General features: G+C 36.2%; 1 protein-coding gene and 2 pseudogenes across 1 annotated transcript; 1 reads left to right on the forward strand and 2 right to left on the reverse strand.

Moving 5' to 3' along the window:
- Positions 1–22,574: 22,574 nt before the first annotated feature.
- LOC149163321 (protein RER1A pseudogene) lies at positions 22,575–23,292 on the reverse strand (annotated as a pseudogene).
- Positions 23,293–38,577: 15,285 nt separating this feature from the next.
- Positions 38,578–40,286, reverse strand: LOC149163322 (uncharacterized). Its single transcript, XM_089430712.1, has 4 exons — positions 39,478–40,286; positions 39,289–39,375; positions 39,103–39,195; positions 38,578–38,930 (listed from the first exon to the last, which is right to left on the reverse strand). Exons 1-4 carry the CDS (start codon positions 39,598–39,600, stop codon positions 38,733–38,735), a joined length of 501 nt encoding a protein of 166 aa, XP_089286838.1. The 5' UTR covers positions 39,601–40,286; the 3' UTR covers positions 38,578–38,732.
- Positions 40,287–41,839: 1,553 nt separating this feature from the next.
- Positions 41,840–43,482, forward strand: LOC149163323 (putative potassium transporter 12 pseudogene; annotated as a pseudogene).
- The last annotated feature ends 28,607 nt before the right edge of the window (positions 43,483–72,089 follow it).

Genomic DNA, 72,089 nt, shown 5'->3' on the forward strand with positions numbered 1-72,089 from the left:
TTGGATGTTTCGGCATGTATAAATATGTATTGTAACATTGAAAGGAATATAATGAAAAAATCAAGCTGGTAGTCCCGATTTTGGGATCCAGGGGAAAATCTCTGTGTATATGTGTTTTATGTGTTATGCTCTCGCATTGTTTATTTTCTGTGTTTTAGAATTCGTATGCAGGTAATTTCTGTACGGGTTTGAAACCTACATTTGGTATCAATGTTGTTTTGGCTTCAAGGGGACGCCTTTGTTGCTGAGGGGTTTCGCTTGGGCCTATTATAGACCCTATTCAGTGGGAGATCTGCGAGATCGATTCTGGTGGTGAAAGAAGATGGCGAGAAGTGGAAAGATAGAGATCGAGAAATTTAATGGTCAGAGTTTTGAGTTGTGGAAACTCAAGATGGAGGATATGTTGGTGGATAAAGATCAGCGGATCCCAGTAGATCTAGGTACTAAACCAACGGGATTGTCTGATGAAGAATGGAAGAAGTTGGATTGGAAGGCAAAGAGCACAATACGATTATGTGTCTTAGATTCAGTATTGCTAAATGTATTAGGGGAAGCTACGACGAAGGCTCTATGGGACAAGTTAGGGACTTTGTACCAATCTAAGTCTCTGGTGAATAAACTGTTCCTACAGAAAAAGCTATATAACCTGAGGATGAAAGATGGAGACTCGGTGACAGAGCATCTAAATGCATTTAATACTGTGGTAAGTCAGTTAGCATCTGTTGATATTAAAATTTCGGATGAAGATAAGTGCATCAGTTTTTTGTGTTCTCTACCATATTTGTGGGATAGTCTGGTTATTCCAATAGGTAGCAATGCAACTACCTTGCAGTTTGATGAAATAGTCTCATCCTTGCTGACGGAGGAGACGAGACAGAAAAATATGGAGAGGTAAAATGGTGATGCCTTGTCTGTACAAGGACGGTCCCATAACAGAAACAAAAATAAGTCATTGAGTGAGATATCTAAATCTAGAGGGAGATCTAAATCTCTAGGAAAGCCTGTAAAGGTGGTGTGCTGGAAATGCGGAAAGGAAGGGCACTACAAAAGGGATTGTAAATCTAAAGCTCTTGATAAAGGAAAGGGATCTGATGATGGTCCTTCTGCAGAGGCGAAAACCACCTCAGATGAAGGTGGGGATGTGTACATGGATTCTTCAAGTACACATGTATATCATGAGGCATGGTTGATTGACTCAGGTGCATCCTTTCACTTCACTCCCCATAGAGAGTGGTTCTGCGAGTATGAGAAATACGATGGTGGTGATGTCTTCTTAGGGGATGACAGGAAGGCTAGAATATTTGGTCATGGAAAAGTAATGTTGAAGTTGCAAGGTGGAAGGGTTAGAACACTTCCAGGTGTTCTGCATATTCCTACATTGGATAGAAATCTGATTTCTGTAAGCAAGTTGGATGATGCAGGTGCAAAAACAGTGTTCGAGAAGGATACCTGCAAGATGGTTCGGGGAGCACTGGTATTGATGCGGGGAGTTAGGATTGGAACTCTGTACAAGATGCAAGGTAGCACGGTTTTTGATGGGTGCAATAGTCCTGTGGTTCCTGAAAGTGGAACAGAAAATCTAGTGGTCTCTGGAGAGAAGACCATGTTGTGGCATCAAAGGCTTGGACATATTGGAGAGAAGGGCCTTCGAATACTTCATGGTAAAGGTATGGTAGAAGGTATGAGTCATAGCTCTCTGGATTTTGATTTCTGTGAAAAATGTGTATATGGGAAGCAGAATCGGGTGAGTTTCCCCTCTGGTGGTAAGAGGGCGAAAAAAATACTAAAGATTGTGCACAGTGATGTGTTTGGACCTGTGAAGGTTCCATCACTGGGTAAGTCTGTGTACTATGTATCATTTATAGATGACTTCTCAAGGAATACATGGATATATTTCCTTAAGAAGAAATCTAAAGTCTTTGATAGGTTTAAAGAATTCAAGGCTCTGGTGGAAAACCAGACAGAGAAGAAGATAAAGGTGTTGAGGACAGATAATGGTGGAGAGTTTTGTAGTAAGGAATTTGAAGAATTCTGTAAGAAGTGTGGTATGGCATCGCAAAAGACTACTCCATATACACCTCAGCAAAATGGAGTTGCAGAAAGAATGAATAAGACGTTGATGGAAAAGGAAAGAAGCATGCTCAGTGGTGCTGGGTTAGGACAGGAATTCTGGGTAGAGGCGGTGGAGAAAGCATGTTACCTGGTCAACAGATCACATTCATCAACATTGAAAGATAAAACTCCACAAGAGGTATGGACTCGTAAGAAACCATATCTTTCACATTTGAGGGTATTTGGATGTGATGCATATGTACATGTTCCAAAGAAGAAACAAACCAAGTTGGATAGTAAATCTGAAAAGTGAATATTTATTGGGTATAAGGATGGTTTAAAGGGTTATAAGATTTGGAACCCAGTAACAAGGAAGGTTGTTATAGTTGAGATGTGGTGTTCAGAGAGGTGAAAGATGTTATTAAACATGAATTCCAACCAATGGAACCTGAGAATATAGAGTTTGAGCTAAAGGAGGAAGAATCAGACTCTACAGCAGAGGAGGAATTAGAAGATGAAGAGCCACAAACTTTGGGTGTGAGAAGATCAGTTCGAGAAAGAAGGCAGCTAGAAAGGTATAGTCCATCTGCTTTCTGTTCAAATTTTTCTTTATCTATTACTAATGATGATCCCAGAACTATGAAGGAAGCAGTAGATTCAGAGGATGGAAAACTCTAGAAAGAGACCATGGTTGATGAAATGGCATCTTTGCCCAAAAATGAGGCTTGGGATCTGGTGGAGTTGACGGCTGGAAGGAAACCCATTGGCAGCAAATGGGTGTTCAAGAAGAAGACAAATGCAGAAGGAAAGGTGGAGAAATACAAAGCTCGGTTGGTAGCAAAAGGTTATTCCCAGGTACTGGGAATTGATTTTGGTGATATTGTTTCTCATGTTGCCAAGGTAGCTTCTATTAGATTACTTGTATCTGTTGATGTTGTTTTTGATTTTGAGGTAGAACAGATGGATGTGAAGACAACATTTATCCATGGGGATCTAGAAGAGGAGATCTACATGAAGCAACCCGAAGGCTTTGCGGTGAAGGGTAAGAAAGAACTGGTATGCAAGTTAAAGAAGTCTCTGTATGGGTTAAAACAGTCACCAAGGATGTGGTATCATAAATTTGATACATTTATACGGGGACTTGGCTTCACCAGAAGCAAAGCAGATCGCTGTGTGTATTTTAAATTAATTGGTGACCGTGTTATTTATTTGTTCTTATATGTGGATGATATGTTGCTGGTTGGAAATGACAAAGAAATTATCCAGGATTTGAAGACCTAACTGTCCTCCAAGTTCGACATGAAATATCTTGATGCTACAAACTATATTTTGGGCATGGAAATTAAAAGAGATTGGGCAAAGAGGAAGCTTTGGTTAAACTAGAGGAAGTATGTCGAGACAATATTGTAGAGATTTAATATGCAAGATAGTAAACCGGTGAAGGTTCCTATTCCTGTGGGTGTAAATTTAGCTGTTGAACAGTGTCCGAATACACAAGAAGAGGAAGAGGATATGTCCCGTGTTCCATATGCAAGTGTATTCGGTAGCCTGATGTATGCGATGGTCTGTACTAGACCAGATATTGCACATGTAATGGGAGTATTGAGCAGGTTTATGTCAAAACCAAGGAAGGACCATTGGATAGTAGTGAAGCGGGTTTTAAGGTATTTGCATGGCATTAGTGATTATGGTTTGTGCTACCAAGGAAGACCAGGATTGGATAGAGTTTTGGATATCCGTGGCTTTGTTGATGCAGACTGGGCTGGAGATCTGGATTAGAGAAGATCTACAAGTGGGTATGTGTTTAACCTATTTGGAGGTGCAATTAGTTGGATGAGTAAGAAACAATATGTAGTGGCACTATCAACTACAGAGGCAGAATACATGGCAACCACTCATGCAAGCAAGGAAGTAGTTTGGTTGCAAATATTGTGCTCAAGTATGGGGTTAGTACAGGGAGCTATAAGGATAGACTGTGACAGCCAAAGTGAAATTTTCTTGGAAAAGAACCGTGCTTACCATTCAAAGACAAAGCACATTGATGTTCAGTATCACTTTGTGAGGGATATGATAGAAGAAGAAAAGGTGTTGCTGGTAAAGGTGGACACTTTGAAGAATACTGCAGATGCATTAGCAAAATCTGTGAGCTCTGAGAAGCTCTCTTGGTGTAGAGAAACAATGGGCATTACAGGGTAGGATAAATGACTAAGCTCTCTTGTTGGCCCCCTGTGGAAAGAAAACAACAAGTGGGAGAATGTTGGGTTGTGTTATATTCTTTCCACAACTAGCCCACGTAGTTAACCAGGGGGATAGAAGGGGGGCAGAACCCCCCCCTTTGTTGCGCCAGTTGCGTAGCGAGGGGAGTCATAGGGGGCTTGAGGGGTGCAGGTAACCCCACTTTATTGGGTCCGGGGAAGTGCCCTGGAAAAGTTTGGTTTTGGACCCTATGTTAGGTTGGGCGGACCTACCTATGGTTTTGTGCATGATTTTCACACATGGTTTTGGATGCGATGGTTTTCAGTCCATGGTATTGGATGCTTCAGCATGTATAAATATGTATTATAACATTGAAAGGAATATAATGAAAAAATCAAGCTGGTAGTCCCGGTTTTGGGATCCAGGGGAAAATCTCTGTGTATATGTGTTTTATGTGTTATGCTCTTGCATTGTTTATTTTTTGTGTTTTAGAATTCGTATGCAAGTAATTTCTATACGGGTTAAAACCTACACTATGGTAGTTTAATGGAGCTCTCGTGCTATATCTAAAGGGAATTCCATTGAAAAACCACATCCAAGGCTCATGTCGGTGAAATTATGAGGAGAAGTAGTGTATCATTGACTGGATATTTATTAGATAGATTAGGAGCAACAACTGTTGCTAACTCGGGAAAGGAAAAAATGGGCAAGGTTCTTTTGTTTAAACCTCTTTCCATAGCCTTCGACAATATGCCTATGGAAATGAAAGAACGAGGCATTACAGAAACTCGGTTGCAGTTGTTAAGAAGTGTAAGTTTTGAAGTCCTATCGAGGCTATTGAAGTGAATTCAATATGTGAGGTCCATCATCATTTGGAGGACCCCGTCACTTGATGACTCAAGGCCATCACCGCTGCTGGCACAGGGTGCATGGTGGCCTTGGAAGCCGAGCACTTTTTACAAGGGATAGAGGTACAAGAGGATATGTAGAGTTCGCTGCTTTAAATTTTGGATATGAGTCACATTCATAGTTCCGAGCTATGTTTTACATAAATGTTAATTTACTTAGTTGTTCAAATGTAATATTGCAGACATAGTTGTGTAATATCTTCAGATGACCATTTTTAAATTGATTTTACTTAAGGCGATTACCTTACTGTATCATGTTGTTATGAACTTATCAAAGGGTTGGAATTGTCTTTTCCAATGGAGCCTTCTTCAAAACTCCAATTACATATAATATCTCAGTGGCCATATACAAGCGTTCGCGGCCATTTTATATCTCGGCGTTGAGGTTCTATGTGGTTGTGAATCACAAATCACTGAGCTAGAAATATTTATTTTCATATGAAATTACTAACCTACTAGTTACAAGATGTACACAGATCTTCCACTAGCAAGGAAGCATTCTCCTCAATGTGCCCATCTGCAATATTGCTGCACTCGAATTCTCTTCCATAAATCTTAACAATTTTGCAGAACAACAACTTATTATGCAATTTGATAATATATTTTACATTCCCAATATATGTATCTTGTGTGGATTGTATCATATTAAATTATATATATCTATATATATCTATATATATATATATATATATATATATATATATATATATATATATATATATATATAGAGTAAAGGGTGCAGAACCAATTAATGATCAGAAGAATATAATTAAATTAGTGGTTCTCAATGTTATTCGGTGTAGAGAGAACAATATAGCTAATTTGATTGTGTGAATATGTTATTCGCTAGTGGATCTTGTTTTGCTTCGGGCGTCAAGAGAATAAGTTACAAGTTTTGTTATGAGATCCATGTGTGTAGACAGGTCAGATGTATAATTGACTGCTGGATACAATCCAGTATCGATATTTTCCTTCGGGAGATCGAGAAGCGTCAATTATATAAATTTCATCAAAGATGGCGGGAGACGATTATGTCTTAAATGAGTTGAATGGGAAGCTCAAAAATTGTGGTGGTGAAAAGAGTTTTCCAGGACACTTAAAAGTGGGGATAAGTGTCGAGGAAGACCAGTCAGACAAATGTGACATGTGAATTAGAAATTTTCATTTTTGTATTAATATTTGTAATTATGTAAATTTAAGCATTAATATGGTCACTTGGAATACATTAGTTTATAGGTAGGATTAGGGTGTTGGTTGTTGGAGTTTTGTTGAGAGATTTTCCAACAATATTCTACTTCTATGACATGTAATTTAGCTTTGTGTGTAATATACGAATCAATCTGTAAGTAATTTGTGCACCATGTCTGCTCTTCTAGTTTCTTTGTATGAGTAAAGTTTCCAATAAAATACTATGAGTTTCTCAATTTTGTTGTCGCCAATGTGACAAAATCCAAGGACATAAATCCACTCTTTAAATTCATCATACATCTATTGTTAGGAAGTCTAATGAGTTTAACTCTACTCTTTGATGTCTAAAGAGTTCATATCTTATATGCTTATTAGCAACAGGAGAGCCAACAAAGCTCAGAGGGAAATTATTAGTTCAAGTTTAATTTTCTGGTATATTTATGACAACAATGAAGAAGGAAGAAAGGTGTGCGCTTACTATCATTTGACTGAGAAACAATCATCACTTTTTATTTATTGTAGTACTAGAAACAAAATGAAAGTCTGGAAAGGCATGATTGATCTAGAGTGATTGTTATAGAATTCCATACCTTATACAAAAAACAGTCCCAAGAAATTTAGCAAACGTGGAATCTGCAAACAACTGCAAACCCAAAAGCTACAATTTCCAATTGCAAAAATTCACACAACCCTATAATCCTCAACATGCAATAGTAGGGTATTATACAAAGCATACAGATCACTTCCACGAATAGGAATGCAGTTGTTGGGTGTTACACAAAGCAACAATTTTTTAATCTTGAATATTTGTCACTGTTTGCAAACGTTCATTTTTATCATAAAATGTTATGGAAGAACAAATATTTAAGAATACTATTTCAATTGTACATGACCCATTACATATGCAGAATATAAAAATTCCCCTTAAAATGTTTTGGAATACACATTAATGATTTTGGAATACACAAAAATGGTGACTACACTAGCTAGTCAGCAAGATCATGTGATAAATTAAATTATACTATCTTTAGGTAAATTTATTCATACTTTTGTTTGAAATTTAATTATATCAAAACAAATTCATACTTTAATTTGAAGTTGATTTGCTTCGAAAAAGTAGACTATTGTATAAAATTGCACTTTAGTTATGAATTAAATCTTTCAAAACATACCTTGTATTTTCAAGTTCTCTAGATAGAACCTGAAATTTGCAAAGACATCCCACACCTGAGATGTAGATGATATTGTGTTGTGAATGGGTTTTGGACCTATCTTTATCCTCACCTTGACTATATTTGATATTTTCTCGATGATCCACAAACAAATATATACATATGTTGATTTTATTATTACATAATTATTACAAATTTATTGAGCTGATGAGAATGCAATGTAGGGAATGCTCTCAGAATCTCCACCACTCTGGATGGGATTTGATTGTGAATATGTCTGAGTTCTTTATTTTTCCACCCATGAAATCTAGTTTCTAGGGGTTTAGTAGATTTCTTAGGATGATTGTGCTAAACGTGGGACCAAGTCCACCTCCCCCACCCCTCTTTCTGAAATATTGTATAAGGGTCTACAAGAGGATCTACCAAAGGCAAGAAAACATAAGAGAACTCTTTGGAACTTGCAATCTAAGGGGAAAAATAGAAAGTGATTCTGCAAGTTCGTTGTATTCGTAAAGCACCTTAGAACCTTACTTTCGACATTCCTTCAGAAATCCTGGAATATCACCACAAAAGGCTGAAAGACCATGCTTTCATCTACAAATTTATAGGAGTATGGAACACAGAAAGAGAATTAGAATGATGGATCTCATAGAAATGGAAACCCAAGGGAGAAATTGATCTTCACATAGGCCCTAAAGTCTTCTTCACTTTTATTTTCTCCAATTTGGAAGATAATGCTTGAATCTTTGACGAAGCACCTTATGTCTATAATAATTTGGCCTTGTACATAAGGCTTGGGAGGAGTGTTTCAATCATGAAAAATAGGAATTCTTGTCTGCACTAGTGTCTATTTAGTTAGATTCACTTCCAATTGATTTATGGATCCCAGAAATATTATAAGGCATATGGAATGTACTGGGACATTTTGTCAAAGTATATAAAATAACTAGACAGGGTGGGAATATGTCATATGGTCTTATTTGTATATATATGAATAACTCCAAGCCCCTACCAGATTCCAGCACCTTAAATTATCAAGGGGAAATCTAGTCTCAACCACTCGATTATGAGCATGTTCCATTTTGCTGCAGGTCGTGCCATGAACATGGCCATTTATTTCAGGACTTTCGCAGTCATAGAAAATACCCAAATAGTACGGGATTAGTTGACATAGAAGGCTTTATCAATGTAACTAACCACATAAGAAATTATAGGGCACATGTTAACAATGCTCTCCCGCCACCACTAGGAAAATCTAGTTTTGAGACTCTAGCAGAGAAGGAAGAAGATGCACAAAAGGACATAGAAAATGATGTTGAGATGTAGGAAACCACCCAATATGCAAAGGAGAAGGATAAAAAGCGAACGACAAACAAAATACACGAGAGACTGTAGAAGGGGCTAGTGCAAAGGTTTAGGTTCATGACTTACAAGATATTGAGGAGGTCATCTAGTTAACAAAATAGACTTATGAATATTTGTCCATGGAAGAGAGTTTGTTAGTCGACTTTCTCAATGAATAGGCGGAAAAATACCTGGCAAACCTATAACTGGAGAAAGATGATCAATATGGGAAGGCCTTTTTTGCCTGGAAAACTCAAATAAGGAAACAATCATCAAAGGGGCAGGGTATACAATCAATTACAGAATTTTTAGAAAAAAGTAATGATATTTTAGTCAAGGAGCTAGTTAAGGAAGCCCAAAAATGGGGAAGGAAAAAAAAATGACTCTTTGTAGGAGATAGAGGATGTCCTGGTGAATTTTTGACAAGCCATGTTGCTTAAGGATTACTATTTATCTCTCCCCAAACAATCTCAATGAAGATACTCACCTGGAATGTGTGCGGCCTTAATAGCAAAGGTAAACAAAGGTATCTAAGGGAACAAATAAAGAAAGAGAAGCCGACAATCCTAATTTTGCAAGAAACAAGGCTAGTCTGGGACAAATTTAACAAGATTATAGATTTTTGTTGGAAAGGCCACCATTTTATGGTAATTGATGCTCTAGGTAGTGTTGGGAGATTAACAATACTATGGAACCCTAGAGAGGTAATATTCCAAGATTGGGTAACAAGTGCTCGAGTTTTAGCGGGCATTTTTAGATATTTGTGTACAAAATACCTAGTTGTTCTGAGAGTGGTTTATGGAACTCCAATATTCATAGAAAAACCAAAATTTATAGATCAGATTCACTATCATAGATTGTGGTTTCCTCGCCAATTTTGGATTGTTGGGAAATACTTCAATATAATAAGATCATTAGCATAGAAAAAAAGAAGTCTCTCATAGCCTCGAATCAATATTAGAAACCTTTAACAGTTTCATTGAGGACTCCAGGTTAGTCAATATATCTATAGTAAATGGAATCTTTAATTGGAACAATAGAATAAGGGAATTTCATCAGATAGTTAGTAGGCTAAACCATTTCCTTATGACAGAGGATGTGTTACACATGGATATATTTGTTGAGGCCACTATTTTTCCATGTCTGGGGTCTGATCATTAGCCACTCAGATAAGAAATATACTTGAACGTAACACCCTAAAATTGGCCTTTCCACCTAGAGAGATTTTGGTTGAATGACCCTCGCTTCCTTGAATAGGTTAAATCTTGGTGGCGAGAAGGATCCATTCAAGGTAGAAATAAAATGCATACTTTCCAACTCAAGTTACAAAAATTGAATGGCAACATCAAGGTTTAGAAAAAACTACATTTTAGTAATATTTTTGAAGATAAGTTGAAGTTGGAAGAAGAATTGTAGGATCTACAACAACACATCATTGTGGAAGGGAGAACTATGGGTCTGGTGGTGGAGGAGGGTCTTACACTAAACGAGCTAGAAAAACGAAGACAACAAGAGGAACTCCTATTGAAGCAAAATTCTAAGGTTCGATGGATAAAAGAGGGTGAATGAAACACCAAATGTTTTCACAATTAAATTTTGCAACAAAGGAAAAATAATAGGATCTTTTCTATATTGGGGAGTGATGGTCAAAGAAATACTCTTCACTCATAAATTGAGACTAAGATGGTACATCATTTTACGTAATTGTTAATAGAAAATTCCTTTCAAAGGAAATTCCATCTAAATAAGGTATTAAAAGGGATTCCCCAAATCATTTCCAATATATAGAATCTACCCTTGATGAAGTTGGCCTCTTTTTAGGAAGTGGAAGAAGTTATTATGGGTTTCCAAAGAATAAAGCACCAGGACCGGATGGCTTTACTTTCGACTTTTACCAAGCATTTTGGCAATTTATGTGGCTAGAGATTCAAGAGTTAGTGGAGGAATCAAGACAAACTCAGTGATTATGGAGAGGCTTAAATGTGACTTTTATTACATTGGTACTGAAACAAGGTTGCTCAGACGATCCCAATGGCTTTTGACCTATTACATTATGCAATGTTATTTATAAAATCATATTAATGGTTATAGTAAAGCGTCTAAAGCCTCTAGTCTTGAGTCTTATTTTTCTAGAGAAATGTGTCTTTGTGGAAGGTCGACAGATTATGGATGGCATCTTTGTAGCCTAAGAAATTATACATTCACTAAAAGAGATGAAGAAGTATGATATATTATTAAAATTAGATTTATCTAAAGTGTATGATCATATGAATTGGAATTATTTACTCCACATTTTAGACACTTTTGGGTTCTCTTAGTAGTGGATATCATGGACTTTCTCACTTATCTCTTCACCTTTCTTTTCCATTGTAGTCAATTGTTCCACTTCTTTTACATTCAAGTCATCAAGAGGATTAAGAAAATGGGACCCTTTATCTCCATTCCTCTTAATCCTTGCAATGGAAGGCCTAGGCATATTATTAAAGCAATATTTATCTAACGGAATTATCAAAGGGCTTACTTTGTTTGGGAGATATTTACATGTTACACATGAACAAATCGTTGATGACATTTTTCTATTTGGATTCCTAGAATTACGTGAGGCAAAGAAATTTGAAAATATCTTGCAAATATTCATGAATGCTTTAGGTACTATGATAAATAATGATAAAACTAGGGTTTCTTTTTTAATTGGAAGGACTCTATTGCTAAACCCCTGATCCAAGTTTTGGAATTTAAGTGAGCTTCCCTTCTTGTACAATACCTGGGAGTACCATTAGTCTTCTATCAAAGATGCATAGGGTTTTGGCAAAAGTCGATAAACAACTTAGCGAGAAAATTACAAAATTGGACGTTTTTAGCACTTAATTTTGCAGGTAGGTTAGTATTAACGAAAGCGGTTTTGTAGGATATTCCTCTATATCATATGACAACTATGTCACTTCCAAAAACTATAGGGAGTAAGTTCACAACAATTTGCAAAGATATTGTTGAAAGGAGCATATAGAGAAAAGTATGGATGGTTACTGGCAGAGATAAACATATTATACCCAAGTCTCAAGGGGGATTAAGGCAATGAGATCTATATGTCATGATTATTCCACTTGAAGAAAATTCTATTTGCAATGGGTCAAAGGAGGAGAACAATTATGGATAAAAATTTGGAAATGCAAATAGACCTGGTCAGTGACACCAATGAAAATGTTGTGAATAAATGAATCTCGGGTTGGGTCAAGCCTATGGAACTAGGATCAAGATAGTAGATAAATGGTTAGGAAATATGCTTTATGCGATATGAAATCATGTGAGAAAAGCCAATTTTTGGGACGATTCTTAGCAATAGATGCCAAGACTAAATACCAATACTAAACTGCTAGAGATGTAAACATATTTGGAAAGTCTAGGTCTAAAAAAAGTAAAGGATTATTAGAAGATATATATTGACACATGTTTCTCGAAGACATGGAAAGAATAGAAGGATTGACCTATATCCCTTCATCCACTCCCATGGGAAAAGGTCATGCAGGATCTATGTCAAAGAAGGATTCATTTGTCAAATGGCGAGGACATATTACGTTGGGTGAATGAGCAACATGGTCGTTTTACAGTTAAGGAAGCATATCATATTGCATGAGGATACCAACCAGTTGAGAATTAACAAATATGTACAACATGGATTTGGTCAGGTTTCTGGTGGACCAAAATTTCTAATTCCTATGGTTAATTACATGGAGGCAACTGTTAACTTGGGAAAATATTATACGAAGAGGATATGAAGGACCCTCCATTTTTTTCCTTTGTTGAGAAGCATAGGAAACAATCAAGCATATATTTATCTCTTGCACTTTGGCTACTAAGGTTTGGGAACTCATTCTGCAATGTTTTGGGTGATCGATTCCAAATTTTCAAGACATGCCTTCTACTTTTAACCACTAGATTTCAATTTAAGAACATTATAGTCAATAGAGATTGACATTTAATATTCAGTTTTATTTTTTGGAAACTATGGAAAGAAAAGAATGATATAATTTTTAGACAGTAGTCCAAAACATCATACAATCTCAAAATAATTACTCTGGAAAACCTATGAGAAAATATATTATCAACCACATGGTCAGCAAGGGATTGGGAAGCGGATGCTACAGAAATGGGAATATTAAGAAGGTTGTAATTGGATAGTAGTATGACCACTTCTAACCTAAAAAATCAGGTGCAATCAGTCGTACCAGTAAATAAATATTATCATCCACGTCCAATAAACTTCATCAAGTTGAGTTTTGACAAAGCATCAAAAGGGAATCTGAGGACAACAAGTTTTGGGGCTATATTGTGGGACCATCACTCAGACCCTATAACAATATTTTCATTCAATTGTGGTTTATCAAAAAATAACCTCTTAGAGTTCCTGGTGGTAGAGAAAGCACTACAAATTGCAGCTCGTTTATGGTTCAAGTTGATACAGCTACATGGAGAATTTATTTTGGGGATACTTTTTGTTCATAAACTCTTATATGGTAAGTAAATCCACAAAACCGTTCATTGTTAGAGATTATAAAATGTAGTCGCTAATATCGTGAAGGGTCTACAACATTTTTGACTACATCCTCATCAGGCACACCAGACGTAAGGGCAATGGAGTGGGAAAATACCAGGTAAATTTTGGTTGTCAATTGTAGGGTCTGGCCATGGACACAACATGGCCAATTCCGGGCTAGGACATGGAGAATCACACAATCAAGAAGTTGTTAGAAAATGACAAAAGAAATGGAGAATCCCCTATGGGTGTGTTAGGCACCACACCAACGGACATCATATCATTCAATGATCTAAAGCATGCAATCGATTATTGGCAAGTGTCCCCTTGACAATGTAGCGTGTAAGAAAGACAGGTTAAAATTGGAGATATATGTTTTGGCAGTGCTCCCTAATCCAAGTGCGAAGGTAGTGGGAGATGGCGAGTATTATTTTCAATTTTTGTTCTATGCATCACCTCTAGTTTGGTGAGCCCTCAAAGGTTTTTCATTAATTTATCTTGCATGATCAACCATGCGAGGGAAAGAAGTATGCTTGCAAGCCATTAATGGATCCTTGAAATACAAAGCGAATGTTTTTCTTAAGTTCTGTGTCGTATTACAAACTTTTCCTACATTGGTCCTTTCTTGGCAACATAATGGTCCTTCAACAACATGTGATGTCTCTTCTTTGTGTGATTATAAATGGCTTGGGTCATGCAAGGGGTAACATTGGTACATAATATCCTGCAGTGAGATCTATACCATTTTAAGGTATTTGGTTTTATTTTGTTCTCTCATGCTTCGTACGACCTATTCAGTGAACTAATAGTGATTCTTCAATTTTCGTTGGAGAGAAGGTCCTGGGATAGGGATTACCTATATTTGCAAATGTTTTTCAGTCAATGTTTATCATTATATTCTTACACAGTGGAGGCTCTAGGCCAATTCTTGAACTGGTGGTTGTGTTACCCTCATTGGTGCTTCAGGGTCTTGATTTCCCAAGTATCTCTTTCAACTATCTGATATTGGTGTGAGGGATATGGTAATCAGGTAATTTCTCTATCTAGTTTTAATGGTGTATATTTCTTTGTTAGCCTAAAATTACAAAGGGGTTTACTCTCTTTCCCAAGATGTTGATTTGGGGAGTCTTTTCTTTTGTTCATGTTTACATGAGATTTTTTGTTGATAGGGTATAACACAGTTTGCGTGATTATCATTTCTAGTTTACCCTCCTCCTCGCGAGCTTTGGTCCCTCACAACACTATTGTTTTTTGCTTCCCTTTCCTAGTTATGACAATAATCAAACTCAAAGTGTTCTTGCAATTGAGATTGTGTTTAGTCCTCCCAATTGTGTCGTTTTCTACCACCTTTGAAATTGTGGTGCAAAGAGCCTTTGGAGGGTGTTGGTTTTTTCCACCTTAGTGCATTTCCTACTATGTTGATGATATAACCCTTTGTCGAAATACGTCAACTTTTCCCCTTGTCAATTTAGTTTCACGCCTGTTACAAAACACTCAAGGTAATACTGTAGTTAAATCACATTTCCCTTTTGGTGCAACTCTCTAACCGACTATGCCACCTCAACAGAGAATGGCAAGTCATAGGGAAGGCTCCAATAGTAGGTCTAGTTCTCATTCTAGGGATTTTTTCGGTTGGAATTTTGTGGCAACTGTGTTTGAAAGAATCCCCCTGGAAATGAGTAGGGATATTCGATAACTTAAGTCCTAGGAATTTGGAGACAAAGCTTATTTTTCGGACTCTGAATGGGTAACTTGGAATTTAATTAGTTTCCAAACCTTAGCAAATTTCGTAAAAGAAAATTGAATTTTCTACGTTCTATTATAGGATACTGGCAATTGGATTCTCTGCTTTATTTGGTCATATGGGACAAATGGGTGGACCACTACAAGATATTTTAAGGACAAGAGGACTTGAAAGGCCTTCTCAGAATCATATGGTATTCTTTAGATGATATTATAATATGTCTGAAGGGTGGATAAGTACATTTGTGTCGGATTCAAATTATGATTCACGAAATGCTTTTGACACTCTTGTAGTGATCAACACTCCATAGGTCAACCTCTTACAAATTGTTCCAACGGTCAACTCTGGACCATCTATTCCCACTACTCCTTCAAAAAATGGGGATCCTATGTCTCCGGTAGTTATCTCTGACTAAGATATCAACTTTCTAGTCGCTTGTTCTCCAATCACTCTCAAGTATCTCTAACTTTTGGTTATTTTTAGTTTGCTTGTGCAATTTTGGATCCAGGGCTTACCAACATCCTCATGTCGAATGTGAAAGACTCCTTACGTGTCTTCATGGCTTTTTCATTGGTTATTTTGTAGTCTTTATGTGAGTTTATGTTTTTTCCTTCGATACTCGGTAACTTGTTCTTGTGTTATGCATATTTTTCCTGGAGTTGTCAGAGTAACATATATTTTGGTGTTGTTAAAGGAGATTAAAGTCAAGTTCTATGAGCAGGACAATGCTCCAATGGGTTCCACATGGCTCAAATTAAGAATCTTGCAAACTTCGATATGGTGTCAATTATATCTATGTACTCTCTGTAAGCATTTTCTTGATTAATGAAATCTTATGTGCCGATTTACAAAAAAAAATGGCATTTTAAAATGTCTACATACATTCTTAAATGTCAAGAAATGTGTGTGTGTGTGTGTGTCTATATATATATATATATATATATATATATATATATATATATATATATATATATATATATATATATATATATATATATATATATATATATATATATATATATATATATATATATATATATATCACCTTCCTATGTTTTAATTAATATCAAATTAAAACATATAAATGGAAAATGAAAAATTTAAATGAACGTCAAATAATTTCACCTAACAATCTTCGTCATCTTAAGTTATAAATGAAAATTTAACACACAAAAATGAATAAGTTGGATAAATATAAAGTACAAAAACATTGGCTATAATCAAATAATTTGCCATAACACTTTTCTCAAAAGCTATTTTAACGCAATCAAATTCAACCACTAAAAATGAATGCTTTAATAAGTTATAGACTCAAGTGATATCTATGTATAATATTTAATTTAATAGAAAACAAAAAATTCATAATTTAATAATATTTTAAAAATCAATTAAGTTTGATAAAAAAATTGACCATCAATATTAGTATAGTAATAAATTTATTTTACAAATTACGTGTGTGGTCTATTAAAATAATTAATATAAAATATAATTATATATTTAATGATTTAATAAATGTAAATATATGTATATGAGAGACCCATTAAACACTTTAACAATAATTATTTAAATAATAACTCAACTTATAAGTGAAATTAAAAAATTATAAATAAAAAAATTAAGAATTAAACACTATAATGTATAAATGGATTATTAAAGGTTACGACATTTTTTAATCAATATTATGAAGTTCGGTAGTATATTTAATAGATGAAATGGTTATGTTCAAAGCATTTTTCAGTCAATTTTATTCAAAATACAGCACAATTTTTTTATAATAATATGTTTAAGTTGTTTAATTTGCAAAATTCAAGCGCCTCATGAGTTTTTAGGGTACAAAATCCATTATGCATTCAAAAGTGTAGTTGATTTATATTGAGCAGAGGCATAATCAAACTAAAAATGGTGAAACATGAGTTGAAGGTTGGAGCCTTCGGGACAAGTACGAGGTTGTTGATTAGGGTGATAGAGTGGTGACAGGCAGGTTAGAGTCTATATAGAGCATTGGATCATCCTTCCGGTTGGAGTTGGTAAACCCAGGCGTTAAAGAATCCTTCAAGTTGGAGCCTATATATCAAGGGGTTGGAGTCTCCTTAAGTTGGAGCTGAAAATCTTGGATGTTGGAGCTTCATAATTGATGTAAATTATTGAAGAATTTTTCTCTAAAAAGGCTTTCCACCTAAAAATCTTGATGTCATGCAACATTGAATAATTTTGTTTACTGATGTGATGTTGATTTATGTTTGAACTAATGCTAATGTTAATTTGAATGCACTAGATATTAAAATTAATTAATTGAAGAGAAATATTAATTCACCCCCTCTCAGTATTTCCAACACATTGTTATTAGATTATATTTATGTTAAAAGTTGTAGCTTTCACCTCACAATCAAATAACATTGACTTTATATTAGTCCATGAGATTTTGTGAAGATAATCTAAAGTTTTTTGATATATTTTTTATATGTTATTTTTTTTTAAATTGTAAAAGCTTCTGTGATATTCTCATTTTTCATGAGTTGGATATAATTGATGGGACTAAATACTTTAAAAGGAAGATAATTTTTTCCATAATTGTTAGACATTTAATTTAAAAAGAAAAAGAAATAAATTATTTGATTAGGTGAATTGATGGGGTTAATACTATAACATTTAGTGATGATAATGGTTTTGTGAATGCTTTGTTCTATTATAATTTTTTAAAAGGGATTTTTTCACAGTCCAATTCACAAGTTGCATGGAGCCACTAATTTATGCTCATAACACCTACAAAACTTGGAAGAATAAGGGATGCTTGGATAATCCGATTTGCAAGTTGCATGGAGGAACTAGCTCATGCTCATAACGCCTACAAAGCTTGAATTCTTCCATATTGTAAACATGCACTTTAATATAAAACATCTTTGATCACTTATAGTTTGTGCTTGTGCAATGGTTCAAACGTGATAAACTCTTGGGTTGGAATAGAATGAGAAATGCTTCATTTTCTACCATACTGATCAATAATAACATGGGACTAAATACATCTACACTTTTTTTTTTAATTTTTTTTTTTCATATTCCTCGCATACTTTTAATTAACCAAAATCCAAATTCTTGATAACTTTATATTTACATTAATAAGCTAAAAACATGCGGATAAATAATAGCATAGCTTATTTGATAACTTTATTTTTACACTTTTCCACTTATATCAAAATAGTCCAATTTTTTTTAGATCACTATCTCAAATATATGCATATGTATGTATGTATATATGTATATATATATATATAAACTTTAAGGCTATGACATCTGCTTGTTTGTCGGGAAATGGGACTCACTTCCACACAACAATGTAATTTCTAAAGTCTATGAAAGCATAAACACCCTACCCCTTTTGAATTTTAATCTACAACTTTCTTAAAAAAAACACATACACTTAACCATTAAACCCACTCAAACTCTTAATTACAAAGATATCAAAAACAACAAATGGGTCCTTTTCCTACTATGGATCCATCTCAAGGACATTTTGGCTTGTACACCTACGGTGAAATTTGTGTGGAAATTGACACTAGCAAAGAGTAGCTAAATGAAATAAATTTAAAAATTGGAGATTAACATTGGACCCAATCTCTGGATTATGAGAACACTGTGTTTCGGTGCCGAGTTTGCCTTCATACTAGACATTTACAAAATTCCCTCCCTTAGTCAAATTCTAGCAAGAAACATTTCAATAGAACTTCAAAATCTAAAAGTTAGAAACCTTGTATTCCACTCCATATGGAGGGCGAGACTGATATTTATGACCAAGAGGATGAGGGTGTTAATAATGTTATCATTTCGAGAGATCGAGATCCGATTTCCATTATTTGTCATACGCATGAGAATTATGCTCATGGAACCCATTAACCCTTACAAGCAGGAAGTTGGTAAACTAAGAAGTATCTTTGGGTATTTTGAATCGTGCTCATGAATCAATAGATTATGACACCGATAAGGAGTCTCCTTCAGCTCTCAACAATAATATGCAAATTATTTTAGCCAACCCACCTCCTATTGGTTGGACCAAGGTTGTGAGAAAGAGAAGAAGGAAAAGTTATTCTGAAGAAAATCATGAGATGGAATCATTCTTTCTCATTTGTCAATCCCTTGATAGTGTCAAGAAAGAACAATAAAGTCCTTTGATAATCTGCAGCTCAAATAATGCATTTATTTATAATAATAGAAAATATTAATCTACCATAAATAAAAAAACTAAAAAACTAAATAAAGAAAACAAAAGCTGGTCAAAGAATTCAAAAATATTTCTATGTTAACATCTATATCATGAAAATCGCTCCTGCCCAAATTCCATTTCGCCTTAATGTGAAAGAGGGCTGGACTAATAGATTCTTCACGTCCCCGGCTAACCAAGTGCGATAATGATCCATAACATCGAGAGTGACAAAGTAGAAAAACTCGAGCAGGCCTACCACGAATATCCTAAATATCAAGAAGAATATCCTAAGTTGAATAGTGGGTAACTTGGTAGAATTAAGAAGCCACTGAAAATGGTTGACCATGAATATGGTATTGTGTGTATAGTTTCAAATCCAAGAATATCCTAAAGAGCAAGAAGAATATCCTAAGTTGAATAGTTGGTAGCTTGGTAGAGTTAAGGAGCTTTAATTGAAAAAGCTTGACCATGAATATGCTATTGTATGTATAGTTCCAAATCCAAGAAGTCCAAGTTACGTTTGGTGTTCAGATGTTTCTTGGAATTAAATTTTATCTTCCAACTTATGTTGTTGCTTCGAATGAAGATTCCGTTTAGAAATCGGTTTGTAATTAATATTCCCTTTGTAAAATTTTCAATAGTTAAAAAGATAATTTATATTGGCCACATAGGCCTTGAATATGCATTTTTGAGAAATATAATACAAATCTGTTTGTAATTAATATTCCCTTTGTAAAATTTTCAATAGTTAAAAAGCTAATTTATATTGGTAACATAGTTCTTGAATATGCATTTTTGAGAAATATAATGTTTGGAGTTGGATTTTTATATTTATTTAGCTGGGATTGGGGATCCACCTTGAGACCATTTAAAAGGTATTATAATGGTGTGGAAGTTTACTAATGCTTGGGGGTTTTGGTGTAACAGAAAACCTAACATGGTATGAGAGCCTTAGCCCAAGTTTAATTCCCCAATTATCTTTTGAGAAAAAATTACATTTTCACGCTTTCCTAAGTTAAAATCTATTATGTGGTTTACATTGTTTCTCATTTTTTCAAATTTTGTTTGGATGCAAGATATCAAAGATGACTCTCCCCTAATAAACTTGATGTTTTTTGGCTAACTAGATGCTAGATTTCGTGATTGCATATTTGAGTTACAATCGAATTAAAGTTGAACATCTTGACATCCTATGGTAGATGGCGACATCCTAAAACATTGTAACATAGTGCTTTATTTCAATTTTTCCCATTTGGCGATTTATTTCAATTTTTTCCAATTGGTGATATAACGACTAGCATATTCAACTTAGATTACTAGTCAAAGATGACATATGCAGAAACTTTGGGACATACTCGAGGGGTTCACCCTATTGCCATCTCTGTTAAAAAACCATAAAGGAATTTGTGTCTTTCTATTAATAAAATATGAGATTACATATATACAGGAAGTTTTGTCTCAAGATAGGGAAACTATCTTGGACATGCAATCTGTTGGTTGAGAGAATATCTGAACCACACACCAAACTAGGGAAACTACTCCTATAGAATAGGAACAGACTCTTTACATAGAAAGTCACAACTGAGACAAGTAGGAATTAATTGCCCAACACACCCCCTTAAAGAGTATTTGTCTCGATACCAATCTACAAAGTCTAGTTGTGGTCAAACATAAAATAACATGTTGATGTCCATATAAAGGAGCAACCATCCACCAAAATGCATGGGTGCCAACCACTGCAACCGCAAGTATTGTAGGATGCCCTTCACATACATGGTTCTTTCAACCATTATAATTGCATACATGTACTTGTACCTGTAAATTCCCCTCCAATATCATCATGGATTTTATCGGATTACCTATAACCATGCTCTGGATTTTATCGGATCACCCTCAACCATGCCACCAAGGGCTCTCAGCCACCAAGCCTCGACTCAGCCATGAAGGCTCAACACAGCGATGAAGGCTCAACTCAACGATGAAGGCTCGAACACAACCTTGAAGGCTCACCACAACCGCTCTGGGCCACAAATCTGCCACTAAGGCACTCTAACCACTTTGGGCCACAAACCTACCACTAGGGAATTCCAGCCACTCTGGGCTACAAACCTGACACTAGGTCACTCCAGCCACTAAGGCTCATCAAAGACCCGACTCAGCCAGGCCGAGGGTTTTCTCGGATAACCCTAAACCATGCCAACATGAATCTCTGTCCCACTTCACTCTTAGACGTTGTTTTTGGCTTACCACAAATCAACTCTGCAAATACAAAGTGGTTTTTAGATTACCACGAACTGTATGGGGATACACATGCCTCACAAGGCTTACAACACAACTCCAACTCCTGGAGTTATGAGATACATACTTTACAGCAACCACTACAAAACATCCTAGACTTGCTTAATAATTTATGTGACATATACTATGAGTCTGCTTTATTTCAACACATAATATTTTACCTTGTTTTTCCATCATTATTTAATTTACTGTGTCTTTGTTGCTCAAAATCAATATTTGTTGCACTTCAACTTTGACCAACGCCTTTGGTTTCTTCTTTCTTTTTCCAGTTTAATTTTCTTAGATTCACCTGCGTGATTTGTTAGAGTAGCTAATTCTAACAAAACAACTCCATTGAGTTAGCTAAACTCAACACTTCTAATTCCAAAACATTTATAAATACCATTTATTGGCTTACCAAACTCCAAGTAAATTCAGAAAAAATTACTTTTCATTTTAATTTTCTTACGGTTTACTGTCACTGACAAGGCAATGGAATTGTTGAATCTGTCAGTGAGTCCCCAAACACGAACATTGTAGGCGGATGACCATTCTCTTCTGCTGCAATGGATCTTCCAAACCAAAAAATAAGGAACCAGTAAACCCTTTTCTTCATGATAAACTTCATTGAACTTTATCCTAATTCATCAACAATAGCAACCTGGATAAATGCAGTGTGGAAAAAAAAGGAGGTTGCTTTCCGTTACAGAATGTTTAGTTTGAACAGTGCAAAAGGTCGAATCTCCAAAATTCCATTGAAGTATCCGATGCTCTGACGCATAAAACTCTTCTCCGTCTGGGCGAATTCCATTTTCGCATAATATATTTAATTGTCGGTCGAATTGTTATGGGCTAAAACTTCAGTAAGAATTCCAAAGCACCTTAAATCTCATCTAAGGACCTGGATTGCATCCCGTCTCTGACAAACAATGAAAGAGCATGTGAAGTCATCAAGGGCAACCTAAGTTGCAGCCTTGCAGTAGCTGCCAGCATTCCACCATAGTGTCTGTGGAGACCTGGGCTCAAATCCCAACATTTCAGAGAAGAATCTATAATGACTGCAACCTCTGGAAATTGGGCATTGATCCTGATCCTTTGAGAATCCTGCACCAGCAGACTTCTTCCCCCCATATCGTTGTTTTCCAACTGAGAATGGGATGTATTTGTACTTGATCATGTGCCTAATTTGTCTATTTATTGTTAGTACAAAGAGCACTATCCAGTAAAGGAGAAGTATTGGCCAGAATACTGGCACATAAAATATTGAGAAAAATGTCATCACAAAAGAAATACAGATAACCTTTGTCAAGGAATACCAGAACTTGAACTCGGGCAGACGTCTGATGAAGGTTTTGAATTCGTCGTTACCCTTAGCGGGCAATGTGGGACCTTCGGTCTCAGGATCTGTCTGTGAGGACAAGAAGCTAATCAACAAATTTGGAAGATAAATCCCTAACCCATAAGCCACAATATAGTAAGCCTTCACATAATACACTCTCATGCAGTAGAGAATACACTCTCAGGCAGTAGAGGACGGCCATGAATAGTGTGATGAACCATTTGGGCACAGGATGGGGTGTGGATTTGTCCAGGAGGTACTGAAATCTGCACGATACATCATTCTTCCACTGCATTGCCGGAGATCCTACCATCGAATCATCATTATAAGCCACTTCCATCATTAGAACCCCATGCAAGACGAAATATGAATCTGAATATGAACCAACTCCTGAATACCCTTTGAATTCAACACAGATTTACGATCGTTATACAGACATCGAATTCAACTCAAACCTCATTTCCCATGCTCCTCATCTACCTCTGCTGCAAAGATTTGGATCACCAGATCCACGGTAGCATTCCACAGCTTCTCTTAAATGAAATGTTATGGCCACACCAGCGACGGACACGTTGATCCACCACACCTCGCTGCATAGCCACATCAAATTTGAGCATGCGACAAAACTTTCTTTCACTCATGGAACACAAATATGCAAGTCTCTGCAAACAGAGATCTATTTCAATCTCTGCAACTCCTCCACGGATCCAACAACAGAGATGCCACGCGCGGACCACTTAAAATTAAGCACAGGTTTTGACAAATGATGGACAAATTTAAAAAAAACTAAAAGAAAATATACTTCCGCTCGTCCCAGGACGCACCAAGCTTCCTCAACCCAGGACATACCCTGTTAAATGTTAAAAATATTTGGGAAATTTAATTTTCGCGGAGGGGCAGAGGTATTTTGACTTTCGCGAAGCTAGGTTCGCACACCGCGGAGCTGATTTCACACACCTATCTTCACGCACCGCAAAGCTGATTTCACGCACTTGAATTTCACGCAGCGCAGAACTATTCCAAAGACTTAATGAATACTCACAACAAAAATAACAAGATAGGTTTGGAGAAACAAACTAAAACTTAGTATTCATTTCTTAAACATGAAAATACATTTACATGAGACTGTGGCTCATTCACCAAGTAAAATAAAAGTTTTACAGTGATTTAAACTTACGCGGAATAACACACAGTAAAACAGAGTAACTGTTGTTTTCATGCGCCCACCAAAAATTGCTCCACCATTTTCTCCACAGAGACTTGCGCTCTTTTTCTTACCTCTTAGTCTCTCTCTAACCTATTACAAAATAAATTTTACATTCATATATAACTCAACATACAATTTTACATTTAATTCATGACAGAGCGAAATTAATATGATGTTGTTGTTGAGTGTGATAAAAAAAGCGCAGGTGTTTATGGAGTGTGGGCAATGGTCACTGAATGAATGTTTGCCCATATCTATTTACCAAAGTACATTAACTTCTTTAAATGCCTTTGTTGAGTTTCTGAATGGTTCGCGTCTGGCTTCAGTCCTTCTATCTTCAAGCAGAGACGCAACTTGCAAAAATACGTCTGACAGGTATGGCTGCTATCAGGCTGTTTATTGCGGTGGTTGGGATTATTATTTCCAACACTCCCCCTTAATCACAATTACCTCTATTGACAATTCCCAAACAGATTCTAAGATAAACAAAACTTTCACTTGCCAATGGCTTTGTGAAAATATCAGCAAATTGTTCCTTTGACCTGCAGTGCTGCAACACAATTTCATCATTGTTAATCAACTCTCTAATAAAATGAAATTTAGCATCAATATGCTTGGTCCTCTTGTGGAAGACAGAATTCTTTGACAATGCAATTGCCGAGGTGTTGTCGTAGAAAATAGTTGTTGTGCCCTCTTGGTCATGACGAAGATCCCTTAACATCCTTCTCATCCAAACTGCCTGACACGCTGCTGCTATTGCTGCCACATATTTAGTTTCTATTGTTGATAGTGACACTATTCGCTGCTTCTTGGAGGCCCATGAAATGGCTCCAGAACCTAAATGAAAAACATATCCTGACGTGCTATTTCTGTCATCGACACTGGCTGCCCAATCATTGTTAGTGTAACCAACCAGCCTGAAATCCCTAGTTGTTGTGTACAAAATGCCATACTATTTTGTCCCATTGACATACCTTAGAATCCTTTTCGTTGCTTGCCAATGTGTTTCCTTGGGTGTCTCCATGAACCTTGACACCAAACTTACTGCATACATTATATCCAGCCTAGTGGCGGTCAAATACATCAAGCCGCCTATCATGCTTTTGTATAATGTCGAATTGACATTGCTGCTACAATCTTCTTTGCTCAACTTCAACCCTATGATAATTGGAGTTGGTGCAGACTTGTTGTTCTTCATTTTAAACCTCTCCAAAATTTCTGCCACATACTTTGCTTGAGAGATAAAAATGCCATTTTTTGTTTGCTTCACTTCTATGCCCAAAAAATATCTTAACAATCCCAAGTCAGTCATTTCAAATTCACTCTTCATGACTTGTTTGAAATCAGCGATGAGAAAATCATCACTGCCTGTAAAAATCAAATCATCTACATATAAGACGACAATGAGAATCTTACCTTCTCTCTCTTTGATGTAGAGAGTAGGCTCACCATCACATTTGTCGAAACCATTGTCCAAAAAGTAAGCATCTATCCTGCTGTACCATGTGTGCAGTGCTTGCTTCAACCCATAAAGAGCTTTCTTCAACCGATATACTTTGTCTTCTTGGCCTTCAATCTCATAACCAGGCGGTTGCGCGACATACACTTCCTCTTTCAGCACTCCATTCAAGAACGCTGACTTTACGTCCATCTGATACACTGTCCATTTATGTTGCACGGCAATCGCCACAACTACGCACACTATCTCCATCCACGCAACTGGCACGAACATCTCCGCGTAATCTCTTCCATGTTGCTACTTGTATCCTTTGACAACTAGCCTTGCTTTGTGCCTTTCAATCTTTCCCTCAATGTTGCTTTTGGTCTTATAGACCCACTTTACCCCAATAACATGTTTTCCTTTCGGAAGGCTCACTAACTCCCATCTGTCATTCCTTTCTATTGCTTCTATTTCTTCCTCCATTGCCACAACCCATTTTTCTTCTTTGACTGCATCTTCAAAGTGAATTGGGTCATATACGTGACAATATAATGCAAAATAGGGAATTTAGACCTACACTACTATCAACTTCATCTTGCTCATAAATTTCATTTAAATTTCTGAATTTTGGCCTTCTTGTGCTTGTTAAAGATGGGCTTGATATGTCACTTGGTGTCGCGCTTTGTGGTGTGCTTGGAGAAGCACTTGCTTGGCTGTGCGAAATTGTCCTATTATTTGTTGATGACGTTGCTTGCTACCTACTTTTTTGCGCTTGAATAGGAGTAGAGGGAGTCACTGTTGAGGAATTACTTGCTGCTGTTAATTCCTCTCTGTCCTCATGTGGTATACATGCTTTGACATTGATTGTCTTTTCTAAACTTCCATCCCATGTTTCCTCTTCTATGAACTGCACATCTCTGCTGATTATGACCTTCTTGGTTGATAGATTGTAGAGTTTGTATGCTTTGTATTCATCATTGTATCCAACAAATATGCATTTCTCCCCCTTGTTGTCCAACTTCTTTCTCAACTCATCTAGGACATGTGCATAAGCCACACATCCAAAAACTCTCATGTGAGTGACATTTTGTTTTCTTCCACTCCATGCCTCTTTAGGAATGATGTTCTGGACGCTTTTGGTTGGACATATATTCAAGATATATACTACAGAAGCGACAGCTTTAGCCCAATATTCATTTGGCAAATGCTTTGCCTTCAACATACTCCTTGCCATCTCCATAATGGTCCTATTCTTCCTTTCTGCCACACCATTTTGCTACGGTGTATATCTTGTTGTAAATTGCTTGTGAATTCCATGCTCCCTGCAAAATCAAAGGAAGTCATTTGAGATGTATGCTCCACTTCTGTTAGTCTTGAGGACTTTGATTAAATGTCCACTTTGCTATTCAACAAGAGCCTTGTATTGGCGAAAGCGCTCAAACACTTCACTTTTCTGTTTTAGGAGAAAGACCCACGTCTTCATTGTGTAGTCATCCATGAAGGCCAATACATAGTGACTGCCACCAATTGACGGTGTCTGCATTGGTCCACATAAGTCTGAGTGGACAATCTCCAAAGGTGCCTTTGCCCTCACTGACTTTCCTGTTGGAAATGTCTCTCTATGTTGCTTGCCCAAGATACATCCTTCACATATGCTGTCTGGTTTTTCTATGAGTGGTAGTCCCTTCACCATGCCTTTCCTATGCATCAAATTCAAACCTCCAAAGTTGAGATGTCCAAATCTCAAGTGCCATAACCAGTTTTCATCGTTTACCTCTACTTGAAAGTTTACCTGTGTGACAACTTCATCTTTTCTTCCTTCTTCTTGTGAGTTCATAGATAGTTGTGCTTGTGCATCTTCTTTCTGCAAATCTAATATTATTTTTAGGGGAAACATTCTATTATTTATCATCTGAACCTTTGCAATAAGTTGTTTTCTTGGAGGCCTATCCAAAATTGTGCACACATCATTTTTGAAGAACACATTGTAGCCTTTTTGCATGAGCTGTCAAACGCTCATGAGATTATGTTTCAGACCGGGGACAAAGTAAACATCAGAGATGTATTTCTTCTCCCCCTTCTTTGTTAGGATATTAACTCTTTCTTTTCCCATGATAGAGACTTTGCTATCAGTCCCTAATGTCACTTCAGCTTTCACACTTTCATCTAGATAAGAAAACATTTCTATGTTTCCAGACATGTGGTTCCTACACCCTAAATCTAGATACCATATATCACTCTGTTTTTCTTGTGTTACATTACAAGCTAAAAACATGCTATCATGGTTTTGATTTTCTCTTGTGAAATTTACACTTGGTTTGTTACTAATGTCATATTACTTCTTTCTACATTCATTTGCATAATGACCATACTTCTTACAGTAATGACATTGAACTTGAGATTTATCATACCTCTAACCTTGTGCTTGATTTTGGCTTGGGCCTTGACTTGGATTTTGATTGCTGCCTCTTCCATTTGAGCTTGAAGGGCTGCTTCTTCCACCTCTGTGTGGGTTTCTTCCTCTTCCTCTAGCATATGATCTTCCTCTGCCTCAACCTTGACCAAATGATACTTGTGTCTTGAAGGCATGCTCCAATGAGGAGCCCACTGCTCTATTTAGTCTATGTTCATGAGAAATCAGTGATGCATTAAGCTCATCCACTGAGAACTGTGAGAGATCCTTTGTCTCTTCTATGGCCACAACGATGGCCTCAAACCTTGCTAGAAAACATCTCAAAACTTTCTCAACTATTCTTCTTTCCTCAAGTGTCTTACCATGAGACCTGATTTGAGTAACCGGCCCACTTACATGTGTAAAAAATGAGTCTATATTTTCAAACTCTTTCATACAAAGTGTTTCAAAATCTCTCCTCAACATTTGCAGCTTTTTTGTTTTGACTTTTGCCATGCCTTGGTAGGTTTTTTGGAGGGTGTCCCATGCTTGCTTGGACTTCGTTGTTGCTGCAACCCTTGGGAAAATACTTTCATGAACTGCTTGAAAGATATAAAACAGGGCTTTTGAATCCTTCTTCCCGTTATCTCTTAACACATCTCTTTCTTGTTGAGATAAGGCATTGTACGCTGTTGCATCTGTTGGTTCTTGAAAACCATTCTCCACCAAATCCCAAATGTCTTGAGAAGAAAACAGGGCCTTCATTGTAATTGCCCAATAATCATAATTTTTGCCATTAAACTGAGGTATTTGAGGATTAGTCAAACTTGTGCTTGATGTTGCCATTTATGAGCGTAAAATAAAAAACTTTCTACTTGCTAGTAAATATACTCAAAAACAATCCGCCCTCCAAACAATTTTCACTATTAGTAAAAACACTTGCTTTTACACTAACAATATTTAACCTGCTCCGATACCATGTTAAAAATATTTGGGAAATTTAATTTTCGTGGAAGGGCAGAGGTATTTTGACTTTTGCGAATCTAGGTTCGCGCATCGCGGAGCTGATTTCACACACCTGTCATCATGCACCGTGAAGCTGATTTCACGCACTTGAATTTCGTGCAGCGCGGAACTATTCCAGAGACTTAATGAATACTCACAACAAAAATAACAAGATAGGTTTGGAGCAACACACTAAAACTTAGTATTCATTTCTTAAACATGAAAATACATTTACATGAGACTGTGGCTCATTCACCAAGTAAAATAAAAGTTTTATAATGATTTAAACTTACGCGGAATAACACACAGTAAAACAGAGTAACTGTTGTTTTCACGCACCCACCAAAAATTGCTCCACCATTTTCTCCACAGAGACTTGCGCTCTTTTTCTTACCTCTTACTCTCTCTCTAACCTATTACAAAATGACTTTTACATTCATATATAACTCAACATACAATTTTACATTTAATTCATGACAGAGCGAAATTAATATGATGTTGTTGTTGAGTGTGATCAGAAATGCGCAGGTGTTTCTGGAGTGTGGGAAATGGTCGTTGAATGAATGCTTTCCCATATGTGTTTACCAAAGTACATTAACTTCTTTAAATGCCTTTGCTGAGTTTCTGAATGGTTCACGTCTGGCTTCAGTCCTTCTATCTTCAAGTAGAGATGCAACCTGCAAAAATACGTCTGACAGGTATGGCTACTGTCAGGCTGTTTATTGCGGTGGTTGGGATTATTATTTCCAACATTAAAAAACCATAAAGGAATCTGTGTCTTTTTATTAATCAAATATGACATTGCATATATATAGGAAGTGTTGTCTCAAGATAGAGAAATTATCTTGGAAACACAATCTATTGGTTGTTAGAATATCTAAACCACACACTAAACTAGGGAAACCACTCATATAGAATAGGAACAGATTCTTTACATAGAAAGTCACAACTGAGACAAGTAGAACTTAATATTCCAACAATCTCCTCACCACAATTTTCACATTTTCCAACAATCTTACTCACTGTTGAATTTGTTGTTGTCGCTCAATGAATGTACAATTTGGTTATAGATCAAACCAATACTTTTGTTAATCTTCTCATTACTAGTGCCAGAGAAATTTGTTGTTGCCCTTGAGTGGATGTACAATTCGGATGGATATCAAACCAATATTTTTGCTATTCTTCTCATTATTAGTGCCAGAGAAACTTCGAGTCAATCAAAGAAATACGAGACTCATTCAGAGAGAATTGTCTGAACGAACATTCACCATACTTGTGTACAATTGATTCACATTAATAGAAGGATACACATCTCAACAAAGCTCATAATAATTTGAATGTCATAAACAATTATGACTAAACGCTAACAAACTTTAGAACAATAATTCTAATAGTATATTATTTTATGTAATTTTTTATTATTTTAATGTTTTTTTAATTGAGAAATGAATTTCTTATTATACAATTTGTTTCTACAAATTGGCACATTCTCATCTTTATTACAATATTTCAACTCAATGTTTTTTAATATATTTTTTCTCTTAAAAAGTGATCTTGTGTTTCAATATGCTTTGACTTGGCCTCATACACTAGATTGTTTGTGAGTTTGATGGAACTTTGGTTATGACATTTGACAATTGTAGGTAATTGTTATTTTTTTCCAACATCCTCAAGGATTCCTCTAAGCCATATTGGGACATGTAGGACAACATAATGCTTTGTGCTTAGCTTTTGTGGATGATAGTGAAACAATTGGTTGTTTCTCACCGCTCCATGATATAGCTCAAGATCCTATATTGAATACAAATGTATAAATGGACTTCTTCTCATTTAGATTTCTATCGCAATCAGAATTAGTATGACCCATGAACTCAAGATTACAATCATTGGTATATTTAATGCTAAAATTAACAATTACTTTCAAATATTGAAAGACCCTCTTTGTAGCATTCCAATGACTATTATAGGGCTTAGCCATGAATTGACTAAGTAGACACTGACAAAATATGTGATATATGGCCTCGTTTTAGTGATATAATTAAAATTTTCTACCAAATGTCAATATGAAGTGGCATCCACCTCTTTTGTTCCATTATCAATGTTGATCTTGACATTTTGTTCTAATGGAATAGTAACTTTCCTAAATCCATCCATATTAAGCCTATTGACTAACTCCTTTAAATATTTATATTATGTGATTAAAACCTTGTTGCTGTCCCTGCACAACTCTAGACCTAAACAATAGTGCTATTGTCCAAGGTTCTTCATCTCAAATACTTATGACAATTGTATTTTGATGCTTTTAATCAAGTAAAAAGCATTCATTCTTATAATTAGATCATCAACATATAAAGAGATTAAAGCAACATGTCCATTTTCGTCTGACCTAATATATAAATTAGAACGCCTTCTACTTTTTAGAAAACTTTGCTTAAAAAAGTTGTTTATTTTCACATACCATGAACTACGTTCGTATTTAAGTCCATATAAATCTTTTGTCAACTTGTAGAGAAGATGTTCTTGACTTTTCTATACAAACTCCTCTAGTTGAACAAGACAAACTTCTTTTTTTAGTTATCCATTTAGAAAAAGCTAAGTTCACATCTCACTGTTGTAGCATTCAATTATTTAGTGGGCAATACTATAATTATTTTAATTGTGTTCATTTTTTATACTAATGCAAAATTGTTCTTAATCTGTACATTCTTTTTGCAAATAATGTTTTGCGACCAATCTTGGATTATTTTTTTATAATACCATCAACTTTAGATTTTAACTTATGAAACTAGTTTCAACCTATAGGTACTTTCACTATAATGTTCTTCCTTAGATAAATCAAATTGTGTAAACTAGAGGAGATAGAGAAGAGATTGTGGGTACCTATGGTAGAAATTTCAAACTTTTGTTCACTATATTTTAGGAGATATGCCTTATGGAAGTTAGGTTTGTTGCATATTCCTCAAATAAACTTCAAGGAGGTTTGTTTGGTATTTCTTCTATAACTTATTTTGTGGGAATTTTTAGATTATGAAAATCTCAAAGATCCAAGAAGACATACAGAGTCTCATCTAAAAATTTCATAATTAGATTTGCAAAATTGGATAAGTGGTATGTTGTATAGGTTTTTTCTTGGGAAGATTCCAAAAACAACAAGTTTTGGTAGAAGCAGACCTCGTGAAGGCATAACCAAGAAGTAGACCTTGTGAACGCAAAAGTAGTAAGTATCCTTGGCAATGGAAGAAGCAACGAATAAACTTGTTGAAGGAAGAAGTAGTAAGCAAACCTAGTAAAGTAGGTTGGGGCCTACAAATATCGTATAAAAGGGGATTGATATCTCTTGTAGGTTGGTTCCTACAAATCTCACAAAAGAGGGGATTGATGTCTCCTGTAGGTTGGTACTTGCAAATCATGCAAGAGAAGGGATTGGTGTCTCATGTAGGTTGATGCCTACAAAGATCTATTATAAAAAAGATAATCATTCTTATCTTATGTTCCATATGTTAGATTGTTTCCTTATGAATCATAAACATTTAAATATGTAAGAACTTGTCTTATATTAATACATCCCCCTCCTATCAGTATAAGTTTGAATCCAACAAAAATTCCAACTCTTTCATTGGTAAACATTCATAATGTCTTCTTAGTAATTGAAGTTGGAAAATGTTTATTTTGTTCAAATTTTGATATGCATATTGTAGTATATCCCATGCTTCATTTGACTTTAGTGCTACTAGAACTTTTGGAAGATTTGGCTCATGCTACATACATGGCTTTTTGGATACACAAGAGCACATTTGAGTCATTTATCTTGTTTTCTTTCAAGTAATCTCTTGAACTTTTTCATGAGTAGTAAGTAGCTTGATTAGATAGCATTAGGCATCAAGTTTCAACTAGATTCCACAAATCCTAATGAAAAAATACTTTCTTCATCCCAATACTCCAAAAATCATAGTTTCTCCTCATTAAACTAAAAGACCTAATAATTCGCATAATTTGTCTTTTCACGGTAAATCCCTTTTGGAATTCAATATTGTATCCTAATAATAAATAATATATCTTTTAATGATATGACCAATACACTTAATCCCTATGTCTTATTTCCTATTTTGGGAGAAGAGCCATATAAGGTGTTCTAACCCTAGGGGATGCTTCCTTCACCATATGCTTCTTGTGCTCTCCCATCACAATTTCATTAACCTAGGAAATATTTCCTTCACTATATGCTTCTTGTACTCTTCCATCACAAGTGGATTAATCATACCATAACCTCACTTTACTTCTAAAATTGATTCAAAACAACTAAATAACTTTAAGTAAGATTTTATTTTAAATAAAACTAGTAAAAATTTAAAATAATATTTCTATTTAATTTCCGTAAATCTTCAAAATAATGCACCACTTTTTCTTTATTCATTTCAAATTTACATCACTATATCAAATATACACCGAATTGATAAAAATGGAAATGGTTGTATTAATGAAAATAAAACCCACTGGTCAGCTCTACGAAAGAGAGTCTGAACCAGGAGAGTCTAGCTCTACAGAACACTCTACATTGTTCATCAACATTACACATTAAATAGAATACATGGTTTTAGGGAAGTTAGAACAGCATCCTAAGAAATAGAAACTAATTCCTATCCTGAGGCTACGTGAACCAACTCTACCTATTCTAGGATATTCTCCATTATCTTCAACACTCCCCCTTAATGGAGAATGGATTCACATATATGCCTAACATCTCCCTAAACATTTGAAACTTAACTTTTCCAAGGGTCTTAGTGAAAATGTCCACAACATTATCACATGTATTACAATATTCGAGATGAATTTTTTTAGATTGCACTTTCTCCCTAACAAAATGGAATTGAGTATCAATATGTTTAGTTTTTTTGTGAAACACCGGATTGTTGGCCAACTTGATTGAACTTTGATTGTCGCATATTATTATTGTTGCGACTATCTGTTCTTCCCCAACGTCCTGGAGAAGTCTCCGCAGCCAAACCGCCTCGCACGTTGCTACTCACATGGCTTGATACTCTACTTCTGCTGAGGATAAGGAGACTTGCTACTCCAAGTGATCACCCCGGATCCAAGACTGAATGCATAACCTGTTATAGATCTGCGATCATTTACATTTCTTGCCCAATCTGAATCTGCAAATCCTACCAATCTAACATCAGAAGAGTCAGTGTAAATAATTCCATAATCTACAGTACCTTGTAGAAACCTCAAAACATTCTTCGCTGCATTCCAATGGCTTCCAAGAGGCTTAGACATAAATTGGCTTAACACATTGACTGCATAAGCCAAATCAAGTCTAGTGGTGGTTAGGTAGATCAGACTCCCAACCAGCTATCTGTAAAGTGTTGCATCCACCACTTTTAAGCCATCCTCACACTGCAATTTGATGTTCTGCTGCAATGGTATCGGTGCAGATTTACACTGATCCATTCTAAACTTTTCTAACAGGCCTTTGACATACTTTTCTTGAGAAAGAAATGTTTGACTTGAATCTCTCCAGATCTCGAGACCTAAACAATATCTGAGTTCACCGAGATGCTTCATCTCAAACATCTGTGACATTTTCTACTTGATTTCATCAATTAGATATATAGCATCACCTGTAATTATCAAATCATCTACATATAATGAAATCAGCACTACACACCCTTGTTCATCTTTCATGGTGTAAAGATTAGGGTCATTCTTACTTTTATGATAGCCAACGTGTAGAAAAAAAATGAATCAATTTTCTCATACCACGACCTAGGAGTTTGTTTTAGTCCATAGAGTGCTTTCTTCAACCTACAGACTAAATGTTCTTTTCCCTTCTGGACAAACCCTTCCGGTTGCTCTAAATAAACCTCTTCTTTCAGTTCCCCATTCAGAAATGCAGACATTGCATCTAGTTGGTGCATCATCCAATGTTTCTTAGTAGCTAAAGCAATTAACATTCTGATGGTGTTCAATTTAGCTAGAGGGGCGAAGGTTTCTTCATAATCTATCCCTTCTTTTCGTGTATACCCCTTTGCAACCAACCTAGCTTTTAGCTTTTCTAAAGATCCATCTGCACTGATTTTCGGTTTATATAACCATTTGCAACGTATAACCTGTTTTCCTCTAGGGAGTTCTACCAATTCCCAAGTGTTGTTTTTGATTATTGAATAATATTCCTGTTCCATGGCTATTTTCCATTCATACTTTCATTTGCTTCTTTATAACTAGATGGTTCAACAACATTCATCATACTAGTTATAAATGCATTTTCCCTATATCTTGCAGGCATTTGATCTTTCCTACCTAATCTCCTGAGTGGTGGGGTGGTGGTTTCAGACCTTATTTCTTCCTACTGTTGCTGCTATTGTTGTTGCCGCTGCTGTTGTTGTTGTTGTTTCTGCTATTGTTCATCCTCTGCCTTTATTTGCTGTTGATTCTGATTGTTCTCTACATCCTCTTCTTCAAATTACGGAATGTCCCATCCATCATAGTGCTCATCAGTTTCTTCACTATCCTGCTCATGGAATTTAACATCTCTACTAACAAAGATCTTGTGAGTAGAGGGATTAAATAATCTGTATGCTTTATATGACGAACAATACCCTATAAAAGTGCATCTGATGGCTTTTGAGTCTAATTTCTTTCTATCTTCCTTGGGTATGTGGGCAAATGATTTACATCCAAATATTCTTAAGTGTTTTACTGCAGGCTTATATCCATACAAAGCTTCAAAAGGAGTTTTAAACTGAAGACTTCTTGTAGGAATCTTACTTTTTAAATAAACCGTAGTACTCACTGCTTCAGCCCAAAAACCATTTGAAATATTCTTACCTTTCAGCATACTTCTCGCACATTCCACCAGAGTTATGTTCTTCCTTTCTATTACTCCATTCTACTGTGGAGTATGGGGTACTGTAAACTGCTGCAAAATTCCATGATCTTTACAATATCTGATCAGCTCATCTTTCCTATATTCTCCCCCTTGATCAGAACGGAGAATTTTTATCTGTTTCCCTGTTTGTCTTTCAATCATATTTTTAAACTACTTAAAGTATTCAAATGTATGACTCTTCTTACTTAAGAAATACACCCAAGAAAACTTCGTACAGTCATCAATAAATAGTAGGAAATACACTACACCTTATAATGATTTTGTTTGCATGGGACCACAAAGGTCTGTGTGCACTAACTCCAGTATATCCCTCTGTTTCTTTTCTACTCTAACATGGAATTCTTCTCTATGCATTTTTCCTAAAGTACAAGCATCACAATCATTATGTACTTGCTTTAGCATAGGAAGATCTCTTACCATTTCTTTCCTCTATAGTAACAGCAAATCATTGTAATTGATGTGGCCGAATCTCTGGTACCAAAGCTCTTCTGTAGTCGGGCTCGCTATTGTAAATGCTCGAATCGGTGAAGGTCTCACATCCAACTTGTACAGTTCTCCTGTTCAGATTCCTGTAGCAATTGTCTTCATTCCATCTAGCAAATCCTTAATGTAATAGTTAGATTTTAAAAATTGAACTTTCAAGTTTTGATCTGTAATCATAGGTATAGAAATCAAGTTCTTTGTTATGCCAGGCACATACATCACATTGTAAATTTGTTTAATATTACCATCAGGTAGAATGACAAAAACTTTCCCACATCCTTTGATTTGATGACTTATGTCATCTCCTAGGTAAATCTATGCACCTTCATTAATCTCTTTAAAATCCTCCAGCCAGTCACTACAACAAAACCAGCGATTTGCGCCAGATTTAGTGCCAGATTTTAGTGCATTTTTTTTGTAATTGTGATGAGCAACCTGGCGCTAAATCTGGCTCTATTGTACAATTTTTAAAGCGTCCTTTTTTGCACCTGATTTTGCATCCTTTTTCACGCTAGATTTTGCATCATTTTTTACACCAAACTATGCATCATTTTTTGCGTCAAATTTTGAACCAAGATTTGCATCTTATTTTATGACAGGTTTTGCTTCTAGTTTTGTGTCATTTTTTGCATCTATTTTTCATTCTCTTTTGCTTCATATTTTGTGTCATTCTTTGCTTCCATTTTTGCACCATCATTTGCATCAAGTTTACACTGTATTTTGAATCCAATTTAACGTCTTTTTATGCATCCATTTTGTGTCAGTTTTTGCATCTAGTCTTACGCCAGGTTGTGTATCTAGTCTTACACTAGTTTTTGCTTCTATTTTTGCACCAGCTTTGGTGCCTATCTTTGCACCATGTGTTGAATTTGATTTAGCACCAAATTTTGCATCCATTTTTGTGCCCATTTTTGCATCTTTTTTTGGACCATTTTTTACATCCACATTTACATTTGATTTGTCTCCATTTTTCCCATCTCATTTTGCACCATATTTTGCGTCATTTGTTTCATCCAATTTTGCATCATTTTTAACACCATCTCTTGCATCTAATGTTACATCATTTTGAGCTTCCAAATTTTCATTTATATTTGCATCTTATGTTGAGTCATGTGTTGTGTCCACCTTTGCATCTTATTTTGTGTCTAATGGTACATTCAATTTAGAGCCATTTTTTACGTCTACTTTTGTATTTGTTTTTGCCCCAAGTTTTGCATCCAATTTTAAGCTATTTTATGCCCCTTTTTGCACCATTTTTTTGTGTCTACTTGTGTCCAATGTTGCACCATTATGTACACCGACTTTTTCATCCAATTTTGCATTTTTTTGGTGTCTAGTTTTACATCGTTTTCACCATCCAAATTTGCATCTTTTTTTGCCTCATTTTGTGTCCACATTTGCATATAATTTTGTGTCTGAGTTCGAGCCTAAATTTGCATGTGATTAGGAATCATTTTTTACATCCAATATGGCATCCTTGGTTTCACCTTTTTTCAGCCCCATTTTGCATCTTGTTTTATGTCTTTTCTTACATCTTTTTTTTTTTCCTTTTTTGCACCCAAGTTTGCATCCCAAATTTACACCATTATTTGCATCATCATTTGGCATATTAATTTGTAACGTTTTTTGCTTCTTTTTAACGCTCAACTTTGCATCTTATTTTACATCTAGTTGTTGTCTTTTTTTTGCATCTAATTTGGTGCCCATTTATGTGTCCTTGTTTTTGCCCAATTTGATATCCTTTTGTATGCCATGTTTTGTTCCCTTCTTTGTGTCAACTATTGCACAATTTTTCACTTCTAATTTAAAACACTTTGTATGTCAATTGTTTGCATTTTGTATTAATTCCTAGTTTAACATCCAATTTTACTTTCAATTTTGCATCCATGGTTACATCTGCATTTGAATTCTTATATAGAGTATACTTTTCTTTACATATATGACCCCCTTTATAGATTCATAGTGAAATATATGATAGTTTCTAAATATCATTAAAGCAGATATCACAATTCAAAATCATTTGTAAAGAAATTTAAGAGAAATTGACAACATCCATCCAAAAAAATAACAATGTGTCATTAACAATTTTCAAAACATGTATAAAATAGCAACATAATACTAATAAAATCAGTATTATTTTTAATCAAAACAAGTAAAATTCAAATATGATTAACAAATCAAAATATTTCATGAATATCGTTATTCTACGATAAATTAACAACACACATAAATCAAACTCATCGTATGATTACAAAATCAAAATGTCTCATTGATATAGGGTAAATTCACAACACCCATCTAAACATAACAATGTCATTCTACACAATAATTTCTTCATAAAAAACAATGCATGTGCATGCCTAGCTACCACCACCAAGATCATCCTCATGATCATCTTGACCATCCTCATTACTCTGATCCACATCATCACCAACACCGCTACTATCATCATCATCTCCTCCTTCACCACCATCATCCTCATCCTCATCCTCATCATCTCCTGATATATGTTGAACATAATTTGGATCATCGTCTTGGCAATCATTACCTATAGCATTCTGACAAAAAAAATCAATATTACATGTTAGTATTAATTACATAACACAACGCATGTTTTTGTTATACAATGTTAACCATAAAATGAGGTAAGATATAATATCTAATAGTACTAAAAAATAAAATGAAAATATGGTTTAAAAGTATATTGGAAATCCAACTAAGATTACATACCATAGAGTCCATCCAAACAACAAATTCAACCCATCTCTTTTGCTGCAGCACCTCCTTTTCCAAATGATTTGGAGGTCTTCCATATTTTAGTTCCTATCAATCAGTAAATAGGGAGAAATTAGATAACAATGACTTTCTTCTAGTACAAAATTTATTAAAAAAATATCACATGTTTAATATACTTACAAAGGTTGTTATCAGTGCTTTTAAACCTTTCTGGCCACTACGATGAGTGACTTTTGTCTTGGTTAACCTCGCCTTGGATGCCTTGTCCTTAAACATAAACCAATTCAATTTATTTTCACACAAATACATGTCTAAGATACTTATAAGTATTAATACATTCTAAATAATGTTTAATGAAAAATTCAATACCTGAATGCTCTCATTGCCGGCTTTTCTTTGTGCATCCAACTTCTCATATGATTTTACAAGTTCTTTCCATACTTTAAAAGGTATGTCAATAGGTCTTTGTTTCAGTCTTTGATCTTGAGGCATTTTTTTAATTTTTCTTGTTTGGTTAAAAATTTTGGTTAAAAAAAACCGAACAAGTAATTCACATCAATGGCATGGGGACTCTATGGATATGTGTAAAAAAATGGCTATAAAGAAAACATCCAAAAAACATATGAGCTCTCCCTTTGATGGTCACTTGGGGCATATGGCTGGAAAGGAACAACTCCATTTTCGAAAATCAAGGACAATCCTTTCTCAAAGTCCTTCCTAATATTTGCTCCAAATGTCTTAAAATGAAAAACAAAATTCAAACGTCATCCTTAAACATCTCCCTTAAATATAACGTTGGACCATAAATTCTTCACTTTTATTGTTATCGGCTCTGGAATGATTTTTCTATATGCAATTATATAATGAAATATGTGTGCACTAATGAAAAAACATTGAGTTTCATTTTTCATAATCACAAACAATGAAAAAAGAATCACACGTAACTAGCATCATTTTGGAAATTTTATATTTATTAAAAATCTTTAACATGTTTTCCTCCCATATCTCATAAAAAGGTGTGAAATTTTTTATATACTCTCCAATAAGCCTAAGGATCACATACCTTTTAAAACTTTGCATTACCATTATATGTTTCTCCTTGAAGATATATAATATGTTTCTTCTTTAACATATATATTATGTTTCGCATTTCTTAATATTTGACAAAATACTAAAGTTGAAAAGAATATAAAATCTCACTTTTTAGAATATTTTATGATATAAGAGATTGATTTAAGTGATGTTTTGGGTTAGGAGAGGTTAGCTTTATATAATAAAAGAATATTAACAATTTTAAAGTCTAAATTTTGACAATTCAACATAATTTGGCTTTACATAATAATAAAAAAGAAATTAAGAATTTTTATTTCATATATCTTATTTATAACATTTTAATGGTTTATTCATATAGTAATAAAAAGTTCATATTTATAGGCAATTTAAAAATGATAATTTTAAGAGTGTTTACATCTAAAAAGTGTGGGAATAGTTTGAGATATGGTAGCACACAGTGTCCCATCATTGTGAGTTTTTAATACCATGAAAATGATCATTTAAGAGTGTTTACGACGAGGGAATAGCTTGAGATATGATAGAACACATTATCCCATCATCGAGTTTTTAATACCATGATTGTTCACTAGTGAGAAAAAATCACATGGAGAGAACACAGAAAAATAACCGAATGTAGAGAAAAAAAAAACAAAAAACAAAAACAAAAACAAAATTTGTAAAAAAAATCATAAAACAAATATTATATACTTTTAAATTTTGTATTTGTAATTTAACTTTAAAAAAAAAAAAAAAAACAAAAACAAAAAAAATTAGTAAGAAAAATTCATAAAACAAATATTATATACTTTTAAATTTTATATTTGTAATCTAACTGAAAAAATTAACATACTCGTAGAGGAGCTAATTTATTTGCAGATATTTCTTGGTACCTAAAGCCATCACTTATATTTTATTAATTTATAAATAATTTATATTTTATTAATTTATAAGTAAATAAACAATTAACACTGTAAATTGTTACACAATTAATGCTATATAAAAAAGGTTAAAATTTTATCTATGATTTAGAATTAATGTTTTAACATGGTCTACAATGAAGCCATTATCACCTAAATCAATTTAAACTATCTATGATTTAATATTCAATAATCCAACAAAACTACAATGAACATCTTCCACGAGCTTATCATCTTTATAACATATATTGCTTCAGCTGAGATTCTAGTGTGTCAATTTTGTTTCATAACTACGGGTTATCGCTCTGTATAATTTTATTGGAATTAACGTGACCTCGGAGAATTTCTCTGATGAGATAAGAAAAACGCTCTGATCGAAGGATGGTAATGTATTCATAGAAGTCACTGCAAAAAATCATTTGGGTATGAGGATTTTCAAGATTTCAATGGAAATCTGGATGTGGGATGCGATGTTACGATGTGGGTCGAAGAGATTGAGCTCTTTCTTTTTCTGGATTATGGGATTTGAATGCAGGAGTTGTTTCTATGGATGATAAAATTATGAGATTGAGGATTGTGGTCTTTGAATGCAGAAATTGCTTCTTTGGATGATAAACTTGTGCTTTTTTTATAAACAGTTGTGGGGATTCTCCTAAGTTTTTATTGATTTCTCTTTTGTGTATCATTCTTGTCATTGTCAACCCCATTATCATATCAATGTCTAGGATGAGAAAGACAGGGATGGGATCAGTGAGGGCTCAATGTCTTTGTTGTCATTAGAGTCCAGGTCGGTTGATGGCAGTGAAATGGAAGGGTAATCCCCAAGGTGGTTTGTTAACGATGATCAGACATGACACAAAATGAGGCGTGGGCTCGTTCTGAAGACCAAGTGAGTGGATTCCTTTGATGTGGAGGCCATGGAGGTGCTCGATGTTCATAAGGGCCATGATAAGGACCTTTCATTAGGACAGACGCTCGACTTGGCATTCCAAACACTTGGAGTGGTCTATGGAGATATGGGTACCAACTCCTTGTATGTTTTCACTAGTGTATTCATCCAAGCTTGTACCAAAGGAGAGGAAGATGTTTTGGGTGCATTAGCTTTAGTGATGTACACAATAGCCCTCATCCCTTTGGCTAAATAGGTGTTCATTATGCTCAAAGCCAATGACAATGGTGAAGGGGGGACATTTTCCTTGTACTCTTTGATTTGCACATATGCGAAGGTCAATCTGCTCCCCAACCAGCAACCATCAGATGAAAAAAATTCCAGTTTCAAGCTCAAGTTGCCCACCCCGAAACTGGAAAGATGATTAAGAATCAAAGAAAGCCTTTAGAGAAGTACAAAATTGAAGACCCTACAGCTACTCTTGTTTCTCATAGGTACTTCCATGGTAATTGGGGATGGCATACTTACACCTGCAATATCAGTCATGTCTGTTGTTAGTGGCATGCAAGATGAAATATCTAGCTTTACGGAAGACACAGTGGTCATTGTCTCAATCATATTGGTGATCTTGTTCAGCATAAAACAGTTTGGTACAAGCAAAGTAGGCATGACATTTTCTCTGGCACTCATGATATGGTTTTTCTCTATTGGTTCTATTTTACTTTACAATATTATTTAACATGACATGACAATTTTAAGGGCATTCAATCCTGTTTATATCTATTACTTGTTCAAGAGGAACACTATCAAAGCATGGATGTCCCTAGGAGGTTGCGTGTTATGCATAATAGGAGCTGAAGCTATGTTTGCTGATTTGGGTGACTTCTCAGTAAGATCCATCCAGATAGCCTTCACATGTGTAGTATTCCCATGCCTACTATTGGCTTACATGGATCAAGTTGCATATCTTATGAAGCATCCCTTTGTGGTGGAGAACGTATTCTCTGCTTCAATTCCAGATGGTTTTATCTGGCCAGTCTTCGTGATAGCTAGTGTTGCTTGCCATGATTGCAAGCCAGGCAATGATCTCAGCAACAATTTCATCTATTAAAATGTCCATGGCCCTAGGATGCTTTCCCAGATTGAAAATAATTCACACATCCCGACGGTTCATGGGTCAGATCTACATTCTTGTCATCAACTAGGTTCTAATGATAATGTGTGTCTTGGTATGTGATTGTTTTAAGAGCACGGTCGAGATATCAAATGCATATGGCATTGCAAAGGTAGAGATGATTATGGTGACTACAAGCCTAGTGACTCTTGTCATGGTTCTTATATGGGCAAAAAATATATTCCTTGCGATTGGATTTCCTGTTCTATTTGGATCAACTGAGCTAATTTATTTTTCTGCAGTTTTGATGAAAGTGGGGGAAAATGGTTGGATAAATGGTTTTTGCCACCTGCTTCCTTCTTGTGATGTACATTTGGAACTATGGAAGTGTTCTGAATTAACAGGAGTTGTATATCTTGTTGGTCACGGAGATGTCAAGGCTAGAAAGGATTCATGGTTTCCTAAGAAACTGGTTATAATCTACTTCTATGCTTTCATGAGGGCAAACTGTAGGGCAGGCCCTGCAAGCCTCAATGTACCTCACACCAATCTCTTGCAAGTTAGCATGACATATACTGTCTAACTTGAAGGTTTCCATGAATCAAACATGTTGAATGTTTTTCAAGGACCAAGTCACAACATCAATATGGTGATGGATAACAAAGATTTCCTTGAAGGTGGCAGAGATGAAGTGAATTTTAATGTGAAGTTAATAATCATAAGTTTTGTTGTCGACCAAGATCTTCATTACTTAGTCCTTGATTTTGTTTGATAGAGAATAATAGCCATTCCTGCGATTAATCACTGATATTTATGAACAAAGACACCATTCTTTTTTCAATGAAGATGATAGGTGGTATTTTATATGCATGGTTAAGCCTAATATAAGCCATGTTTTCTACATAAGAAAGTTATATTAAGTTATATCCATGAAAATGAAAGGAAGATGACATTGCATGTTTCCTCGTATAGCTAACCATCGCTCAATAACATTGGATGCTTCTCCACCTCATTCATTACATCATTGCTTAAGAACCTTGGATGCTTCTCCATTTTTTTTGACATCATGTATTGATTATGTTGTTGTTGGAGGTTTTACACTAAGTTTTTCAACATCGAGCTTACTAGGGCTTGCACCACCGGGGTTATTAGTAAGAATCTCATGAGGTTTGCATAGCCATGATTATTAGAATCAAAATAGTAGGATTTGCACTAAAAAACAGTTCATAGAGCTTTCCTGCTGGGGAGAAAATCACAAGTTCAACTTCTGCAGTGCAGAGCACCGAGAGCTCGTAAGCTTTCTTCAGCAATCCACCTACGTTTGGAAAATGTAGCCTGCCTGCTGGCGATGTTCTCAATCCTCTTCCTCTGCATCTTTCCCCTCACTATTCTTGTATGTCCTCTTTCGTTTTTCCCTCCAAACAAACCCTCTCAAATTGAGAAAGCAAAACAACTCACTTGATGAGAATCCGAATCCAATTATCGCTTCTAACAATAACCCAATACGATACCAGAAGTGATTACACAAAACCTCATTGACTCTTCATTTGTTTGGAAAAGATCCAAGCATATACTTCTGACGAGGGTTTCCGTCTCAAGTCTGGCTCGCAGGACGTCGCTTAGTCAATTGCGAGAAACGTTTTCCACCTGCCTGTCACATACGGTTTGTCACACTATATATTAAAATCAGGGACAATCCTTTCTCGGAGTGGACAATCCATTTGAATGCATTGATCAATGCTTTGTGCAACGCTGGTAGAGTGGACCATGCAAGGAACTATCTAATGGAGATGAAAAAATTTAAATCCTGATATAGATTGCTATAGGACATTCGTTGGAGGCCTATGCAAGTTGGGTATGGTGGATGAGGCAGTGAATCAACTGGCGATAATGATTAGAAAGGGTCTCTCACCCACATATGCTCTGTACTATTCACTCATCAAAGCTTGCTGCAAATCAAAGAAAGTTCAAGCCGCTGCCCAGATACTGAACAAAATGCTTAGGGAACGTGTTGTTCCAAGTCATGCAAGTTTTATCTATGGCATGCATCATCTTGGGAAGGTAGGAAAAAAAATTGAGGCATAAAAAGTTCTTGAAGAAGTGATAGATTGTAAATCCTCTGTACATGTTAAAGTATACATAGAAGTAATGTTTGCTCTATTTCAGACCAGTGAAGTGGAAAAATCATTACAATTAGAAGGCAAAATAATTAGAAGAGGTTGTGAAACTAACTTTTTGACTCTGTAAAACAGTGTTTCTCTAAGGGAAAAATTGATGAGGTATCCAAGATTTTAGAAGGCATAAACCAAAGGTATCTGGTACAAGGTATTACATTATGAAAAAATTGAAATGGTCAGATTTATTGTTTTTCCAAGGAGACCACTCTTGCTTGAAGGAATGGAGAGGGCTCTGCTCGTAAGAGAGTACTGAACCAAGACCATTGTCAAAAAATGTTGAACCAAGAGTATTGTTAAAAAGCAATGTTGCTTAGTTGCATGAAAATTTAATTGTCCAAAATTTAATTTTGGACTCTTTGCTGGCAAAATTTCATATAAAGGTATGCCCTTTTGCCTTATAACATGATGATTTTAATGAAAATGGAGGAAGGGAATCAACTTCAGAGAATCAAATGAAGTTAAAAAATATTAGATTATCAATTATAATCCATAGGAAGGGAGGAAAATAAAGGGTATGGTTGTGCTTAGCCTAAAATGTTTGCCTCTCATTTGAGAACTTTTCAAAAACTCAACCTTATTTCTGAATCTATAAACACAACTCTAAGTTTACATCTCAATTTACAGGTAAAGGTTCGGTTTAAAGCAAATCTAAAAATAAGAATAAGCAAATCCAGAAGTAAGAATTTGAAGCATTATTATTGTGGCAGAGCAAGGCAACTAAAATTTGAGTGTGTGGGAACAAAGTGGGATCTAGAACATGGAAAACTCACCAAAAAAAACAGCAAATATTGTGGAAAGCGGAAAAGAGGAAAAAGAGCATCATTCCTTTGTTAATTCTCATACAAAATACAAATTAGATGCATGGTGTGAAGGAAAATGAAATTTACAGGTTTTTGGTTGAAATTTATTGGTGTATCTATACGTGTGGCCCCAAATCATTTGTAGGTATCGTACCTGTAATTATGGGTAAGGCCATATTTAATTTGATTTATTTGAAACTAGGTTTGTGGTTAATTCCAACCTAGGAAAACTTGATATATAGGTTCAATAACCTTCTTGTGTTGTATGCCCTCATTGTGTAGGCTCAATAACCCTCTTGCTATGTGTGCCTTTGTTATGTGGGCCAATAACCCCTCTTGAGAGGATGCCTCATTCGAGTTCAACACAGTGAAAATAATTTCTTGTGAGGGAGAAGAAAGGATTGAGAGGTATGAAGTTACAGGAAAATGGAGAGCTAGAGTGACTATGGCAGGATTTAGTGTATATCATCTCAGTGCTAATGTTAAGGACACGGTTAAATCTTTGCTCTGTTAATCATATTGCAATAGCTATAAGACTAAGGAAGAAGGAGGAGCTATGTATTTACTATTTTGGATGGTTGGACAAAATTCTCATTGCAACATCTGCTTGGCATTGAGAGGCAACGACTATAAGAATGTTCTTGTACAAGAATTTGTTATAATTTATCAATACCATTGTTGAAACTGCATGTGACTTTCATGTGTGTCAGGGAAGAGTTCAGAAACCTGACACAATAACTTATTATAGGGGTAAAAGATGAAGCTAATTTAAGGAAACAATGGTTTTTACCTGTCCTGTTCAACCAGGGATAAGATAGTTATTCATTTGTATTTTGCTTCCTTATCCAGGTAGACAGGAAAATGCTAAGGCTTGCTAAAATCAATGATATGCCTGCCTACACAGTGGGTAATTGGATAGAGATAGTTACTATTTAACTTTCAGGAACTTATACTTCACTAGCTAAAAAGTTTTGGATTTTTTTTTTTATGACCTTGAGTACAGAGTCTCATAATCAACTAGAAGAGAAATCAAGTCTATCTTTCAATTGCTTGAACCAGGACTATATCACGGATATTGCAGCAATAAAAGAAATAATTCCAATCTATAGAAAGGTAGCATAGTAATAACATACTTGAGTTTGCGGGGTGCTTCAAACAATCTCGTCCTAAACATAGGATTCCAGGTTGTTTGCAGATTTTAATTGGTGAGGTTGGCTCTAATTTTGGAACTTTGTTGGCTCTGCTGCAGGTATCATTTTGCCACAAATCTTCGCCAATCCTTTTTCATGGACTCACTAAAGGACTCTCATTTTCTGCATCCTTCATATGAGTAAACCTTCGACCCAGCACTGGTTTTCAATACAAACTTTCAAAGAGAGAAACTGGTAGTTTGGAGTAGGTTACAAGACCTCCTTCTATAATGAACAGAGATGACCCCGGAATGTGGCAAAAGTTCTCCCCTTCAGCCGGTGCTAAAGAAAACAAAGAGCTTCTCTCTGAAATCTCTAACGGCGTGCTTGGATGGCCTAATCTGACCAAAACTACAAAAATGTACCATGAGTTTTCCTCTACGTTGTTATATTGTGAAGGATAGTGTTTCCCTCAATTACTAACCGTTCCAATAGCCCCTACTTCCTGATCCATTAGTTTTGACTTCTCCAGACACTAAAGAGCATTAACGATTCTATTCCATTACACAAATAGAGCTGGAAGGCAAAACCCTTCGGAGCATAGTATTTCATGTTGAGGTATCAAATTCTTGGTTCCATGGAAATAGAAACCGCATGAAGATATCTACGAACCACTTGAACATAAAAAATGTTCAGTCTCAAAACTCTGAAGTAAATTCGTAAAGAATGTAGCATTAGCTTTCTTGGCTTAGTGAAATCCCTAATTTTCTATCCTATTTGCCTATCTTAAAAATCTCACGAAAACCTGTAAAGATTGTGCCATCGTGTACGCTTAGCCTCTAAAAGCCCTAGCTTTCTATCTTCTTCTGTGTAATTTGAATAGAACACCATCAAATACCAGAATTATCAATTCCCATTCTCCAAAACTTTTAAATGTGCGGAACTGAGACAAAAATCATTCAATCAAACCACTCGAAATGCATATGAATGCTGATCCATTAACTTAAAGAACTTCTTCCCAAACTCTGCCATTTTTTAAACAAAATTTTGAGCACAACCTTGTCTAGTCCATTTATAGAGAGCGTTAGTTTATGAAATCTTGCCTGTAAGCCAAAATAGAGTCAAAATTTTCCATTGAAAGCTCAGAATAACTGAACCAGAAATAACCCTTGTGAAATTTGCTGCTTAAAACATTGTTTTGAGCACGACCTCTTTCTTCAGATTTATTTTAGATAATACGATAGCTTATTTAATGAAATATTTCCATAAAGTTGAAATATGGCAAATTTTTCCAATCAAGAACTCTAAATAATTTCATTAGGACAAGGCGTAGAGGATTCATGACGGCGACAAGAAAATAATGGCGCTTTGCAATTTTAGCACTCTCTTGCAGAAAAATACCTTTTCTGAAATCATTTTGACCACGAAGAAACGCAGATGAACTGTTGGAAGTCGTGCAGAGAGAGATCTGGTGGCTCGTGGATCGATTCTGGGGCAATGTTTATGCGATTGCAAACCATGATTGTTCATATGCGAGCTACTGAGCTCGTTGAGAGGGATACGCGCAATGGCACCAAACTACCAAGAGGATTTGAATTTAAAGGCGGGATAGAATATCTACCATCCGATCATGTCATCGACGGCCATATATTTGTCTTTCAATGAAACGGATTTTCAAAGAATTTGAAATATTATACATTTTATAGAATTTGAAATATTATACATTCTATTATTTAAGCTGAATAATAGTTTTACTTTGGAAAAGTAATTGGGCACATCAAATAAAATATTGATGCGACGGACATAGAACTCCAAAACAATAATGCACCCTTCTCTTACTCCAAAACAATAATGCACCTTTCTCTTACTCCAAAACAATAATGCACCCTTCTCTAGCTGATGTGTCAATGCTTTCTTTGAAATGGAACTTAAAGAATTAAGTAATTATTCATTATTAAATTGGGATTTTATATAAATTAATTGATTATTTATTAATGTTAATTTCATTTTATAATTTTATTGTAATTTTTAATAGATTTTTGTTAAAGATAATTATTTGAGCTATTATTGTATCAAGATTTTTGTTGTGTCTTTTATTATTATATTTTAATCCACTTTAAACATGCTCAAAATATGTTTTCATCTTCATTTGTGGAGATTATCTACTTGCATATTCAAAAAGTTTTGATGTAGTTTTTGCCTTGAAAAATGATTATTGTGATTGTAATGGTGAGAAATTATTCTATAAATAGTGTTAAGTGTTATTTAGAATAAATGAGAAATTCTTTTTGAATATATAAGACTAATCTTTGAGAGAATAGATATATATTCCCTAATTATCACATAAACAAGGGGTTAATCTTGCATTTAGTGCTTTATCTCTGTAGAGTTTCACTAAACAAAGGGAATGCCTCCTCCTGCGTGACTTCGATTGTCCCTCCCTCTTACAGGATTGCAAAGCATTAAGAATTGAATCTTCTTTATTTTAAAGATGTAGTCTTGTCGAATATACCAAAAACATAGTAGGATTCTTTCATTATTGACAAAATCAAGCACATGTGCAAGGGAAGTATTCATCTATGGATGGTTAACAAGTTCATTAATAACTACAAGCAAACGCTTCAAACTATGTATTTAATGATCTCTAGTCATCATCTAAAGGGTTCAAGAATCAAATCAATTCCAACCTAAGTTCTACGTATATGGTAAACCTCTACTCTAGAGGTTCTATTATTGTAAAATTTCACAACTATGGAAGTTGTGGCAAGGTCTCAAAGGAGGGACTTTCTTTTTGGGGCAAAACTAACCTTTTTTCAAAAGATAGTTTCTATAATTGAATCCATCTTCAATATCCATTTCTTCAACCTCACTCTGCCGGATTTGAATATTGAATCCCCCCTACTTATTTTGGGATGAGATGATCTTTCAAAAGCCAACATAAATATATTGGGGACTTACAACAATATACAAACTAAGCAAGGAAGGGTATACACACATGTGTTAGAATTTGAATTGAAGTTGACTTGAGCAAAGGTATAACAATGCATATTTAATTAAATATTGGTGATTTTAACAACCACGTCCATTAGATTAAAATAATGATACTTTATGTGTATCTATATGCAAAGACAAAATACTTGAAAGGCACCTTCCCAACAACAAAGGTCATTATAAGAAAAATGGAAAAATAACAAGTTGATGGGTGGTATGATTGAATGAAGAATCAAAGGGCAAGAAAGAAGAGACATCCAAGTTTAGTCCTAATAAAAGATTTTATGGCCCCTTCCAAGGAGTGCGTTATTAAGAGGGACACAAACATGATCATGGAGTCTGTGCTAAAGTCTTATGGGAGAAATAGGAAGCATGTGAATGAGATATTATGGATTTCAAAAGAGAAATCATGTTATTCAATCCAATAGAAGCAAGCGGATTGGTGCTACTTGAGACTCCATAAGCTCTAAATCAATTGGTGAAAGCAAGAAGTCTAAAAGATAAATGCAAAGAAAGGAATATCCATCTATGTACAAATCTACAATAAATAAATTCAAAATTATACAGTGTTTCCATATAGACAATGTTAGGTCCCTATAACACTAGTGATTCCCCCATTACTAGTGTCATTGTGGCCCTTACTGTTATTGTTGTGCCCTTATTGTCCCCATATTGTTATTATTGTGCCCCATAGAAGCCCACTATTGTTATTTTTGTGCCCTTATATTATTATTGTTATGTTGACTTTGATTATATTGTGACCCCTTAGACTCCTATATATAGAAATGAGGCTTTGTCATTTGTATCATCCAATAATTGTTCTTTTGTGTAATGTAAAGGAGGTTGCCCCTCGAAGAGGCTGATTTCTAAGTTGTTGATCTATCTTTTCTATCTTTTTGTGAGTTGGTTTCATAACAGACAACCTAGGTTCGAACCCTAAAAAGTGTAGGGTCTTTGTGAGTGTTTGTGAGGGAATGTGTTTGACATCACATAATTGGATTCCCTTCATCATCAAAGAGACATGTGTCCCAAAAGTCAATTTGGTTTAAGTGGATGTTAATATGATACATTGTATATTTTCTGAGGGTAGTAGCACAATTGGAAAAAAGCATGTTGGCAAGCCCTTGTGTATCCAAGTGATCGAAAGTTCAATCCCCCAAACATATCTCACCAATTGAACTTAAAAAAAATATGATACATTGTATATTGCAAAGCCATTAAGTTAAGTAATGACCTTGGCTAACCCAAATATTTAATTAGAATTTAAGCTCAAACACAACATTAGAAATGAAACCTTCACTCTAGATCTAAGGATATAGGGGTCAACATTGGATATTGGATACAAGACAAGGTGATCAAATGTATCTCTTGGACTAGCATTTTTTACAAAGGAATACAAATTTTAATGCTTATATTAACATGTATGTATAATATAATAATGAAATAGTCACTCTTTAGTTCATGGATAAAAGTGTTGGTGTGGAAGGAAATCTCGAGGGATGTGTCACTATAGTCATAAAAATTGCATTTATTGTGGCACATGGAGAACTTATTAATTGGGTGTAGCTTTAAAAATGGATAGGAGTGTTATCCTCCCCACCTAACTGAAATTCCTACAAATGACATATTTAGTGATTAATGAGTATATTGTTGTAATAATTTTGAACCCTGTGTTAAGAAATCCCTATGCAATCCAATTTAACTTAGGTACCATCCTCAAAATGAGGAGAAGTCATTTGTGGGTTTCCTTAGAATGTGTATTTCAAGGAAGAATGTGTACTTTGTCGATATGTTGAAAGGTTTTACGGTCTTTGTGTTTTAGTGTACCATGTCATGTTTGGCATTGAGCGTTGGGTGTGTTGGAAGCCAACTCTTGGTAAACTCAAATACACTTGTCCTAAGGAGGGAGTTGGGGTTTTAAGGTTCTCTGGTTGTAAAAGCTTTCAAAGTCAATGTTTTTCATCCTCTTCTTGCATATTGCAGCCTCAAGGCCATTCGATGAGTTGGTGGTCATGCTTAAGGTTTTCATCCTATTCTTGCATTGTGCTTAAGGTTGATTGGTACCTTTTTCCATGAATTATGATCAACTTTGGGTCCTCTTTCAGTAGACACCTCCTAGCCACAGTATTAAAGGCAACATATTGGTTTCCTTTACTAATTTTAGCTTGTAATAAATTTAGATGTAATGGTTGTCACACGCGTTCATATACAACTACCTCATAACAAAGCTAACACAAGCACTTCTACCCATGCCTACATCACATCACAGAGGAGGAATCAATCAATATTATTCAATATCCCGCATTCGAGTATCCCTCCTTTGAGGATTCAATCCAACATTTATGGAGATCAGGTCATCCATTTACAATAACTAGCTTTGCCATATAGCATGTTCATATTCCTATTGTCATGGCCGAAAGTACCACCGACATATATCTTATGCAATACGAATAAATAATTAGAACGCCTCAATGGATGCAATTCATCCTATAATGCATAATGCATATATTAGATAACCCGAACCATAGGCTCTATCGTTTCAAAACAAAATCATTTATCATACATAATCAATAATCCGTCTGCCATAGTTGCATGACACGTTAACATGTGTATCTTAGGGATTATGCACAATTAATCAGAAGCGCATCATTGGATGCATAGCACAAATAACTTGTACCATAGTTTATACAGTCGAGCCTTAACCACAGTTAACAAATTTTCATAGCGGCTCAAGCACGACTATTCACTATCTTAACAAAAGACAGGTTAACACCAATTCTACATAAGATCCACATACTGTGACTGTAATTAGAATTTCATTTATGTGCATCCATAAAATCATCTCATTAACGCCACATGCAGTGCATTTAAAACTCAAGAAAATTCTCTCATATGCTAAGGAATTTATAACATAGAGGGTAAGAAACCAACATACAGAACAATCCACGCAAGTGAGTCAAACTAGATCAAAAGAGAGAACGACACTTGGAAAACAGAGCACCGCTACCCAACCTAGAAATGACTCTTCAGTTCACCACCGAGTCGAGGTTCTTGCCATGGATCAACCACCTCCAATAGATCTATGCAATGGGTATTTAATACCGTCTTTCATGATATGGTTTCCATTAGCGATGTCTCGCTTTTATGGATCTTTTTATCCATTTGCGTAGGCTTATCTCATAAAAGCTCACCTTTCTCTCCCATGAGGATTTTCCTCATAGAAGATTGCCTTTCTCTCCCGCACAACTTTTATGTTTTTCTCAATGGATATTTATCTCCAATCCATCCAACTTATCTAGAATTAAATCGAGAAGCTTTACCATGAAAGAATTAACCTTTCCTATTCACCAATGTGATTTGGCAAGAACTCATCTCTTGGTGTCTCGCTTTTCCAAGTGATTAATTTATTAATAATGTATTTACTTTTTATATTACACATCATACCTAGCTTTTCTCAGCTTAGGTTTGCAAAGTTTGACACACAAGGGAGGGGTGTTACATTTTGGATCCCTCTCTTTCCTTAAGATCCCTCAAACTGCAGCTAGAGTTCTTAGATGACTGTAAGGAGGAAGCCCCTATTGGAAAGGGACGGACAATTTGAAGGTGTCTATCTTGTTGGTAATTCCTATATCGAAAAGTTGTATTTTCATAGTCCAGGGGTTGGGAATACACAATTCCCATCCACTTGAGCTCAATTTTATCTCGCAAAACTTCATTGGGATCTACCTAAACACATATGCAAACATAGGTGAAAATGCCTTTCAAAAGTCTTTCCCTGTCTACTTTGACGAATCTTCCAATAAAATTGCCCACTTTTTCTAAGAGATCTAGATGGGTAAAGTGAATGGGAAAACTGGGAATCTTACCCATACTAAAGTAGTCATCGGCAACATAGTGAGAGGATTGAAGTTGGGAAACCATGGCTTCACTAGAAGACCAACTCATCCCCAAAACCATGGACCTTGGTCAAGGATTTTTTTCTTATCCTCAAGACATTTGAAGATCACCACAAAAAAACATGGGTCTACATCCACCCAAACCGACGTTCATCCAATCCTATCATAATCGAACAGAAAAACGCTACTTTTTCAATAGAAAATGGGGAATAAAAGTATCACCCAAGGATAATGACCATCGCATCAAGCGCTCAATCATAAGGGAGGAGCAATAATTTGACAATCACACGTCCTTGATTTCTGTTGATTTAACTCTGAACACTCACGTAATATTCTCTTGCTTGGCGAATTAAACACCACTGCATGGAATGGACGAGGATTGAGCCGAACCCTGGATGAAGCCCACTTCATTCTCATCTAAACACAAAACTATATATATGTCAAAGCTATTACAATAGATTCTGACTGTCAACACCTCGAGGTTCTGTTTATATGTGGCTACCTTTTATGGTTACTATTGAATGTGTGATTGGAAATAGTAATGGCAACTTAGGGCTGCCAAATTTCCTTCGATTCCCTCACTACATCCTAACGCAAATAGTTGTTCAATGCCTTGGTTGTCTTTCAAAACTGGTAGGCAGCGTCTTCTTTGATATTTCTCGATGGTTTTAATTCCACTACAATCACAACTTTCATTTACATAAACTTCGTGTTTTCGCACGAGCGACGATTGTTCCAAGGTGAAATGTCACTTGGATGGTTTCAATGTTGTTGACCCATCATAACTAACTAACGGATATGCCCATTACAATTTTATACCACCGCATTATCAATATCAATTATGCATGGGAACCAATTAAAGCAACTTTTCACATTAATTTTATATGAGCATGAGAACATGTGTTAACAAGCAGCCCATAAAGCCTCATTTTGAATGCCATAGTCACTTAGAAGGAATTCCTCTTGTAGTAGCATCCTCCCTACTAAACTTTGCTAGTGCTAACATTAGAACCACCATTACAACAAGATATCTTTCTAGTGTTGACAACACCATTATAGTAAGATACCTCAAGAGAGACAGAAAATTTAAAAAGTATGATAGTAATACGTATCCAGAAGATGGTATTGAAACTAGTAATTGTTCACGAATCCATAAGATTGTAAGGTCATTCTAATTATCATAATCATTGTCATCATCATCACCATAATCCTTGTCATCATAATCACCATTCATGCCATCATCATCATCATTATGGACATTGTTTGCAATTGTTCATAATTGTAGATGTTGTAAGAAATATCATCAACCCAAAAAATGTGATCAGTGCTAGAAAAGGGTTGTTTAGGACACATTGATATACGTAAGAGAAATAACAACTCTATTTTTGACAGATGATCGATGATGATCATCATCACCACCATTATCATCGTCATTGTCATTTTTATCATCCCCATCATCATCATTAATGTAATTTCTATCGACATTGTTGTAATCATGCATCATCATCATTCATGCCATTATTGTTTTTGATGATGACCTAGATGAAAATGATGATCATGACACCAAAGATAATGCTTATGATTATGAAAATGACAACATCTAAAATTGGGAAGATTCGCCAACGTCATTAGCATCGTCATCATCATAATCATTGCCATCATCATCATTGTCATTGTAACCACTATCGTCTTTATCATCAGAATCACAATTCATGTCATCGCCATCATCTTCATTTTCATCATTGTCAATATTATTGACATTGTCATCAATTGTTCATAATTGTCAATGCCATAAGGAATATCATCAATGCAGAAAATATGATGAGTGTTGGAAAAGGGATGCAAAAGCGAACATAGAAATGGGGGCAACAATAGAAGTAAAAATGGATGAAAAGTGGATACAACATAAGTAGATGCACAACAACATGAAAAACCTGACACAAAAGTGGATGCAAAAGTAGATGCAGTTGTCAATGCAAACTTGGATGCAAACATGAAGGCAAAAGTGGAAGCAAACATGGGTCCAATGGTAGGTGTAAAACTTGGCACAAATTGTGGTGAAACAAATGTGGATGCAACAACGGAAACAAAAATATATGAAAAAATGGATGAAACAAAAGTGAATCCAATAGGGGATGAAAACGTGGAAGCAAATGTGGTTGCAATGGTAGGCGCAAGATATGGTGCAACAAAAGTGGATGTAACAATAGACAAAAAATATGCAAAATAAGATGCAAAAATGGATGTAAAAGTGGAAGCAAACATTGATGCAACAGGCAAAACAAAATTGGATGCAAAAAATGGATATAATGTAAGTAGATGCAAAAGTAGATACAAAACGAGATGCAAAACCCAATGCATAAACCTGACATAAAAGTGGATGCAAAAATAGATGCAATATTTGATGCAAAAGAGGATGTGAACATGGATTCAAAATTGGAAGCAAACATGGATACAACAGTGAGTGCAAAACATGGTGCAAATTGTGGCATAAAAAAAGTGGATGTAATGATAGATGCAAAAAAAGAATCAAAGTATGATGCAAATGAAGATGTAAAAAGGGATGCAAAAAGTGAAATTTAAAATGGGTGCAACAGTGGATGCAAAATTGTGTGCAAAAGTGGATGCAATAGAAGTCGATGCAAAAGTAGATGCAAAACGAGACACAAAACCCGATGCAAATCCCGGTCCAAAATTGGATACAAAAAGGGATGCAAAAATAGATGTAGTAATTGATGAAAACCTAGACGCAAATGAGGATGCAAACGTGGATGCAAAATTATAATCAAAAGTGGGTGCAAAAGGAGGTGCCAAACTAGGCGCTAATTGTGGCACAAAAATATTAGATGCAATAGTGGGTACAATAATAGATGCAAAAGAGGATGTAAATATGGATGCCAAACAAGAGGGAAAAGTGGATGCAACAAAAGTAGATGCAAAATTTTATGCAAAACTAGACACAAAACACGATGTAAAACTTGGCGCAAAAGGGATGCACAAATGGATGAAAAAATGGATGCAAAAAATGATTTAAAAAAGGATGCAAAAAAGGATGCAAAAGTCGATGCAAAAGTTGATGCAAGTGTAGGTGCAAAAAGTGGATGCAAATGAGGATGCAAAAGTATGTCAAACAAAATTAGGTGCCAAACTTGATGCAAAACCTGGAACAAAACCTGGTGTAAAGGATGACACAAAACTTGGCATAAAATTTGGTGCAAAACGTGGTGCAAAACCTATTGCAATACCTGGTGCTAAACTTGGTGTAAGATTTGGTGCAAAACTTGATGCAAATTTTGTGTCAAGTTTTGCACCATATTTGATAAATGGATGCAAATAGCACCAAAAATGGGCTCTAGATGCAAAAAAAGAAGTAAAAAGGGACGCTAATCGCTGGTTTTGTTGTAGTGAGTGCTTGTTCCATATCATGTGTGTTGATGCTCCTGAATCTACATACCAAATGTCTGCATCAACATTTTCATCACGATCTGCCATGAACAATCTCAAATTCTGCACCTGATCACCATTCGCGAGATGACCTGCATGTCTCTTTGGCTTCTGTTGTTCTTCATGATACTTCTTTTTCCTACATTCTCTGGCAATATGACCCAATTTTCCACAATAAAAACATTTAGTTTCAGAGTAGTTTTTATTCGGGTGCATACCTTGGGTCAGATTTGGCTATTTCTGTGAACTTGCTCTGTTTTTCTGTTGTGGACCTCCTTTCCCTTTGTAGAAGTTCTTCCTCGCCACCAATGCAAGATCGACACTCTGGGGCTTCAGAGTCGATCTCCTCTCTTCTTCCTGCATTAGTATACCTGTCAGCTCTTCAAAATGCGAGATCTTTTCTTTGGCATTAATCCCAGTGATGAACATCTGATAATCATCAGTGACACCATTCATTGTAATGGTCACAAGATCTGTATCGTCCATTGTATGACCAATATCTGATAATTTGGTTTTCAGATCCTTGATCCTTGCTACAAATGAAGCAATTGTTTCATTCTCCTCCATCTTCACGGGCAAGATCTTACTCTTGAGGAACAAAAGACGATTTGAATTTCTGATCTCGTACAGTTCCTTTAGAATTCCCCAGATCTCGTTAGCTGACTTACCTTCTCTAATGTGCAGTATAATACAATCTTTCACTAACATATTTAACATTTTCCTTCCTCTGCTTTCTCGTTTCTCCCACTCTTGGATCAATGTTGATCTAGCCGCAGGCCTCGGCTCATCCCCATTCACAATCATCCAAGCACTCTGCACTTCTAGCAGAGTCTGCATCTTAAACTTCCAATTTACATAATTGGAACCATCGAGCTTGTTATGCTCGTTCATGCATTCTTCAAAAATATTGTTATTCATCTTGGCGATTTAGAAAAAAATTCGATAGGTAAACGATGTTAAATTTACCCCAGATTTGTGATAGAGACATATCATTGTTGTTTGATCTCATAGCGCATGTGCAGATCACCGTGGCTTTCTTCTCAACCTCGAGACAACCTCCTATTGTCAGCTAGAGCCTTGTTCTTGGCTTCCCCACTCAGCTTCTCTAACAGCTACAGCCTTGTCCTTGTCTCCCCATGCAGTTTCTTTGATTTACACGATCGTCACAGATATATGCCCAATATCCGAGACTATCGCAGATATTCATCAATTTTCTGAAACGTCATTGCAGATATACACCCAATATCCGAGACTGTTGCAGTTTTACATCAATTTTCTAAGACCGTCGCAACTGTACATTGAAAAACTACGACGATCGAAAAATAAAAATTTCGAGAAGTGTAATAGTGTTATCGTCGCGGCTATCCACTCAAAACCTGCGATGATTTCGGTTCAAAGAACCACCCACCAGCCAGCGTACAAGTTCCTCAGCCCTGACGCTCTGATACCATGATAAAAATGGTAATGTTTGTATTAATGAAAATAAAACCCACTGGTCAGCTCTACGAAAGAGAGTCTGAACCAGGAGAGTCTGGCTCTGCAGAACACTCTACATTGTTCATCAACATTACACATTAAATAGAATACATGGTTTTAGGGAAGTTAGAACAGCATCCTAAGAAATAGAAACTAATTCCTATCCTAAGGCTACGTGAACCAACTCTACCTATTCTAGGATATTCTCCATTATCTTCAACACAAATTATATAATTAATTATATATAGAGGTTAGATACTCACACAGATATTTGAAGTTTGAATCACACAATTTACATAATACTTCATAACATAGAATCACTAATTAAACAACTCCATTAACTATAATCTACCATATTATGCTAATTAAACATCATTAAATTAAATTAATATATATATATATATATATATATATATATATTCGTTCAAAAACGCCAAATTGATTTATTTGTTTGCATGTGTATTATATAAATTCATGACCACGGAATGATAGCTTGCCTTTAATGTGAACGAGGGATCGAAGAAAAGATTCTTTGCGTTCCGACCAAAACAAGTGTGATAATGATTCGTAAAATGGAAATTGAGAAAGTCGATGAGAAGAACTCAGCTCGATCTAGAAGGTCCAACGAGAATATCCCACATTGAAAAGTTGGTGAAACATGAGAAAAAGTTGACCGCGAATTAATTTCATTAATTTAATTAGTGAGTATCCCATATTGAATACTTGGTGCAACTTGAGGAAACACTGACGGTGAATTAATTTAATTAGTGAAGATGTTGTATCAAGCCTGCGTGTCATCCTTATTCGTTGGATTCCCTGGAATTGGTCACCGTCATGGTCGTCGGATAAAGATCATGAAAGCCGACGGAACGGTGATGAAGCTGCGGAGTCCTCTCTCTATGACCGAATACTCGCGGATTATACCAATCATGGGATATTCGAGAGAGCCGCCAATGGTGGACTTGAAATCCACAATCTCCGTCTTTTGCAAAGGGCAATGCTTGTAGCTGGTCACCTTTATTATCTCATTCATGTCCCAATTCAACAGGATGAGGTCCTCAATTACAATAACAGTAGCAAAAGATGATTCTTTGCAAGAGCTTCTTCTGACCATAACGCCCCAAACGCCAGTTCCTGGTTACAGCCACCGTCTCGTGCAGGCACAGCCATGGCCACAGAATTAATAAAACAACGGGAAGAAGAAGATGATGCAATTGATAAGATTTTGATAAGAGGCGGTTTCAGGATTGCTTCTTCTTCCTACTCTACTCACGGGTCGATCGTACGTGTGAAGCTTCGATTCAAAAAAGAAGAGTTCGCTTCATTTCTTTCAGCCAATAACCTACTCCTTGTGCAAAATGGATGCGCCTTCCTTAACCCAACGTGCCTCTCGGCAAAGACTTGTCGCCATGGAAACCAAGTCTGGATTCCATCACCGAACCCTAGACCGATCATGGAGATTCTTAAACATGAAGAGGAGATACTTCGCGCTGAGATAATCTGTCTTTTATAAATATAGAAAAAGAGAGTACAGGTTGCATATATCATTCTCTGTTCAGATCATACTATCACTTACAAAACCATATAAATCTAGATACATAACAAAAGTACTGCAGGTGTAAGTCTTGAAAATGTATCGGCTAATCCTAGTTTGTTTTGTGTTTTATTCATTACAGTACAGAGATTGTCTGTCTTTATCCATCACATGGAGATTGTGCAGTGAAGTTGAAATGTTTGTAGGATTAGTTATAATTATGTGCATAGGTATTCAAAAAAATGTAAAAAAAAATTAATTACAAATAATATGACATGCATATTCAAAATTCAATAAAAAAATTTGGGTCAGTAATTAATCAAATAAATCATTGTGATTAAATTTATTATGTTACAGATAGGGATGTGTGATTATTAAGTGGAAAAGAGATGTATTTCAGAATAAAGCTTTCAGAAATTTTATCTTTTAAAAAAATGGATAATTTAGATTTAATATTATAAAAATATTTTTCATTCCACGAAACAATTTCTTGTCTCAAAATTTAAATAATATATATACACTTTCAAGTTTACAAATTCTCAATGATACTTAAATTAAAGGGATGATTGGAAATTGGAATTTAAGTTTCGCATTATCATTATTGCGCCATGACTGCAAGTTATCGTGTTAGTGAACATAGTAAGAGATGATATGTTTCATGTAGAAATTTCTCATTTCCCACCTCGGTTTTCAGTTTTTCCTTATTTCTCCCATATAGTTAAATGCTCTTTCCCATAACCATACATTTAACAAGCTGGGAAAAAAAATAAATTTCCTGAAAACACAAATTCTGGAAATTTTACAGAATGCTGGAAATTGCAGAAATAAAAATCAGCGGTAATAAACAGCCATTAAAACACATTTAAACACTGAGATTTTTGGTCAATGTGACCCTGGAAAAACCCCCTACAACTCTTGTGGAAAACCAGTTTGAGAGCTCTTCTTTATTTCTGGAAAATGCATTTTTACAGTAAGAGAAATGTTCAGCAAAAAATCAGCAAACAGACTTTTACAACTTATCTCAGCCTTGCTGAAACTCAGCCTTGCTGAAACTCTGCCTTGCTGTTACTCCGCTGTTGTTACTCTGCTGCTATTACTCCGCAGCTGTTACTCCGCTGCTGTTACTCCACTGCAGTTACACGGCTGCTGATACTCCGCAGCTGTTACACCGCTGCTGTTACACCGCTGCTGATACTCCGCAGCTGTTACACCATTGCTGAAATACCGCTGCAACAACTCCGCTGCTGATACACTGCTGCTGATACTCCACAGCTGTTACACCACTGCTGTTACACCGCTGCTGATACATCGCTGCTAATACTCCACAGCTGTTACACCGCCCAGAAATCTCCCTTGCTCTCTTTCTCTCCTTCTCTCAATGTGTTCATGAAAGAATTGAATCGAATGTGATCTTTTCCTCCTTTTCCTCCCTTAATATAACTCCAAGTGACTTTTGGGTGATCCCTAAATCCAATGGCTGAAATAGATTTAGATTAATGGCTGAGATTAAATGCTCATTTAAATCTCACCTTTTATTTTTTTAATTCACCCCACTTAAATAAAGACCCACTTAGTCATTTATTTCCAAAGTCACTTTTCCTTTCTAATTTTTCATTGACTTTATAAAAGTCACTTTAAAATTAGACTTACTAACTTTATCACTTAAAGTCACTTTTAAATTAGATTTAACTTTATAAAATTATAAAGTCACTTTAGGAGAAAAATTAAATTCTTTTGGACACTTTTCCATAGGTCAAAGATCAAAGCCTAAGGGAACCACCTGTCCTCCGGTACCAAATTTCAACACTCCCTCTTACCGAGGAAGGTGTTCCTCACCACACTCATCTTGTCTCTGAAGTAGACATGCTTGCCCCGTGGTAAGGCTTTGGTAAGAATATCTGCAACCTGCTCATCGGTGGAAATATACTCAAGCTTCACAGCTCCCTTCTGAACATAGTCTCTGATGAAATGATATCTGATCCCGATATGCTTTGACCTGTCATGAAATACTGGATTCTCCGTGAGTTTAATGCAACTCTGATTATCACAATAAATCACTGAAGGTCTCAACGGCTGACCAAATAAGCCAAACAACATCTTGCGAAGCCAGATAGCCTCACAACTAGCTAGACTGACTGCCATATACTCTGCTTCCGCTGAACTCAGTGCTACTGACTGCTGCTTCCGGCTGAACCATGACACTACTACTGAACACAACCCAAAACAACACCCTGAAGTGCTCTTCCTATCAGAAGCACAACCTGCCCAATCAGAATCAGTGTATCCTACCAATCTCACTCCATCTCCCTGCGTGTAGTCCAGACCATAATCCACTGTCCCCTGCAAGTACCGCAAAATGTGTTTTGCAGCCACCCAGTGAACCTTCCTAGGCTCACACATAAACTGACTCATCGTGTTGACTGCAAAACAGATATCTGGTCTAGTGTTGACCAAATACATCAATGAACCAATCAGCTGCCTGTACAATGTGGGATCTACCAACTCGGAATCCGAAGCATGAAGCTTCTTCCAGTTGGTGATCATCAGTGTTGACATGGGTCTACAATCCTCCAGGATGTCCACAATATACTTCCCCTGCCCCAGGAAGAAATGTCCCTCCTCCTGCCACACCTCTAAACCCAAAAAGTAATGCATCAAGCCGATGTCCTTCATCTCAAACTCCGTCGCAAGATCTCTCTTGCAGTGCTCTATGAGTCTCTCTGCACCTGTAATGATCAAGTCATCCACATACAGCACCAGAATGAGAGGCTCCTCACCAATCACAATAAAGTAAAGGTTCGGACCTGCCTCACTCTTTGTGAAACCCATCCCCTGCAAATATGTATTTATCCTGGAGTACCAAGCTCTGGGAGCTTGCTTGAGGCCATAAAGGGCCTTCTTTAGTCTGCACACATGGGACTCCTTCCCATGCACCTCAAAGCCCTGTGGCTGCTCAATGTACACCTCCTCCTGTATGAAGCCATTGAGAAATGCAGTCTTCACATCTATCTGGTGGATCTTCCAACCCATCTCTGCTGCTATCGATATAATGGAGCGGATCGAAGTATATCGAGCCATGGGATCGAAGGTCTCCTCATAATCAACTCCCTCTACCTGGGAGAACCCTCTAGCCACAAACCTCGCTTTGAATTTCTCAATGCTGCCATCTGCAGCATGCTTTACCTTGTAAAGCCATCTCGAAGTAACCACGGATTTGCCCTCAGGCCTTGGCACCACCTCCCAAACATCATTCTTCATGATAGAAGAATACTCCTCCTGCATGGCCTCTCTCCAAACCTGCTGGCTAGCTGCCTCCTCATAGCTAGAAGGCTCAGAGTCAAGGATGCTGGTAACCATCGCCATATAGCTACAAAACCTCTCAGGTGGCTACTCTCTTTGACTGGCCTCTTCGGCTCAGCAACAGATGTGGCATCTCTCAAGGTGTCCTGAAGCCACTTGGGCTTCCTCTTCCCTGAGCATGCTTCTCCCATAGGAGAATGAAACTCCTCCTCCTCATCACCATCAGTAGCCTAAACTCCTGACCATCTCTCTGCTGTCCTCCTGCCTGCACCTGAACCTATAGAAGCTAAGGTACCGTGTGAACTGTCCATTAGTGGACTCCCTAATGAACTGCTCTGCATGCTGCCTGAAGCACCACCCCTCTGGCCACTGCTCACTGACGGACCTGACATCCTCATAGATGTACCTTCTAATCCTCCTGATCCCTGCCCACTGGATCCCTGCGACTGACTCAACTGCTGCTGAGGGTCTGGCTGATCCAGATACTCTAACTCTCGTGACCTCCTAAAGGCCTTGTCCTCCTCGAACTTCACATCCTGTCTAACAACAACTCTCCTCTGTGCAGGAATGTAAATCCGAAAGGCCTTTGAGGTCTCACTGTAGCCCACAAAGATACCCTTCTCTGCGGTGGGCTCTAGTTTGGTCCTCTTCTCCTTCGGTATATAGGAGTATGTAATGCATCCAAAGATATGAAGATGACCAATATCAGGCTTCTTCCCAGAGAAAGCCTCCTCCGGAGTCATGTGCCCCAAGGCACGATGCGGACTCCTGTTCTGCAAGTAAACAGCTGTGTTGGAGGCCTCTGCCCACAAGAACAATGGCAACCCCTGATCATGTAACATGGCTTTGGCAACCCCTATGATGGATCTATTCTTCCTCTCCGCAACCCCGTTCTATAGGGGTTGTAAGGAACAGTGAACTCCCTCCTAATGCCTGCCTCTGCACAATAGTCAACAAACTCTCCAAGGGTGTACTCTCCTCCATTGTCCGACCTCAGGGACTTGATCTTTCGACCTGTCTGTGTTTCCAAAAGAGCTCTGAACTCCTGAAACCGCTTGAAGACCTCACTATTGGTCTTCAAAAAGTAAATCCAGGTCCTCCTGGAGTGATCATCAATGAATAAAACATAGTATTCATATCCACTCAAGGAAACATGAGACATCCGAGCGCTCACATCAGAATGAATCAAATCAAGTATCCCAATCGCTCTGCTGTCACTGCTAGGAAAAGGGGATTTGGCAAACTTGCCCATCGCACAACCTCTGCAAGTATCAAAGTGATCAGTACTGAAATCTGGCACACCTATAGTGATCTCCCGCAATGTCCTCAAGGCTCCATGATACATATGTCCCATCCTGCGGTGCCAAATCTCACACAACTCAGAACTGCTAGCTCTGCTGTCGGTACTACTACTCAATGCCAAAAGGGGCTGGAATGCAAACTTGTACACCTTTGCATGGCGTACACCTATCACTCTAGCTGAATTAGCTGGAGTGCCCCTGGGATACATCAACACCTGTCCTCCCCTGAATAGTACCTCATATCCTCTGTCCTCCAACGCTGAGACAGATATGAGGTTCTTCCTCATCCCTGGCACATAAAGAACCTCTGACACCTTCAAGGGAGGTTTAGATTCCCTCTAGAATGTCACTGTCCCCACCCCGACTGCTCTAACAACTCTGTCATCACCGAGTACTACCTCAATATCAGTGCCACTCTCTGAAAGCTCTGAGAAGTACTCACGGACTCCTGTCATGTGACGTGAAGCCCCACTTCCCACATACTAGATACCTGAAGATGCTCCGCTAATCGAGGGAAAATCATGCTCCCTCTGAACCTGTGTGGCAGGTGATCCTGCACTAGAGGACTCACATGTAGTGAACGCAAACTCCTGGTCAAAACGACCTGCAAAGTCCTCAATCTCTACTGAAGCTGCCACGTCTTGGTTCTTCCCCTTCTTCTTCTTCTTCTCCGGACACATAACTGCATAGTGTCCCATCTTTTGACAATTCCAACACTTCACCTTGGAATAGTCCTTATGTGTGTTCCCCTGTTTACCTTTACCTTTGCCTTTTCCCCCACCACTGCTTGTGGAAACCTGCGTCTTCCATTTGCCTTTCTTGCCTCCTGCCACCAGTGCTACATCCTCATCTTGCTCAACTGGCTTGGCTGCCCCAAGCTGACCTTTCCTGATCTCTGTCTGAATGCAATCATCCCAAAACCTCTCCCATGTGGGAAGGGTCTCACGTGCACAAACACCATCAGCAAAGTTCAACCATGAACGGGGGAGGCCATTCACTGCAATCCGCACCAACTCAGTGGGTGGAATGGCCTCTCCAATCACTGCCAACTCATCTCTCACATTAGTAATCTTTGTGAGATATCCAGCTGCACTATCATTACCCATCTTAATGTTCTTCAGCTTCTCCTTCAGGACCATCTTCCAGTTCTCATTGGTACTCTGGTAGAGATTGGACAATGTTGTCCACATCTCATGGGCATTGCTCTTTCCTCTTACATGAGGAATGTAATGGTCTTTGATTCCGTCTAGAATCAGCCTCTTACCCTTGTTGTTCTTTTTATTATACTCAGCCAACTGAGTAGCATCAGTAGGCACAACAACAGGGTTCTGTGTGGTATGCACCATGATATCCTAGACTTCTGCCACCTCAAAGATACTCTGCATTCTCTCCTTCCAAACGCTATAATTTGTATGCCCATCCAGCCTATTCTCCACCCTCAATCCCAATGACATCCTGCTGTCCTAAAACTGAAAAATAGCACTGCTGTAGTAAAGGTAAAACTGTTGTTCATGAAAAATCAGCTTGCTGGAATTTTCTGAGTGAAAAATCATCAGCTGTAATTTTTCCTTTTGCTGTCCCAAACTGCCCTTTAGCACCCAAGCTCTGATACCATGTAGAAATTTCTCATTTCCCACCCCGATTTTCAGTTTCTCCTTATTTCTCCCATATAGTTAAATGCCCTTTCCCATAACCATACATTTAACAAGCTGGGAAAAAAAATAAATTTGCTGAAAACACAAATTCTGGAAATTTTATAGAATGCTGGAAATTGCAGAAATAAAAATCAGCAGTAATAAACAGCCATTAAAACACATTTAAACACTGAGATTTTTTGTCAATGTGACCCTGGAAAAACCCCCTACAACTCTTGGGGAAAACCAGTCTCAGAGCTCTTCTTTATTTATGGAAAATGCCTTTTTACAGTAAGAGAAATGTTCAACAAAAAATCAGCAAACAGACTTTTACAACTTATCTTAGCCTTGCTGAAACTCAACATTGCTGAAACTCAGCCTTGCTGTTACTCTGCTGCTGTTACTCCGCAGCTGTTACTCCGCTGCAGTTACACGGCTGCTGATACTTCGCAGCAGTTACACCGCTGCTGATACTCCGCAGCTGTTACACTGTTGCTGAAACACCGCTGCTGCAACTCCGCTGCTGATACTCCACAGTTGTTACACCATTGCTAATACATCGCTGCTGATACTCCACACCTGTTACACCGCCCAGAAATCTCCTTTGCTCTCTTGCTCTCCTTTTCTCAATCTCCTCATGAAAGAATTGAATCGAATGTGATATTTTCCTTATTTTCCTCTCTTTCCTCCCTTAATATAACTCCAAGTGACTTTTGGGTGATCCAAGTGACTTTTGGGTGATCCCTAAATCCAATGGCTGAAATAGATTTAGATCAATGGCTGAGATTAAATGCTCATTTAAATCTCACATTTTATTTTTTTAATTCAACCCACTTAAATAAAAACCCACTTAGTCATTTATTTCCAAAGTCACTTTTCCTTTCTAATTTTTCATTGACTTTATAAAAGTCACTTTAAAATTAGATTTAGTAACTTTATCACTTAAAGTCACTTTTAAATTAGATTTAACTTTATAAAATTATAAAGTCACATTAGGAGAAAAATTAAATTCTTTTGGACACTTTTCCCTAGGCCAAAGATCAAAGCCTAAGGGAACCACCTGTCCTTCGGTACCAAATTTCAACATTTCACATTAACCTCACCATAGTGTACTTTAATCACCATAAAAAGATACGCCTCCTCGAATTCCTTTTAATAGTAATTACTCTAATTACTCCAATTCAAGTGGTAAAGTATCATGATGGTTGAAAATATCTTTCTATTCATTAAGGCATGAATAAATTAGCAAAAATAGGTAGATCTGTTTCTGGACTTGTAGATGTGCATTTTGCAACCCAGACTTCCATACATCTCCTCTTCAATGAAATACTTAAAAAAGTTTCAATAAAATACTTAAAAAAATATTAACGGTTTTTTTTTTTTAATTCTTCAATATTTTATGATTTTATTTTATTTGTATAAATCTCATTTTCTATTAGTTTCAATCAAATAAACAAATACTTAAATACTTCAAACATAACAGAGAAAAATCAAAAAATCAAAATCTTAAGTTAAAATAAAACATCACCAAAGTTGAATTTCAACATGTATAATTAAAATGTTTTTATAACAAGACTAACCAATAATATCATAATTAAAAATATTAATATGAATACCTATATTATTTATTTATTTTTAAATTTGAATGGGTGCCTTCTGGCTAAATACATTTTCAATTCTAAAAGTAAAATAAGTACATCTAACTTACTGAATAAACAATATCTTCAATTCAATTTTAACATTTTCTAAAAGTTGCTATATAAACAATTTACCAAAAGGGTTTAGCATTCCACCAAAGCGGTGAGCAATGGCGAAATTTCCGATGGCCAGTCTTGCTAATTTCTCCACCTTTGTTGTTTATCGTGTTGGAAGACATTAATTTCAACCACCCATCATTAATGCAGTTGCTAGACTGTTTTGGAGGATTCAGTGGATGCATTGAGAGATGGATAACTTCCTAGAGAAGCCACCGCCCCACCGACTCCAGAAAGTTCTCTGCTATGTATGAAAACTGGTTCAGCCATCAAATGAAGACAAGTCGTGTGTGTTTTGTGTTCAGTATCAGTGCGTGTTCTCTGATTTGGTATCAGAGCAAGGTGAGTGCTGCAAGGTTGAGCACGAAGAGCCTAAGGTTCTTCTGAGAGGGTGCGTTCCAGAGAGGCTGGAGCTGTAGAAGAACTTCGTGAGAGATCAGTGTGTTGTGTTTGGTTCTGCGCTCTCTGATTTAATAACAGAGGGAGGTTAAGCTTCCAGAGTGTGAGTCTTTGTTCTCTGTGAGTGATCAGAGTCTGAGATCGCCAAGGGTGTGTTGCAGAGTGTGTGCGCAACACATTAAGCTTTGGTGATGGGAGAGATCTCATAAGGACTCATATTACTGCGTCCCTGTGCGTGAGTTTTCGTTGTTGTGAACTTCCAGTTCGTCTACGTGTGCGTAAGAGCCGTCTGGTGCGAAGGACTGGTTCATGAGGCTCATCGAGGGGAGCCATCTGTTGCCATAGCCCCAAGACAAGCAAGTGGGGTAAGCGTTTGGTACAAAATATTCTCTTTATTTGCTGGTATCAAATTTTTTTGTGGAGAATATTGAACAATTTCAAAGAAAAAGAGTTGTATTTCATTCTTTGTGCGCATGAACGCAAGTGGGGCAAGCTTTTGCTAGCTGGGTGTAATATTTCCACCGTGGTTAACAAAACATCAGTTTTGACTTTGAGGTTTGGATGTAGTATTCCCACAGTGGTGAACAAATTTTTTTATTTTCCGACTTTGTGGCTGGATATGACTTGGTGGCTGGGAATAGTTTTTTTTCTATGAAAATGAACGCACCTCGGGTAACTCGAGTAAGTGAAAAAATAGTTTAAAAACTCCAACTTTGAATTAAATTAATTTGTGGTCGCTCCAAGTTAAATGATGTGTGTTTGAATTAAGAGCTCCAAGATTGAATTAAAGTAGTTTGTGGTGGCTGTGATTGAGTGGGTTTATATTTGTAAAAAAATTGTATCTTGGTGGTTGGTACTTAAGGATTTATAAGCTTATTGAAAATGGCTAATGTATTGGCAGAATCTTATTTATCTAAATCTAACAAGTTAGATGGTGAAAATTATGCAAATTGGAAGTTTAAGTTGTAGACTTTGATGGAAGGCAAAAATACATGGGCGATTGTGTTTGGAGCTGAAGTTATGCCAGTGTCCCCTCAAGCCATAGATGCTACAATTCAAGATTGGGAGCAATAGGGAAACAAAGAAAATGTGCTTTTGCGGATGATGGTTAAGGACAACATTATTCCACACATTAGAGAGTGCAAAACATCCAAGGAGACATGGGACACTCTCAAAAATTTGTATGAGACGAAGACTACAAATCGAATATTGTATTTAAAGAGTAAGCTTCTTTCAATTAAGATGGAAGAAAATGAAAGTGTTAGTGATTTCATTTCTAGAATTAAAGATCTAAAGGATAAATTAGGTGACATTGGTGAATCAGTATCTAGTACAGACTTGGTTACTGTGACATTAAATGGAATGCTTGATGAATATCAAATGTTTATAATTGGTCTTTCAGCTAGAGAGAAGGCTCCTACTTTTGATGAGTTGGCAGGTATACTTATGCAGGAAGAAGAGCGGAGAAGAAGCCTTAAACAAAAATCTCCCAATTCAGATTTGGCATTGATGGCCAAAGGGAAGCAGTCCTTCAAAGGCAAACAGTGGGAGAAAAATAAAGGCAAAAAGCCACAGGTAAAATCATTTCAAGGTACCCCTTTACCAAGGACAAATGCCAAATCAAGTAGAGATGATGTGTATTATTACTGTGGAAAACCTGGTCATTTTTCTAAGAATTACATGAAAAGGAAGTTTGATCAATTTAAACAAAGAAGGCATTCTGGAAATTATGTTGATAGAGATGAAGCAATTAGTTAAGATGTTAGCAATCTTAAATTGTTTGTGTCCAATGTTGCTTTATCAGCAGAAACTGATGATGATAATGCTTGGTTTATAGATTCTGGTGCATCAATCCATATTTCATGCAAAAGAGATTGGTTTGATACTTATCATGAAATCAATAATGGTAGACACATCTATTTAGGAGATAATAGATCACATGAAATTAAAGGATATGGTAAGATAAGTGTTATGATGCCTAATGGACAAGAAAAAAAAATTCAAAATGTGGTGTATGTTCCAGGATTAAAGAAGAACTTAATTTCAGTCTCTACCATCACAGATCAACATTTAAAAGTTGAATTTGTGAAATCACATGGTTTGGTAAAGGATGTGTAGGACAACTACAAGGTTGTTGCAAAAGGAATGAGAGTTGGAGGCTTATACAAGTTGGATGTAATGAAGAATAGGCATCAAGCTTTGGCATCAACAGGCATGTCAACTATAGAACTTTGGCATCAAAGGTATGGACACTTAAATCATAATGACCTAATGTTGCTACAAAAGAAACTGATGGTAGAAGGTCTTCCAATTATTAAGGGTGAACACTTTTAATGTGAAGGTTGTGCACTAGGAAAACAACATAGGGAAGAATTTCTTGGGCATGAAAATAGAAGAAAACATGAAATACTTGAACTAGTGCATACTGATGTATGTGGTCCAATGCAAACTAAGTCACTTGGTGGAGCATATTACTTTCTTATATTTATTGATGATAGCACTAGATACACTTGGGTATACTTTATAAGAAACAAAAGTGACGTGTTTGAATACTTTAAAGAATTCAAGAGTATGGTTGAAAAGCAAACAAGAAAGAGCATTAAAATTCTTCGATCAGATAAAGGTGGTGAGTACACTTCAGGAGCTTTTATCAAATATTGTAAACAAAATGGAATTATGCAACAATTTACAGTACCACATACACCTCAACAAAATGGAGTAGCTGAAAGAAAGAATAGAACATTAGTTGAATGTGCTCGAAGTATGTTAAAAAGTAAAGGACTTTCTAATAGTTTTTGGGCTGAAGCCATTAATACAGCTGTATATCTTAAAAACAGAAGCCCTACTAAGTATCTTGAGCACAAAACACCATTTGAAGCATTGTATGGTTTTAAACCTAAATTTAGTCATTTAAGGATATTTGGATGCAAGGCCTTTGCTCATATTCCTAAAGAGGATAGGAGAAAGTTAGATGCCAAAGCCATCAAATGTATTTTTATTGGATATTGCACTGATCAAAAAGCATATAAAATGTATGATCCAAGTACTCACAAGGTCTTTGCAAGTAGAGATGTTATATTTCATGAGCATGTAGATAAACAAATAAAAGAAGATGAACATAATACATGGCAGTCTTCTTATGAAAGCTTTAAGGAAGAAGAAGAAGTTGTGG

Source organism: Pinus tabuliformis, chromosome 5_1 (assembly GCF_031772625.1).
Source record: "Pinus tabuliformis cultivar Carrire ecotype Pingquan chromosome 5_1, CPIR1, whole genome shotgun sequence".
Taxonomy (NCBI): domain Eukaryota; kingdom Viridiplantae; phylum Streptophyta; class Pinopsida; order Pinales; family Pinaceae; genus Pinus; species Pinus tabuliformis.

Bases quoted from the DNA above. Each gene is read 5' to 3' on its own strand.
- LOC149163322 (XM_089430712.1), bottom strand. From the start codon at position 39,600: ATGCCTCAAGATCAAAGACTGAAACAAAGACCTATTGACATACCTTTT. The intron at 39,376-39,477 runs GTATTGAATTTT...TTTATGTTTAAG, and splicing joins CCGGCAATGAGAGCATTCAG to GACAAGGCATCCAAGGCGAG. The intron at 39,196-39,288 runs GTAAGTATATTA...ACTGATTGATAG, and splicing joins AAGCACTGATAACAACCTTT to GAACTAAAATATGGAAGACC.